The sequence below is a fragment of the Trifolium pratense genome, linkage group LG5, assembly GCF_020283565.1.
Source record: "Trifolium pratense cultivar HEN17-A07 linkage group LG5, ARS_RC_1.1, whole genome shotgun sequence".
Taxonomy (NCBI): Eukaryota; Viridiplantae; Streptophyta; class Magnoliopsida; order Fabales; family Fabaceae; genus Trifolium; species Trifolium pratense.
Genome location: NC_060063.1, coordinates 25,622,592 through 25,694,680, shown reverse-complemented (window position 1 = coordinate 25,694,680; position 72,089 = coordinate 25,622,592). Strand labels below are relative to the sequence as shown.

The 72,089-nt window shown below is 32.4% G+C and overlaps 5 protein-coding genes and 1 long non-coding RNA gene across 12 annotated transcripts in view; 5 read left to right on the top strand and 1 right to left on the bottom strand.

The window, feature by feature from the left end:
• LOC123885727 (probable E3 ubiquitin-protein ligase RHB1A) overlaps window positions 1–1,742 on the top strand; it is a 5,358-nt gene extending 3,616 nt beyond the window's left edge. For all 3 annotated transcript variants that reach the window (XM_045935041.1, XM_045935042.1, XM_045935043.1), the window contains exons 3-5: window positions 1–94; window positions 358–467; window positions 1,290–1,742. The exon at window positions 1–94 is cut by the window's left edge and continues 285 nt beyond it. In XM_045935041.1, the coding sequence (XP_045790997.1) occupies window positions 1–94; window positions 358–467; window positions 1,290–1,319 (234 nt within the window). In that variant the 3' untranslated portion in view covers window positions 1,320–1,742. The remainder of the gene's footprint in view (window positions 95–357; window positions 468–1,289) is intronic.
• Window positions 1,743–7,493: 5,751 nt separating this feature from the next.
• LOC123884805 (G-type lectin S-receptor-like serine/threonine-protein kinase SD2-2) lies at window positions 7,494–11,176 on the top strand. 2 transcript variants are annotated; one of them, XR_006800926.1, is made up of 2 exons: window positions 7,494–10,525; window positions 10,703–11,176. XR_006800926.1 is itself a non-coding variant. In XM_045934023.1 (2 exons), the coding sequence occupies exon 1, from the start codon at window positions 7,723–7,725 to the stop codon at window positions 10,249–10,251; it is 2,529 nt and encodes an 842-aa protein (XP_045789979.1). In that variant the 5' UTR covers window positions 7,494–7,722; the 3' UTR covers window positions 10,252–10,259; window positions 10,703–11,176. The 2 variants fall into 2 exon arrangements, 1 of the variants encoding a protein (XP_045789979.1); XM_045934023.1 differs by having other exon boundaries at window positions 7,494–10,259.
• A 3,893-nt stretch (window positions 11,177–15,069) lies between these two features.
• Window positions 15,070–22,730, top strand: LOC123887065. The gene is made up of 3 exons (XR_006801336.1): window positions 15,070–15,143; window positions 17,380–17,453; window positions 22,678–22,730. It is a non-coding gene; the product is annotated as an uncharacterized LOC123887065 (long non-coding RNA).
• Window positions 22,731–32,488: 9,758 nt separating this feature from the next.
• On the bottom strand, window positions 32,489–33,088 carry LOC123886327 (secreted RxLR effector protein 161-like). The gene has a single exon (XM_045935655.1). It carries the CDS (start codon window positions 33,086–33,088, stop codon window positions 32,489–32,491), a length of 600 nt encoding a protein of 199 aa, XP_045791611.1.
• Window positions 33,089–40,805: 7,717 nt separating this feature from the next.
• LOC123885846 (AT-rich interactive domain-containing protein 1) lies at window positions 40,806–44,867 on the top strand. 4 transcript variants are annotated; one of them, XM_045935175.1, is made up of 4 exons: window positions 40,806–41,145; window positions 41,610–42,234; window positions 42,328–42,539; window positions 43,716–44,867. In XM_045935175.1, the coding sequence occupies exons 2-4, from the start codon at window positions 41,787–41,789 to the stop codon at window positions 44,493–44,495; spliced, it is 1,440 nt and encodes a 479-aa protein (XP_045791131.1). In that variant the 5' UTR covers window positions 40,806–41,145; window positions 41,610–41,786; the 3' UTR covers window positions 44,496–44,867. The 4 variants fall into 4 exon arrangements, with proteins under 4 accessions (XP_045791131.1, XP_045791132.1, XP_045791130.1 ...); XM_045935176.1 differs by having other exon boundaries at window positions 40,869–41,145; window positions 41,805–42,539; XM_045935174.1 differs by having other exon boundaries at window positions 40,878–41,145; window positions 41,610–42,539.
• An 18,400-nt stretch (window positions 44,868–63,267) lies between these two features.
• Window positions 63,268–66,961, top strand: LOC123885476 (ubiquitin-conjugating enzyme E2-23 kDa-like). Its single transcript, XM_045934761.1, has 6 exons — window positions 63,268–63,525; window positions 63,641–63,720; window positions 64,267–64,381; window positions 64,498–64,550; window positions 64,907–65,035; window positions 66,632–66,961. Exons 1-6 carry the CDS (start codon window positions 63,482–63,484, stop codon window positions 66,769–66,771), a joined length of 561 nt encoding a protein of 186 aa, XP_045790717.1. The 5' UTR covers window positions 63,268–63,481; the 3' UTR covers window positions 66,772–66,961.
• The last annotated feature ends 5,128 nt before the right edge of the window (window positions 66,962–72,089 follow it).

Genomic DNA, 72,089 nt, shown 5'->3' with positions numbered 1-72,089 from the left:
TCAATATCTCCAAGCAAAGCAGAACTGTGGAAATCAAATGAACCTCATTCATTGGTGATAGAAGAAGAGGACGGCTGTCCAATTTGCCTTGAAGGTGTGTAGAAGTTATTTTTAAAATTTATATTTTTCTTGCTTCTGATCAGTGTTGTTAAATAACGGCTATAGGGTAGCGAAATTTAAACAAATTGCTATTATACCGTCATACGCTTTTTAGTACAAAGTGTTGTCAAATAGCGGCTAGCGCTATGGCACAGCAGAATTTAAACATTCTGCTGTTTTTTGCAATCTTTAACAGACAACAAGATTGCACGAGGGATTCTAACTGGAAACTATAATTTGAGTTTGTTTTTAATGCAGAATATGATGTTGAGAATCCTAAAACTGTTACAAAATGTGAACACCACTTTCACCTAGCTTGCATTCTTGAGTGGATGGAAAGAAGTGACTCTTGTCCTATATGTGATCAGGTTTGTCATTTTACATTAATCTTTCTTGTTAACTGTACCATGAAAAAAGTAGGGATGTAAGAACCAAACCAATTATCCGATGAACTCGAAAATCCAATACAAACCAATTAAATTGGTTTGATTTTTTTTTTTACATGTTTGTGTCCAAACTATACAAACATAGCCTCTATTGATTTGGCTATTAGTTTCACGTCATTCAAAACCGATCACCCAAGATCCAAATCAAACCATTATATTTCTATATGTAATTCTTTTATTTCGCACTATATTAGTAGTGTTGTTATAAAAAATATGATGTATCTACGCATTTGTTTTTTGGGTCAAGGAGCCTAATGGCTAGAAAATCCACCTTAAAGGTGAATAAGTGGAGTGTCCCGGGTTCGAACCCGGGCTCCTGCACAGATAGTGCGATGTTCCTACCAACTGAGCTAAGCTCACGGGGACTTTAATGTATTTGTTTTAATAGTATAAAAATGTATCGGGTTTGAATAGTGTTATTTTTCTTTAGATTTTATAAAGTAAGTTTCTGAATTTTCTAAAACTCTACCTGATTGAATCAAGCCAAACCAATTTCATTGGTTTTATTTTCGTGTGAAAATATTGCCAAAAACAAACAAACCAACTATTTTGAATTGGTTTGGATATTTTTCCTCCCAAAAACTGAACAAAACTGCTCTGTTACACCCTAGACAAGATGGTGTTTTTTGGCTTCTTTTGTTGACAAACGAACTCGAGCAGTTTCTGCTAGATGTGAATTATTGGTGGTTGTTAAATGTTAACCATAATCTGTCTAACCATACTCTTCTTCCTCTTATGTTACAGGAGATGATATTTGATGAGGCATTGGACTAGTTTGGTTATCTCAAAAGAAAAGCTAGCTAAACACTTGAAGGATAACTGGTTTGATGATGGTATTGTTGATTCTCTTTCAAATCTACAAGTTTTTAAAAAAGGTCTTTTTTATTAGGTCAAATTCATTATGTATACAATCTGTAAGAAAGATGAGGAGGTTTTTGATAGAATGCTGCACCACTTTGCATGTCTCAGTGACTGCAATTACTCATGTTGGAAGAAATTCATATTCACGGAATGGTTTTTTCTCGCCTTTTATTGCTTTTTTGCTCTCTATTTTCTTGTACAAATTGCTCATATTTATTTCTTTTTCTATGCTTATTATTTTGTTTGTGGAAAATCCAAATGTTTACTGGTCTTGTAAATAATGCCTTTACATTTTATTATATTTTCTACATTTTCAATGTATATATTATGCTGGAAGCTTGGATCCCATCTTTTACTGTATGTTCAATGACCATGTATGCATTTAGCCTATGACACTGGACACGATACGAACACTTGATATGTCTACACTGATAATAATTTTAAGAAAATGACATAGTTCAATGTAACTATATGTTTCGATAATTCGAAGAGTGTTCGTGCGTGCTTCATAGCATTTAACCGCGTCATGAATAAATCATCTGTTGATGTCATATGCACATGTGTGGAATATCAATTGTTGATTTTCTCTATGTTGTCAATCACGCGGTATAGCAGAATAGCACGGCAGTGGTAGGGTTCGGCGCGATTCTTTTGGCTTGTGAGCACAACAATAGTGGTTGTTGCGGCCCCAAGCTGCTATAGCATTTTAGAGGGTCGCTGCTACGTGGCTTTATCTAGGACTAACAACACAAGATTTTCTCACCAACAGTTAAGATTATATACTACTTTACCGTTGAAGTGAATTGTTCACTTAAGAGAAGCTAAATTATGAGCTTAAAGGATACTTATGAACATTGTTAATGAATGTGATGACAAAGATCTAAACAGTGTAGTTGTTGCAGTTGTATTTCAGATTTCTGTGTGCATGTGTGTGCACAGCTTGTCTTGGTCTCTAAACTCCAAACTGCATGTGAGTTAGAGAATTAAACCAACGACACAATAAGTTCAACAGATACAAATAGTAGTAATGTACTATTAATATACTATTAACTTTCCCAATTCAAACAGTGATTGTATCATATCAAAGCCATACAATGTTTCCTTTTATTCCCTTCTTAAATTCTTGGCCAAGGAATCATGGAAACTTTTTCCTTACGTTTCATTTTTCTGCCAGGGAAGGGACGGGACTTCCTTGTTCAACTCCTGGTGAAAGAGAAATACTAACACTAAGGATTAAGTACTGATTTTGACTTTTGACTGTTTATATATAGATATATTTTTTAAAAGTAAACACTTTTTTACGAGCGCAGCTTTGCTCATTTTCTTCCTTTTCTTTTCATAGATTGATGACATGTGTCAAAATTAAATCTGATGGCTGGGAATTAAAAGCTAGAATTATTAAAGGAGCTTTGAGAAAAGGAGCAAAACTGCACTCCTTTTTTACATTAAGGACCGGAAGGGATAACATTTTTCTTTATATATTAATTAAAAAAAATTATTAAAGTAAGTTATGGGAATAGTGCACATGGTCACTATTTGACACTTGTATTAAGCTTACTTAATTTTATATTTTATGCTATTAATATGAATGTTGTGAGTTTATTCATAGATTCTTTATATGAATGTATTATATGGATTTGAACAAATAAATATAGTTTATTTTTAGTAAAAAAAAAAAAAGAAAAAACTTATTCCAATCTCCATTTTTAAAGGAGCAATATACGAAGGAAGATAATCAAATACTTTAAGACTAGTTATAAATACAACCAACCAAGGAACAACCTAATTTGCTTCCTGCTATTAAACTTTAAATCAAAGTTTTTTTTTTGGTTTTTATCACCAATATCCGGTTCATTTGACCGCCTAATTTGGTTATGTGGTCAGTTCTAGCATCAAGTTGTTTCAACCCCCTTCCGATCGCAGTTGTGGGGTTCGAACAATAGTTCTCATTACCAAGTCCAGTATCAGTTACCACTAAACCAATCGCTTTACCTCAAATCAAAGTTTTGATTACTACTAAAAATCCTCTTAAAATGATCAACAAAACTCCTAATTTAGTAACATCATTATGAGAAAAATTGACAAGGTCCCCACACTTTTGCAATTCATTTCAATAATAACCCTTCCCACATGATAGGTTGCTATAGCCACTACAATGGTACTCTTCTTTCTTTTCTTTTTTGACTAAACACACTTCCAATCCAATTTGATTAATTTTGTTATAAATTTCGTCTTAATCCTACCCAATGCGACCAACCTTCCCTAATTAACAATAGTATAGTACAATAATCTTTTTGTATGAGAATATCTCAGATTTGAAAAGTTCCATATGCTACACCCCACAAGTTTGGGACCTGGGATTTCAAGAAAATGTAAGTAGGGTACAGACTTTCATAATCAGATTTTTTGTGGCTAAGTATTAACGATTAGCAATATGATTCAATTTATATATGTGGAAACTATATATAAAAAGACTTTAAAAATAAATCAGAGAAAGAAAAATTATTATTAATACGATTACGACCATTTTACAATTATTTTAAGTGAGATTTGAATCATGTTTCTTAAAGTTAAAATTTAAAAATCAAATTCTTACTATTGAGTTGACACCTCTTAAACGATAAAAGTACTTTATATTTGGATGCTATATTACTTTTAATAAATTTTGTTATATGTTTTTAAACTTAATAAATATTAAGCAACAAATTATATATAAAGAAGTGGAGAATTTCATATTTGAATTGAAACTCCAACAAATTAACAACTCTGACGGCTATCGACAATACTATCAGATGTTCAACTCAACAATATTAATATTATCAATTGAGATAAAATTTATGAATCAACCCTCAAATATTATTTTTTTGGATTACCACAATATTGATACGAAATTTTCACTACCATTAGTGATGACCAATCTTCGTTGAAAAACTTAAAAAATATGTACAAGTTGTGTTTTCTCCTTCCAACTGAATTTTTTCCATGAACCAAAAATTAAACCGCTAATCATCTAATTAAAGAGCTTAAAACTCTTATCATTTAGACAAATTATTGCTGGTCAACTCTTTAGTATTCTAATTCCTTCAAATAAAATACCATTTGTGTCTTTATGAAACAGTTTTTTAAAGAGTTTAATTGTTGTGCACTGTCGGTGTAAAAATTCTTTACACATTCATTCAATGATGCGTTGCCACATTATTTAATGAATGTGACACATCATGTGTTTTTAAATACCATACATGGTGTGTCAGTATATTATTAGATGCATGTGTAAAATAATTTTACACTGACGGTGCATATAAATTAAATCGTTTTTTAAAAGCAGTATCCACAGTGATTTTGTGGTGAAAAGCTTTTGTTTTGGCCTCATTGATCTTTTGGGGTCTGCTTTAACATGTTTGTCCATTCTTTCACTTGTTCTTTTCCCATTTTTTAATAATGGTCCTTCTCTTTACATGCTTTATTTTTTTAGTTTTTCTGTTATAAATAAGTAAAGATATTTCTTTTTTATTAAAGAAATATTATTACTTTTTTCATCGAACCCTATATTTTAATTATTTTTCCCATTCTTGCGTTGAAAATAGATAGCTTGATGAGTAGACTTGAGTACCTTTGTCTGCCACCTGCACACCACTATTTCACTCTCCCTCTCTCCAACTTGTCTTGTACCAAAATACCCCTCAACGCTTTGCTCTCATTTTTCTTTATGTTTTAATTTGTGGACCCCACTAATTTTTTCTTGTGTCTATCTCTCTTTAAATGGAGAATAAATGGAGGGATAATAAATGGAGGGAACCTGAACTCATAATTGACCACTCGAATTTTTTCTTCTTCCTCAACTCAAGTTAATAAAGTTATGTTTTTTCAAACATTGTTTCATATCCTATATATGAGTAATACAATATGTATGATCATTAGATAATAAAGTTATGTCTTTTTTACTCAAAAAGTTTTTTTTTTTTTTAGACATTAGTTTTCTATTACTAATTTGGCCCTAAAAGTATCTTAAGTGATTTTTAAAAGACATTGAGTTGTACTTTTCATATCCTTTATACATAAGATTAAGTTCTTAGCATTAATTTGTCCCCAAAAGTATCTCAAGTGATTTTTTAAACCGCATGATTAAACTCATTAGCATACAGCTTGTTTGCACAAAAGTTGATTTAACATAGTTAATTTAGTTTGTTTAGTTTATAGAAGTGTGACTTTTAGTTATTTAAAAAAAGAAGAAAAACAATTAAAACAGTTCACACCTTTCAAATGATCTAAATATTTTTCAAATAAAATATTAAGATTTTGTCTTTTCAAAACTGCAAAGCAATTTTGTATGTATTTTACTTGGGACCAAACTTATATGTACAGTATCATATACACAGTTTTTACTGTGTTAGATACAAGAAGATATTTTTATTTAAAAACAGTTTTTTTTTTTTTAAATTAAATAAACAAAAAAAACTATCTTTTTGTTTGAGGAACAAGAAAAACTGCACCTAAAACGATGCATATAAGTTTTGTCCTTTTACTTAGTGCTTATTTGTTTTTTTTTTAAAATTAATGAAAATGTCTTCAATGTGTATGAAGTTAAAAGCTAGCTACAATTTGTAGCTTCTTTAAAATTATGATGAACTTGCTTTGGGATGTAAGAAATGCAAGTTAATTTGGGGAGAAGGTATATCTGGGTGTGTTTCGCATTATTTTTTCTCTTTCATTCGATTTTGATGCAGATCAAATGAGGGAAAGATTCTATTTTTTATCTTTTTAAGATTTGCGTTTTTAGCCTCTTAATTTTCTTGATTTCAACCAATTTGTTTTTTTATTATTTTTTTAATAAATTAAGAGCATTTAAATATCAACGTAGATCCCAACTTAGTTGACACCCCTATCATTTCCTGTCTTTCACCTATAGCTCATTTGCGTCACCACGTCCTCGTCAATCGGTTGTAGTACCGGGTCATGGTTTTCATTTCCCAAGTTTTTTCTGTCAACAACCACATCCCCTCCCCCCACACACAATCTCATATTAAAGGAAGTTGAAGCTAGGATGTGTTTTTGACTGTTTTTGTTCACAAACATCAGCCATGATTGATTTTTGAGCAACCAAAGGCTTCAGGCTGTCATGAATCTCAATTAAAACAGCTTTCGCAGTAGCTGAATTTTGAGCTGCAGGTGCTGAAACTGTTTGCGTGGTATCGCTCTTGACCGAGTTAGTAACAGTATATCCAGAAACCACCTCTTTCTTGGCTACATATTGGAGGGTTTACAATATTCGCTAAAAAAGCCAATCATAATTGATATTGCTAAGATTATGAATATAGTTCGTAGCCTTGAATGCTTCCTTTTTTTATGTTAATGATCTTTTTGCCGCGCTCAGGAACATCCAAAGTCTCTGAAGGCTTTTGCAACCAGCTACAACTAGATATATTGTGTCCAATGAAGCAACAATGTGAACAGAATTGTGGCATACGTTCATATATCACCGCGCTTAAAAGTAAAACTGTCTCATTCAACCATGATTTTATCAAAAATACGACGAGAGATCAATATCTACCAAAAAATATTTTGACACAAAATATGACATCAAATTAAATGTTTAATACAATTTAAATATATGTGATTAATTATGTTCAATAGATAATTAATAAATATGATAAGATATTGCAATTCACTAACTATATATCGAATGTAATTAACCATAATTTTTCAAGTGTTTAAATATATATGATATATTTAACTGTCCATTGATGAACCGGCCTCCGTCAAATTTATCGTTTATTTACTATACCAAATTATCCTTCATTAATATTATGAAAATGATAAATTAAATAATTAAAACAAGAAAAAAATAATAAATAACTAAAAGTATAATAGAAAAAATAAATTTAATTTTTCATTGGTATAGTGTAAAGAGAGTTATAATTTGAGACAAAGAGAACAAAATTTTTTATTTTTATTTTTTGACTAACAAATGTAGAAATTTTGTCACCGTAGCACTTACCTAATATTTTTTTGAAAGTGACGTATTTTTATTCTAATTTCTAATTTATTGAATATACTATATATGTAGAAGGATAATTTGGACATTACAAAGTATGAATGTATGTACTAGTTTGAAAAATTGAAGATTTATTATTAGAAAAAGAAAGAAAAGATATCAAAAAGCACAATCTCCATTGCCTCCCATTTTAGTAGGGAGGGAAGAACTCTCACAACACAACACAAACCTATCTTTCTTTCTTTCCTCTCCGACAACCTCAAAAAACAACTATGAACAACAACTAACCTTAACCTTAACCTTAACAACATCAAAAAACAAATAATGTCACTCATTTTCATTTTCTTTCTCTTATCTCACTTCACTCTCTTCACTTCTCCTTCACCCATTAACAGCAACAACTCCAATGTCATTATTTTAACACCAAACAAAACCCTTTCAAGCCAAAATCAAACCTTTGAACTTTGTTTCTTAAATTTACAAAACCAAAACCAACAACAACCTCGTTACTATCTAGTTATCCGTTTCACTTCTCTTCCTTCACCAAACATCATTTGGGTCGCAAACCGTAACAAACCCATTTCATCTCTTTCCGGTTCATCTCTTCAATTAACCCAAACCGGTCAATTAGTACTCCTTACTCAAAACGCCGTCGTTTTATGGCAAACCAAAACCAATTTCAACACAAACAACAAAACCAGTACCACCATACTTCAACCGAAGCTTTTAGAAAATGGTAACTTCATTCTTGTTAATAATCACAACGGTGTCGTTTTATGGCAAAGTTTTGATGAACCAACTGACACGTGGCTACCAGGTATGAATCTAACTAGGGTTCATAATTTACTTTCATGGAAGACTTTAACAAACCCTAGTAATGGTTTTTATTCATTAAGGTTGAAACCACCGAATTATGGTCAATTTGAGTTAGTTTTCAATGAAACTGTATCTTATTGGTCTACTGGTAATTGGACTGGTGGGTCATTTAGTGATGTACCTGAGATGATGATTCCTTATCTTTATCGGTTTGATTTTAAAGACGCCTTTTTGCCGACTGCGTCGTTTGGATTCTCCGAAAGGACGATGGATAACGGTGTTAGACCGCCTACGATGTTTCGTGTTGAGCCGTTTGGTCAGATTCGGCAGTATACTTGGTCGAATCAGGCTGGTTCGTGGAATATGTTTTGGTCGAGGCCTGAATCGATTTGTTCGGTTCGGGGTGTTTGTGGGAAGTTTAGTGTTTGTACGGGGGAAATGTCGAGGGTTTGTGAGTGTGTTAAGGGTTTTGTGGCGGTTGACGGTGGTGGTTGGGGTTCGGGTGATTATTCGGAAGGTTGTTGGAGAGGGGAGAGGGTTTGTGATGAAAATGATGGTTTTGAAGATTTAGGTGCTGTTAGGTTTGGTTTTGGTAATGTGAGTACTTTTACGGCTAAATCTAAAAGCTTGTGTGAGAGTGGTTGCTTGGGTTCTTGTGATTGTGTTGGTTTGTCTTTTGATGAAAAGAATGGCTTTTGTAAGAGTTATTTTGGGTCTCTTTTTGATTTTCAAAATTTAACTGCTTTGGAGAGTGGTCGTGGTGATGGGAATGTGTTGTATGTCAGGGTTCCTGGTGGCAGGGGTGAGGGGAAGATTAAGAGGTTGAGTGGTAACGTTTTAAGTGGTGTTATAATTGGGTGTGTTTTGTTTTTGGTTTTGGGTGTGGTGGTGGTGACTTTGGTGGTGTTGATAAAGAGGAAGAGATTGAAGAAAGAGAATGATAATGAGTTTGATCCTATTTTGAATTTGAAGTTGTTTACTTACAAGGAGCTTCAATTGGCGACTCGAGGGTTTTCTGAGAAAGTTGGGCATGGTGGGTTTGGGACGGTGTTTAAAGGGGAGTTGAGTGATTCTACTGTTGTTGCGGTGAAGCGTTTGGAGAGGCCGGGAGGTGGGGAGAAAGAGTTTAGGGCCGAGATTTCAACGATTGGGAACATTCAACATGTTAATCTTATGAGGCTAAGAGGTTTTTGCTCTGAGAATGCGCATCGACTTTTGGTTTATGAGTACATGCCGAATGGTGCCCTTAGCGCTTATCTGCGAAAGGATGGGCCTTGTTTGAGTTGGGATGTTAGGTTCAGAGTGGCGATTGGAACTGCTAAAGGCATAGCGTATTTACACGAGGAATGTAGAAGTTGCATTATACATTGTGATATCAAACCTGAAAACATTCTTTTGGATGGTGATTTCACTGCCAATGTTTCTGATTTTGGATTGGCAAAGCTAATTGGCAGGGACTTCAGTAGGGTGTTGGCAACCATGAGGGGTACTTGGGGATATGTAGCACCGGAATGGATTTCTGGCGTTGAAATTACAACTAAAGCTGATGTTTACAGCTATGGAATGACATTGCTAGAACTCATAAGCGGTCGCCGGAATGTGGAGGCACCACCTTCGTCTGGTGATAGAAAGAGTGGTTGTGAGACAGAGGAGAAATGGTTCTTTCCTCCGTGGGCAGCACAGCTGATAATCGAGGATAATATGGCTGCTGTGGTTGATAAGAAGCTTGGAAATGTATATAACATTGAGGAGGTCAAGAGAGTAGCGATGGTAGCAGTTTGGTGCATTCAGGATGATGAGACAATGAGACCTACCATGGGTACGGTGGTGAAAATGTTAGAAGGGTTAGTGGAGGTGCCTCTTCCACCACCGCCTAAGTTGCTACAAGCGTTGGTTGCCGGAGAGTCCTTTCACGGTGTCAAGGCTTATTCAAGTAATGCAGTTTCTACTGTTGACAGTTCATCTGGTTACGACAACATGGAAGTGTCGGCTGCTGATTCAGAGTCATGTATAGGAGATGTTTTTTCAGAATCATAGGAAACAAGGCAAGTTACTTTTCATATTCTAGCAACCAGCAAAACTACAGTAATAATTTTTTACTATGTTCATGTTGTGGCTGATCACTAGATCTAAGGGTTAAATAAGGAAAAATTGGAATGGGAAAAAATTGCAATTTGATGTGGAATATACTACTTGTATTGTTTAGTTTGACTGTATCTAGTTGCTAACAGACAACCATGTGATGAAATCTTTTCAAAGTTGTTCACCAAAAACTCAACTCAATGATTATTTTATCCTTTGATGTTACAAGGTATGATTTGACCAGCCAATCATTTTGTTTCTTAGTTTTATTATTATAATGTAATTACAATGATGAGAGAAAACATTGTTTAACAACTGGTTAGATGCTGATAGCTACAGTCATTTTTATACTTCAATACTATATAGTTGCTTGTCTCATTGGACAATTCTTCAATGTTAATGTTAGGAAAAGGATTATTTCGACCGTCCGATTAACAATAAATGGCTGAGATTAAAACTGCGATTAAACTATACTGATAATCAGAACCGTCCAATTGCTTTTGAATGGCTGAGATTGTTTATTGTGTGTAACTGCGTAAAGTAGTTACAACAGGGAATTCAGATCCTTAACTTAAATGTTGCTAGTGAAAACATGCAGCATCTTCTGGAGAAGCAAAAAACATTCTTGGTTATAGCCATTTTTATTTGTTTTTTATGAATGTATCAGTATATAAATTCTTATGTTCCATTTTGTGAAACATAGAGTGGGATATAGCCTTGTAAATTGCATGTGCGTTTGTATTTTTAGTATAGTTAGGTAGATTATGGGGGTCCATGTCATTTGTTTTGTATTGATCAAATATTCCATAAATCTTTGTATATTTTGTTTCTTTATCAGGAAACTACAATCAAACAATCTAGACCAAATTCATGATTCGAATTTGAAGGTATGAAAAATAGAAGGAGAGTTGAATTGTGTTAGCCATTTCAATTATAGGCGGATTCTAGCATGGGGGAGGGAAACATATCTCCCACCAGTAGGAGAGCTTTAAAACTTGTTATAGCAGGTTCCACCGGTAATAATTTTTTTATATTTAAAAATATAATATTATTTATTTATACTTTAGCATAATTTTTTTTGTAGGGATATAATATTGTAATATTCCTTCCGTCCATTTTAAATGATCTATTTGATCATTTCACACACTTTAAGAAAAATGCATAAATAAATAAAAGAAAGAGAGTTGTACAATTACTAAATTGCCCTTACCTTTTTTATTACTAGTAGTAATGATTAAATTGGTTGAGCATGTCACACATAAACAGGTACCCACATAAAGGGTAAAATTGGAAAAATTGCTTTGAAAGTTGTATAGGTCATTTATTTTGGGACAAGTCAAATTCAAAAAAAGGTCATTTAAAATGGGACGGAGGGAGTACTAGTTATAGTTGCCATAATTAATTATTGGCTTAATTAGTAAAATGGTCCCTTAAAGACATTTTTGGTTTCACATTAGTCCCTTAAAGAAAAAAAAGATCGGAATAGGTCCTTAAAGAAAAAAAGGTAAGAATAGGTCTCTTAAAGACATATCCGTTAATCAGTTTGATCATATTCGGACCTTTTTTTAGGGACCAAACTGATTAATGGAGATGTCTTTAAGGGATCTATTCGGACCTTTTTTCTTTAAGCAACCTATTCAGACCTTTTTTTTTCTTTAAGGACCAATCTAAAACAAAAAAATGTGAACCATTTTACAAATTAAACCTTAATTATTATTCAAGATTAACATAATAAAAACACCTTTTTACAAATATTCGGCTCTGTTAGGAACGAGTTCGACGAGTCCTGGGTTGTTACAATCATGAAAAACAGAGGAATGGTGGTGATGTTGAATTTGTTTATTTATACCTCCATGTTTGAGAATCTAAAAATCCTTATTTTGTTAAGAATGAATTTGTTTTTCTTGATCTAATATATCCTCTTCACTTTAATGCTACCTCCGTAAAAACCATGGTTACTGTTTTCCAAAGCTGGGTTCAAAACAAAATTGCTAGATTGTGAATGCAAGGGAAAGGGGTTGTTGATATTTTTTATGGGGATTGAAAAATTGAGATTTTAGGAAGATGCGAGGGAAGGTAAGGATCTGTGAGGATCCGAATTTGAGGAATCAATTTATTTGAGATTTTTCCTCTCCTCATTTCATATCTCATAATTCATGGAACTTTGGTGGTGATTTTTCCTCTACTGTATTTTTGCTTTTGTACCTTCTATGAATGTGTTGTCTCCTCTTTGAGATTTCTGGGTTTGTCTTACTTTGTACCTTCTAAAAGTCCAAAATTGCCATTGAAAATTTAAAAATTGCTCCAAAAACTAGAAATCAAATAGTAGATCTGGGTATTGAGAAGAAGAAAATCTGTGTGGTTCAACATCAATAACATATTTGGGTAAAGAAGAAGTCACGGAAAATTATTTATAAAAATTTTGATTTTAAAGAACTAGTATTAACTTTGGGTCAAATCATCATTGATAAAAGTAGAGGATGGAAAGAAAAAAAAAACACTAAAAAAAAGTTACTATTACACTGTTACAACAATTTTCCTGTACTTCATCCTAACCGTTCATTATTTTTTCAACACATCTATTGGTTATAAAACACATTTTACCGGTGGGAGATATGTTTCCCTTTCCCACGCTAGAATCCGCCTCAATTATAAGTATTTTGGATAACATAATGATTATTTTGAAATTTTTATCAGTGATAGTTATTTTATTACGTATATGATAGTTAACATTTATTATAATTAGAATTGCCCCATATATCATAGTTAGTTTGAAATTTATATTAGTTAGAACTTATCCCGTATAAAATATTTTTTTATGAAATATCTATTAGTTATAACTTGTGTCACATATGATAATTATTTTGAATTTTCATCGGTGATAATTTATCTTGTATATGATAGTTCAAATTTATGCCAGTTATAACTTATCTCGTAAAAAATAGTTTTTTTTTAAAAAGTTTTATCAGTGATAGTTTATCTCTAATATGATAGTTAATTTTTTTTTTGGTTGATTATGATGGTTAAAATTTATGTCAGTTGTAACTTATCCTGTGTAAAATAGTCTTTTTGAAAATTTTATTAGTTAGAATTTATCTCACATATGATCATTTTTTTAAAATTTTTAATGGTCACATCTCTTATATTCTAAGCTTATTCCGATAAGCTAACCCTAAACCTAATCATTTTCCCTCTATTTTTATTGCAGTTTTATATAAAAAATTATTTTAAAATAATTTTTTAAAATACCTTTTAATATTACAAGTTTTTTTGTTACATATTAGGCTAATTAGATATGTGCACCACACGGGTCGAAGTTCTAGTATTCTCATCATACATAATTATTTTAATGGCTCAGATTAAAACTTCAAAATGAAGAGTTCACCATAAGTCCTGTCTTGGCTGTGAAACAAACATAGTTTCCGTATGTGAACAATGTATTTCCATAAGAGATCATTTAAGATGCATCCCTTGTATTGAGAATTTATGGTAGCAACCACAAATTATTCAAAAAAATCCCTTCTATTGATAATTATTTTAAAATTTTGATCAGCGATAATTTATTTGGTATATGATAGTTAAAATTTATACATCGGTTAGAATTTATCCCGTGTAAAATAGTTTTTTTAAAATTTTTATTATTTATAACTTGTCTCACATATGATAATTATTTTGAATTTTTTATCAATGATAATTTGTCTCATATACGATAGTTAAAATATTTGTTTAGAGACATTCAATTGAATATAGTTTTGAATAAGTGAAGAGAGGGAAAAAAATTGAATTAGAAATTTGGTGTCATACTTTGGGAACCGAAATTGGAAGAAGTTAAAATAGTCAAAATCAGTAATGTCACATGTCATATGGTTCATTTGTAACTTGAAGTGTCATTTTCATATGGTTGGCTTAAATGGATTGGTCCAATCTCAATGATTATTTTTCTTTTCACTCACAAAATGTCATATGGCTTAGATGGCTTGGTTAGTTATGTACTTTTAGTTTAGTTACCAAATTTTTGGACACCAATTGCTCTTACTTTGGACACATGGCAGCATCTTAAGTAAGGGCAATTGAGAGTTTTCCAAAACAATCAACTGTCTCATATAAATTAGATAAGCATTATACATTATACATAAATTTTAGTAACTCGTAGATCATTGTACAACCTAGTGTGGGTACAAGGTTAGAATTTTATATCTGTTGTTTTAAAAAATACATCCTAATCCCGATGCTTCAACGAGTGAAATGTTCATAAAAACTTTTATTATTGTATTAATGTTGTGGACTTTTTACCTTTCTATATTGCGTAAATTATGGTTCTACTCCCCCTTTTTCTGTCACTGCTATATGAAAACCAAATCCATAATTTATTTTTGTATATATATATATAAGCACACTTGGATAAATTCCAGTAACTCATAGATCATTGTAATTTAAGAATGAAAAAAGTGACAATCTCCGGCTCTATTGAACAACCTAGTGTGGGAATAAGGTTAGAACTTTGTATTTGTTGTTTCAAAATAGATTTATTAGGATTTTTTTGCATCAACTCTCTCATTCTTGAGGAAGGAAACTCTATTAATCTGGAGTTTGGCCGTGAGGTAAGTAAAGTATGACAAGAAATTGTTCCACCCATGAATTGAACTCAGATTCTTCCGAACGATCCATTCTTTGGTGGAGCTAATGTCTTAGTTGATTTATTAGCATTTTTTCAATTCAATATACTTTTTCATTATTCTACATTAATTTTTGAAAATTTTCAAATCACTCTAGATCTCTGTTTGCTGAATATTGTTATTGACCATTGTGAGGATCTCCAGAAGACCCATATCATAGATCTGACAAAGGTATGTATATTTGGATGCATTTGTATGTATATGATAATAATCAAATTAATCAAATAAATATTATTTGTGAAAAAAATTCAATATTAATATCAAAAATTGATGTGTGGGTAGGGATGACAATTTGACCCATACCCAGAGGGTACCCGCAAAAATTACCCACAACGGGTAGGGTAAAAACCCATATTTTGGGTACGGGCACGGGTATGGGTAATTACCCGCAAAAATGAACGGGTATGGGTGCGGGTACGGGTACCTTAGTACCCAACCCGCCCCATACCCGCATAATATATATTTATTTATTTTATTTATATTATTATATTATAATATATGTAAATCAATTTAAAACAATACAACTCTACTAAACTATTACATATTTTTAATAAAAATGTTTATTTATAACATAATATAAAAATAATGTGAATATTTAACATAAATATGAACTTTAACATAAAGTTAGTAATAATTTTGTTTATAATTTTCATTAGTCAATATTAAAATCTTTGAAATTTTTTTAATTCTATTAAAATTATATGATATTTTATAATTGATCAATTTAATTTTAGTAAAAATGCGGGTAACGGGTACGGGTATGGGTACCTAGGTACCCATAGGGTATGGGGACGGGGGCAAAAGTTGTTACCCACGCGGGTATGGGGATGGGTACGGGTATTTTTTCAATCCGCGGGTATGGGGATGGGTACTATAGTACCCTACCCATAACCTACCCATTGTCATCCATATGTGTGGGAAATTTCGCCCATTAAAATTGGACATCATAATTTTATTTAAGGAAATTTATTCAATCAACAAATTTAAGGATCTTATGATATCTTTCTATAAAGTAGGCATGACAAGAGGACCTGCATTCACATGCATGTACTCATTCGAAACCCCCTAATTTTGGTGCGGAAAACTCGGTTTGACGAGTGCAGATTTGAGTTTTCCCCAAATTTAAGAGTCAGCGACGTAGATAAGACTATTGTTACCAATGTTTTAAAAGTCGAATTGTCGATCGAGCCTAGCACCAATTTAGATTTGCTTAGTAAAATCGAAGGTCTGCATAATTAGGGGATAAACAAGGACATCCAATGGGAATCGGTGGAAATAGGTAAATCAGTAACAAATCCTAATTTACCTGGCCATTTTTTGTTTTTTTTTTTTACAAAAAGAAAGATACTATTTTTTCTCTTCTATTATATAGGGACATCGGTCACTTCTATTTTACTTCGGTGATAACTATAAAATATTATTTTTAAAAAAAAACTAAAATACGTTAATAATATTTAAAAATAATTAAATAATATATTATCCCATAATAATATTTTAAAGAAATCAGTAATAAACTTTGGTTTTAAAAATGCATTTGAAATCTAATAGTTTTATAAAAAAAAAACCCCAAAAATGTAAAAAAAATGTTTTTTTTTTTTATTGGGATTGATTTGAGGTTTTTATTTATTAAAGCAAAATCATCCTAATCACAATGCTTCGACGCGTGAAACGTTCAGAGAAACCTTTATTATTGTATTAATGTTGTGGACTTTTTACCTTTCTTTATTGCGTAAATTATGGTTCAGCTCCTTTTTTTTTTTTTGGTTTTCCACCACCAGTTAAATCTGGTTCGGTGGTCAGTTCTGACACAAGTGGTTCGAGCCCTCTCCCGATCACAGTTGCGGGGATCGAACCGGGGTCCTCCCTAACAAGTTCATCGTCAATCACCACTAAACTAACTGACGATTGGTAGCTCCCCTTTTTTTGTCCGTGCTTTATTAAAACCAAATCCTTATTTTATTTCCGTGTGTGTGTGTATATATATATATTCCGGTAACTCATAGATCATTGTAATTTAAGATTGAAAAAAGTGACAATCTCCGGCTGTAATGAACAACCCAGTGTGGGTATAAAGTTAGAACTTTGTATTTATTGCTTCAAAATAGATTTATTAGGATTTCTTGCATTAAACCTCTGAATCTTGAGGAAGGGAACCCTATTAATCTGGAGTTTGGCCGTGTGGTATGTAAAGTATGGCAAAACATTGTTCCACCAATGAATTGAACTCGAATTTTTCCGAACGATCCATTCTTTGGTGGAGCTAATTAATCACATGAGTCTATTGTTTTATTTTATTTTTATAGTAAACTTGAGTCTAATGTCTCAGTTGATTTATTAGCATTTTTTCGATTCAATATTCTTTTTCATTATTCTACATTAATTTTTGAAAATTTTCAAATCACTCTAGATCTTTGTCAGCTGAATATTGCTATTGACCGTTGTGAGGATCTCCAGAAGACCCATATCATAGATCTGACAAAGGTATGTATATTTGGATGCATATATATATATATATATATATATATATATATATATATATATATATATATATATATATATATATATATATATATATATATATATATATATATATATATATATATATATATATATATATTTTACTTTATTATATTTTTTATTGAAGTATATATATTTTCCTTCGGCAACTTTTATTGCCTTTTCTCCATTTGGGTTTAAACCCCATTCTCTTGGTAATAATACCTTGTTTATATGACATTTGCTGAAGTTTATGAAACTTTCTGGATTATTATTTTAGTAATAGTGGGTTATGGTCACTGATTCAGTGATTGTTAATAATATTTCTAAATTTGGCCTAGATTTGCCATAAAGCCCAGCATATCCTCTGGACTCTAAGTATCTTGTCTTAATCGACCACCCATCATTATGGGTTAATGACAAATCTTCGTCATCTATATGAATTATCTTTTCAGTAACAGGATTTTGAAAATATTCTAATGCCTGTTCTTGTGGTTCATTGACCATTACTTCTTTATAAGATATTATCTTATTTGAAGATGAAGATGAAGAAGGCTGATCTTCCTTCTTAGGTGGGGCAGGCAATTGTCTGGGTTTTCCCACTGAGGTCCAATCCCCTATTAGGGGAATATTAGTTTCCTGGTAAGGTAACATATTGTTACCTCCTCACGGGTTAAATAATCAGCAAGAGAATTATTTTCTCCTTTAATATATTGAATATCAAATTCAAAAGCAGATAATTGAGCCTGCCAACTAGCAAAAATATGTTTTGCTACAAGGGTTTTTACATCCTTTTCAATGATTGATTTAGCAGAGCTACAATCAATTCTTAAAAGAAATTTTTGATTTAATAAATCACTTTGAAATTTTGAAATACATTTAATAATAGAAAGCATTTCTTTCTTAATAGTCGAATATTTCGACTGAGTTTGGTTCCATTTACCAGAGGTGAATCTTACCAAAACTTCTTTATTAGTTTCAGGATTGTCTTGTTTTAATATTCCTCCATAGCCAATATTAGAAGCATCAGTTTCTACTATTTTAAACAACTTTGGATTTGCCAAAGATAAACAAGGAAGGCATTTAACCCTAGTTTTAATTCTCTGGACTGCCTTTGTATGAGCATCTGTCCAAGGGTCAGGCTTATTTTTAAGCTTATTATAAAGAATTGCAGTATCACTGGATAAATTCTTGTAATAGTCTGAAATATAATTCAAACTTCCTAAAAATCTCTGTAATTGGGTTTTATCTAACATGACATCAGGAAATTTGGAAGCAAATTCAATGCTTCTTTCTATAGGAATTATAGTTCCTTGGTCAATCATATGACCCAGAAATCTAACTTTAGTTTGAAATATTTTCATCTTGGTAGCCGATAAGACTAAACCATTGTGTTTAACAACATTCTTAAATATTTTTAAATGTTTTATATGTTGATCAATTGTTTTAGAAAATACTAAAACATCATCAATATAAACTATTATGAATTCAGAATATGGATTAAAAATATCATTCATGATTTTCTGAAATTCAGAAGGAGCATTTTTTAATCCAAATGGAAGTACATTCCATTCAAACTGTCCAAACGGTACAGTAAAAGCTGTTTTATATTTATCATTTTCAGTTATCTGGATTTGCCAGTATCCTGATTTCATATCAAATTTTGAGAAGATTAAAGCATCACTTAATCTGTCTAATAAATCTTTTTTATTAGGAATAGGATACCTAATCCATTTTAAAACCTTATTAAGAGGTTTATAATTGATTACTAATCTAGGAACTCCTCGTTCCTTCTCAGCTGCCTTATTAACATAGAAAGCAGTACAACTCCAAGGAGACTTAGAGTGTCTAATTAGACCTTTGTCTAAAAGAGATTGTATTTCTTTTTTACACAAATTTAGGTAATCATTGTTCATTTGGGCTGGCCTAGCTTTAGTAGGGATCTGACTTTCATTAAAGTCATCTATATAAGGTAAAGAAACAACATGTTTCTTTCTATCCCAAAAAGCATTTGGGAGATCATTACAGATTTCTGTAGTAAATTCCTGTTCTAAAGACTTAATTTTCTTTTTAATATCATAAGTTTCAAGTTGCTCATTAATATTGAGCACACTAATTTCTTCTTTTAAAAAACATAATTGTTTTTCTTTTTTCAAAAGGATATCTTTGACTTCATTTAACATCCTAGTTTGAGGATCTGTTATAAATTCAAAAGTAATTTTTTGATCATTTATAAAAGTAGTAATTCCCTTTTGATCAATATTAATAATAGGCATAATGTTATGCAAAAAAGGAGTACCTAATATAATCCTGTGAGTTAAATTTTTAACTAATATAAAATGGGTTGGTAAACAAATATTTTTGTTACAAATATAGGCATTAGATAATTTATAATTAACTTGGAGTTTATCTCCTCCTGCCTGAGTTAATGATTGAGTAGTTTTCACAAAATACTTTGTCGGAATTATTCCTTCTTGAATACAATTAAGGTCTGCACCACTATCCACTAGGGCAACCTCATTTTCAAGAATAAAACTTTTATTAATAACAAGAGTTATTTTAACAAACCATTTTTGCGATGTAACTCTTTCAAGAAGACTGAGATAGCTATTGCTAGATGATGGACTGTCATCACTAGAAACAATATTTTCTATTTTATTAGAATTTTCTAATAAACTAATTCTTTTAGCTAGAACATCATTGTTTTTCTTAATATAAGAAATTTCAGATTTTAAAAGATTTATTTCTCTTTTTAAATCATTTATAGAAACAGGAGTTTCTCGTTTATTAGATTGACGAAACCTAGATAAGACTTCGCTAAGTTGATAAGGGGCTTCTGTAACTAGGGGAGTTTTTTCTCTAGAGTTATCCCTTATTAAAATTTCTATTAACTTTATTCTTAGATTATCATCTGATATGGATTCTAAAGCTTTTAAAGCTTCATCCTGTTCATTGGTCAAAACATTTAGACCATTCATTTCTACTATGGATTTCCAATAATTTAGTTCATTACATTGACAATTATTATTGTCAGATGTGTCTGAAGAAGAACTATAGCTAACCTCATCATCAGAGGACTCAGCTTCAGATTCAGAATTAGAATTAATAAGAAGAACCTTTTCTAGCTGATTTCTAAGTTCTTCATCTTCAATTTCATTTAGGGCTTTTTTAGTCCTACATTGATTGGCATAATGACCAACCTTTCCACATTTGTGGCAAGTTATGTCAATCTTTTTAGCTTTTCTTTTTCTGCTAAAGTTAGGAGTATAATCCTTATATTTTGGTTTGGAATAATTTTTTCTACGTTTTTTCTTGTAGGAATACTTATAAGTATCTGGGGGATTTTTTCTTCTACCTTTATAAGGTTTTAACCTTTCTATTTTACCCTTCTTCCTGCTCTCAGGGGGTCTTTCAAGATCAAAAGCGAATTGTTCGCAAAATTCACCTATTTGGTGTTTTTCAGTTAATTTCTGTTTTTTAAGTTGGTTTTTAAGTTTTATGTCATTACATAAAGATAAGCCTTCATTAATACATGTACTAATGATTTGGCCATAAGTTAAATCAGAATAATTAATATTTATTCCATCATTATTGTTTCTAAGAGTTTGTCTTATTCTTTCAGCAAAAAGATGAGGCAAACCATCTATAAATTTTGATTTCCAATGCATAGAATTGGGATTATTTAATTGAAAAACTCTAGATAGAAAAGTATCTTTATACCATCTAAAGTGAGTTAAAGATGGGCATCGAAGATTTTGCAATAATGTTTGCAATTTCTCAGCAATGGGTACATTAGTTCCTACAAAATGTTGTAGAATAGAAAGACATAGTGTATAAACTGCATCTTCTTCTCCGGTAGTAGTGATAGTATGCAGCAATTGTCATTACAAAATCAATATTAGTAAAATATTAATAAAATCAATATTGTTTGTGAAAAAAATTCAATATTAGTATCGAAAATTATTGTGTGGGGAATTTCGACCATTAAACTGGACATCATAATTTTCTTTAAGGAAATTTATTCAATGAACTAATTTATGGATGTTATGATATCTCTCTAGAAAGTAGGCATGACAAGAGGACCTGCATTCACATGCATGTACTCATTCGAACCCCGCTAACTTTGGTGCGGAAAACTTGCTTTGACGAGTGCAAATTTGAGTTTTCCATAAATTTCAGAGTCAGGGACGTTGATATGACTGTTGTTACCAATGTTTTAAAAGTCGAATTGTCGATCGGGCCTAGCACCAATTTAGATGGCTTAGTAAAATCGAAGGTCTGCATAATTAGGGGATAAACAAGGACATCCGAAGGGAATCGGTGGAAATAGGTAAATCTGTAACAAATCCCAATTTACCTGACCATTTTTTTATTTTTTTTACAAAAAGAAAGATACTATTTTTTTCCTTCTATTATATTGGGACATCAGTCACTTCTATTTCACTTCGGTGATAACTTTAAACTTTTTTTTAAAAAAAACTAAAATATATTATTAATATTTAAAAATAATTGAATGATCCCATAATAATATTTTAAAGGAATAAGTAATAAACTTTGGTATTAAAAATGAATTTGAAATCTAATAGTTTTATAAAAAAAAAAACCCAAAAATGTAAAAAAAAGTTTTTTTATTGGGATTGATTTGAGGTTTTTATTTTTTAAAGCCAAATCATCCTAATCCCAATGCTTCGACGTGTGAAACATTCAGAGAAACCTTTATTATTGTATTGATGTTGTGGACTTTTCCCTTTTTTTATTGCGTAAATTATGGTTCTGCTCCCCCTCTTTTTGTCCGTGCTTTATTAAAACCAAATCCTTATTTTATTTCCGTGTATATATATACACTGTAAGTTAAGATTGAAACAAGTGACAATCTCCAGCACTATTCAACAACCTAGTGTGGGTATAAAGTTAGAACTTTGTATTTGTTGCTTCAAAATAGATTTATTAGGATTTTCTTGCATTCAATCTCTGAATCTTGAGGAAGGGAACTCTATTGATTTGGAGTTTGGCCGTGAGGTAAGTAAAGTATGGCAAAACATTGTTCCACCAATGAATTGAACTCGAATTTTTCCGAACAATCCATTCTTTGGTGGAGCTAATTAATCACTTGAGTATAATGTCTTAGTTGATTTATTAGTATTTTTTCGATTCAATATTCTTTTTCATTATTCTACATTAATTTTTGAAAATTTTCAAATCACTCTAGATCTCTGTCAGCTGAATATTGCTATTGACCGTTGTGAGGATCTTAAGAAGACCCATATCATAGATCTGGCAAAGGTATGTATATTTGGACGTATTGGTATATATATATATATATATATATATATATATATATATATATATGATAATAATCAAATTAATAAAATCAATATTATTTGTGAAAAAAATTGAATATTAGTATCGAAAATTGTTGTGTGGGGAATTTCGCCGATTAAAACTGGACATCATAATTTTCTTTTAGGAAATTTATTCAATCAACTAATTTATGGATGTTATGATATCTCTCTAGAAAGTAGGCATGACAAGAGGACCTGCATTCACATGCATGTACTCATTCGAATCCCCCTAATTTTGGTGCGGAAAACTCGCATTGACGAGTGCAAATTTGAGTTTTCCATAAATTTCAGAGTCAGGGACGTAGATAACACTGTTGTTACCAATGTTTTAAAAGTCCAATTGTCGATCGGGCCTAGCACCAATTTAGATGGCTTAGTAAAATCGAAGGTCTGTATAATTAGGGGATAAACAAGGACATCCGAAGGGAATCGGTGGAAATAGCTAAATCTGTAACAAATTCCAATTTACCTGACCATTTTTTTATTTTTTTTACAAAAAGAAAGATACTATTTTTTCCCTTCTATTATATTGGGACATCACCCACTTCTATTTTACTTCGGTGATAACTTTAAACTTTCTTTTTTAAAAAAACTAAAATATATTATTAATATTTAAAAATAATTGAATAATCCCATAATAATATTTTAAAGAAATAAGTAATAAACTTTGGTATTAAAAATGAATTTGAAATCTAATAGTTTTATAAAAAAAAACCCAAAACTGTAAAAAAAAAGTTTTTTTTTTTATTGGGATTAATTTGAGGTTTTTATTTTTTAAAGCCAAATCATCCTAATCCCAAAGCTTCGACGTGTGAAACGTTCAGAGAAACCTTTATTATTGTATTGATGTTGTGGACTTTTCCCTTTTTTTATTGCGTAAATTATGGTTCTGCTCCCCCCTCTTTTTGTCCGTGCTTTATTAAAACCAAATCCTTATTTTATTTCCGTGTATATATATACACTGTAATTTAAGATTGAAACAAGTGACAATCTCCAGCACTATTCAACAACCTAGTGTGGGTATAAAGTTAGAACTTTGTATTTGTTGCTTCAAAAATAGATTTATTAGGATTTTCTTGCATTAAATCTCTGAATTTTGAGGAAGGGAACCCTATTAATCTGGAGTTTGGCCGCGAGGTAAGTAAAGTATGGCAAAACATTGTTCCACCAATGAATTGAACTCGAATTTTTCCGAACAATCCATTCTTTGGTGGAGCTAATTAATCACTTGAGTATAATGTTTTTTTTTTTTTTACAGTAAACTTTAGTCTAATGTCTTAGTTGATTTATTAGTATTTTTTCGATTCAATATTCTTTTTCATTATTCTACATTAATTTTTGAAAATTTTCAAACCACTCTAGATATCTGTCTGCTGAATATTGCTGTTGACTGTTGTGTGGATCTCCAGTAGACCCATATCATAGATCTGACAAAGTTATGTATATTTGGATGCAATGGTATATATATGATAATAATCAAATTAAGAAAATCAATATTATTTGTGAAAAATATCAATTAGTATCGAAAAATGATGTGTGGAGAATTTTGCCAATTAAAATTGGACATCATATTTTCTTTAAGGAAATTTATTCAATCAACTAATTTATGGATGTTATGATATATCTCTAGAAAGTAGGCATGACAAAAGGACCTGCATTCACATGCATGTATTCATTTGAATCCCCCTAATTTTGTTGCGGAAAACCCGCTTTGACGAGTGCGGATTTGAGTTTTCCCCAAATTTCAGAGTTAGGGACGTAGATAAGACTGTTGTTACCAATGTTTTAAAAGTCGAATTGTCGATCGGGCCTAGCACCAATTTAGATGGCTTAGTAAAATCGAAGGTCTACATAATTAGGGGATAAACAAGGACATCCGATGGGAATAAGTGAAAATAGGTAAATGAGTAACAAATCCCAATTTACCTGGCCATTTTTTATTTTGTTTTTAGAAAAAGAAAGATGCTATTTTTTCCCTTCTATTATATAGGGACATCAGTCACTTCTATTTTACTTCGGTGATAACTATAAAATACTATTTTTTAAAAAAACTAAAATATCTTATTAATAATTAAAAATAATTGAATAATATATTAATATATTATCCCATACTAATATTTTTAAGAAATAAGTAATAAACTCTGGTTTTAAAAATGCATTTGAAATCTAATAGTTTTATAAAAAAACCCAAAAATGTAAAAAGAAAAAAGTTTTTTTATTGGGATTAATTTGGGGTTTTTATTTTTTAAAGCCAAATCATCCTAATCCCAATGCTTCGACTTGTGAAACGTTCAGAGAAACCTTTATTATTGTATTAATGTTGTAGACTTTTCCCTTTTTTTATTGCGTAAATTATAGTTATGCTCCCCCTCTTTTAGTCTGTGCTTTATTAAAACAAAATCCTTATTTTATTTCCGTGTATATATATACACTGTAATTTAAGATTGAAAAAAGTGACAATCTCCGGCACTATTCAACAACCTAGTGTGGGTATAAAGTTAGAACTTTGTATTTGTTGCTTCCAAATAGATTTATTAGGATTTTCTTGCATTAAATCTCTGAATCTTGAGGAAGGGAACCCTATTAATCTGGAGTTTGGCCGTGAGGTAAGTAAAGTATGGCAAAACATTGTTCCACCAATGAATTGAACTCGAATTTTTCTGAACGATCCATTCTTTGGTGGAGCTAATTAATCACTTGAGTATAATGTTTTTTTTTTACAGTAAACTTGAGTCTAATGTCTTTGTTGATTTATTAGTATTTTTTCGATTCAATATTCTTTTTCATTATTCTACATTAATTTTCGAAAATTTTCAAATCACTCTAGATCTCTGTCAGGTGAATATTGCTATTGACCGTTGTGAGGATCTTCAGAAGACCCATATCATAGATCTGGCAAAGGTATGTATATTTGGATGTATTGGTATATATATGATAATAATCAAATTAATTAAATCATTATTATTTGTGAAAAAAATTGAATATTAGTATCGAATATTGTTGTGTGGGGAATTTCGCCCATTAAAACTGGACATCATAATTTTCTTTTAGGAAATTTATTCAATGAACTAATTTATGGATGTTATGATATCTCTCTAGAAAGTAGGCATGACAAGAGGACCTGCATTAACATGCATGTACTCATTCGAATCCCCCTAATTTTGGTGCGGAAAACTCGCATTGACGAGTGCAAATTTGAGTTTTCCATAAATTTCAGAGTCAGGGACGTAGATAAGACTGTTGTTACCAATGTTTTAAAAGTCCAATTGTCGATCGGGCCTAGCACCAATTTAGATGGCTTAGTAAAATCGAAGGTCTGCATAATTAGGGGATAAACAAGGACATCCGAAGGGAATCAGTGGAAATAGGTAAATCTGTAACAAATTCCAATTTACCTGACCATTTTATTATTTTTTTTACAAAAAGAAAGATACTATTTTTTTCCTTCTATTATATTGGGACATCACTCACTTCTATTTTACTTCGGTGATAACTTTAAACTTTTTTTTTAAAAAACTAAAATATATTATTAATATTTAAAAATAATTTAATAACATATTATCCCATAATAATATTTTAAAGAAATAAGTAATAAACTTTGGTATTAAAAATGAATTTGAAATCTAATAGTTTTATAAAAAAAAAACCCAAAAATGTAAAAAAAAAAGTTTTTTTTTATTGGGATTGATTTGAGGTTTTTATTTTTTAAAGCCAAATCATCCTAATCCCAATGCTTCGACGTGTGAAACGTTCGGAGAAACCTTTATTATTGTATTGATGTTGTTGACTTTTCCCTTTTTTTATTGCGTAAATTATGGTTCTGCTCCCCCTCTTTTTGTCCGTGCTTTATTAAAACCAAATCCTTATTTTATTTCCGTGTATATATATATACACTGTAATTTAAGATTGAAACAAGTGACAATCTCCAGCACTATTCAACAACCTAGTGTGGGTATAAAGTTAGAACTTTGTATTCGTTGCTTCAAAAATAGATTTATTAGGATTTTCTTGCATTAAATCTCTGTATTTTGAGGAAGGGAACCCTATTAATCTGGAGTTTGGCCGCGAGGTAAGTAAAGTATGGCAAAACATTGTTCCACCAATGAATTGAACTCGAATTTTTCCGAACAATCCATTCTTTGGTGGAGCTAATTAATCACTTGAGTATAATGTTTTTTTTTTACAGTAAACTTGAGTCTAATGTCTTAGTTGATTTATTAGTATTTTTTCGATTCAATATTCTTTTTCATTATTCTACATTAATTTTTGAAAATTTTCAAATCACTCTAGATATCTGTCAGCTGAATATTGCTATTGACTGTTGTGTGGATCTCCAGAAGACTCATATCATAGATTTGACAAAGTTATGTATATTTGGATGCAATGGTATATATATGATAATAATCAAATTAATAAAATCAATATTATTTGTGAAAAATATCAATTAGTATCGAAAAATGTTGCGTGGAGAATTTTGCCCATTAAAACTGGACATCATATTTTCTTTAAGGAAATTTATTCAATCAACTAATTTATGGATGTTATGATATATCTCAAGAAAGTAGGCATGACAAGAGGACCTGCATTCACATGCATGTACTCATTCGAATCCCCCTAATTTTGGTGCGGAAAACTCGCTTTGACGAATGCAGATTTGAGTTTTCCATAAATTTCAGAGTCAGGGACGTAGATAAGACTGTTGTTACCAATGTTGTAAAAGTCGAATTGTCGATCGGGCCTAACACCAATTTAGATGGCTTAGTAACATCGAAGGTCTGTATAATTAGGGGATAAACAAGGACATCCGATGGGAATCGGTGGAAATAGGTAAATATGTAACAAATTCCTATTTACCTGACCATTTCTTCATTTTTTTTACAACAAGAAAGATACTATTTTTTCCCTTCTATTATATTGGGACATCACTCACTTCTATTTTACTTCGGTGATAACTTTAAACTTTCTTTTTTAAAAAAACTAAAATATATTATTAATATTTAAAAATAATTGAATAATCCCATAATAATATTTTAAAGAAATAAGTAATAAACTTTGGTATTAAAAATGAATTTGAAATCTAATAGTTTTATAAAATAAAAAACACAAAAATGTAAAAAAAAAAAAGTTTTTTTTTTATTGGGATTGATTTGAGGTTTTTATTTTGTAAAGCCAAATCATCCTAATCCCAATGCTTCGACTTGTGAAACGTTCAGAGAAACCTTTATTATTGTATTAATGTTGTGGACTTTTCCCTTTTTTTATTGCGTAAATTATGGTTCTGCTCCCCCCTCTTTTTGTTCGTGCATTATTAAAACCAAATCCTTATTTTATTTCCGTGTATATATATATATACTGTAATTTAAGATTGAAACAAGTGACAATCTCCGGCATTATTCAACAACCTAGTGTGGGTATAAAGTTAGAATTTTGTATTTGTTACTTCAAAATAGATTTATTAGGATTTTCTTGCATTAAATCTCTGAATCTTGAGGAAGGGAACCCTATTAATCTGAAGTTTGGCCGCGAGGTAAGTAAAGTATGGCAAAACATTGTTCCACCAATGAATTGAACTCGAATTTTTCCGAACGATCCATTCTTTGGTGGAGCTAATTAATCACTTGAGTATAATTATTTTTTTTTTTACAGTAAACTTTAGTCTAATGTCTTAGTTGATTTATTAGTATTTTTTCGATTCAATATTCTTTTTCATTATTCTACATTAATTTTTGAAAATTTTCAAATCACTCTAGATCTCTGTCAGCTGAATATTGCTATTGACCGTTGTGAGGATCTTCAGAAGACCCATATCATAGATCTGGCAAAGGTATGTATATTTGGATGTATTTGTATATATATTATAATAGTCAAATTAATAAAATCAATATTATTTTTGAAAAAAATTCAATATTAGTATCGAAAATTGTTGTGTGGGGGATTTCGACCATTAAACTGGACATCATTATTTTTTTTATGGAAATTTCTTCAATGAACTAATTTATGGATGTTATGATATCTCTCTAGAAAGTAGGCATGACAAGAGGACCCGCATTCACATGAATGTACTCATTCGAATCCCCCTAATTTTGGTGCGGAAAACTCGCTTTGACGAGTGCAGATTTGAGTTTTCCATAAATTTCAGAGTCAGTGACGTAGATAAGACTGTTGTTACCAATGTTTTAAAAGTTGAATTGTTGATCGGGCCTAGCACCAATTTAGATGGCTTAGTAAAATCGAAGGTCTGCATAATTAGGGGATAAACAAGGACATCCGAATGGAATCGGTGGAAATAGGTAAATCTGTAACAAATCCCAATTTACCTGACCATTTTTTTATTTTTTTTACAACAAGAAAGATACTATTTTTTCCCTTCTATTATATTGGGATATCACTCACTTCTATTTTACTTCGGTGATAACTTTAAACTTTTTTTTTTTAAACTAAAATATATTTTTAATATTTAAAAATAATTGAATAATATATTATCCTATAATAATATTTTAAAGAAATAAGTAATATACTTTGGTATTAAAAATGAATTTGAAATCTAATAGTTTTATAAAAAATAAAAACCCAAAAATGTAAAAAAAAAAGTTTTTTTTTTATTGAGATTGATTTGAGGTTTTTATTTTTTAAAGCCAAATCATACTAATCCCAATGCTTCGACGTGTGAGACGTTCAGAGAAACCTTTATTATTGTATTAATGTTGTGGACTTTTCCCTTTTTTTATTGCGTAAATTATGGTTCTGCTCCCCCTCTTTTGGTTCGTGCTTTATTAAATCCAAATCCTTATTTTATTTCCTTGTATATGTATATATATATATATATATACCAAATTTTTTTTTTTGAAGAAAATGACAATCTCCGGCACTATTCAACAACCCAGTGTGGGTATAAAGTTAGAACTTTGTATTTGTTGCTTCAAAATAGATTTATTAGGATTTTCTTGCATTAAATCTCTGAATCTTGAGGAAGGGAACCCTATTAATCTGGAGTTTGGCCGTGAGGTAAGTAAAGTATGGCAAAACATTGTTCCACCAATGAATTGAACTCGAATTTTTCCGAACGATCCATTCTTTGGTGGAGCTAATTAATCACTTGAGTATAATGTTTTTTTTTTTTTTTACAGTAAACTTGAGTCTAATGTCTTAGTTGATTTATTAGTATTTCTTCGATTCAATATTCTTTTTCATTATTCTACATTAATTTTTGAAAAATTTCAAATCACTCTATATCTCTGTCAGCTGAATATTGCTATCGACTGTTGTGAGGATCTCCAGAAGACCCATATCATAGATCTGACAAAGGTATGTATATTTGGCTGCATTGGTATATATATGATAATAATCAAATTAAGAAAATCAAAATTATTTGTGAAAAATATCACTATTAGTATCGGAAATTGTTGTGTGGAGAATTTTGCCAATTAAAACTGGACATCATAATTTTCTTTAAGGAAATTTATTCAATGAATTAATTTATGGATGTTATGATATCTCTCTAGAAAGTAGGCAAGACAAGAGGACCTGCATTCACATGCATCTACTCATTCGAATCCCTCTAATTTTGGTGCGGAAAACCCGCTTTGATGAGTGCGGATTTGAGTTTTCCCCAAATTTCAGAGTCAGGGACGTAGATAAGACTGTTGTTACCAATGTTTTAAAATTCGAATTGTTGATCGGGGGTAGCACCAATTTAGATGGCTTAGTAAAATCGAAGGTCTGCATAATTAGGGGATAAACAAGGACATCCGATGGGAATCAGTGGAAATAGGTACATCAACAACAAATCCCAATTTACTTGACCATTTTTTATATTTTTTACAAAAAGAAAGATACTATTTTTCCCTTCTATTATATAGGGACATAAGTCACTTCTGTTTTACTTCGGTGATAACTATAAAATATTATTTTTTTAAAAAAACTAAAATATATTATTAATATTTAAAAATAATTGAATAATATATTAATATATTATCCCATACTAATGTTTTTAAAAAATAAGTAATAAACTTTGTATTTGTGGTTTGGTTTTAAAAATGCATTTTAAATATAATAGTTTTATAAGAAAAAAAAACCCAATAAAGTAATTTTTTTTTATTGGGATTGATTTGAGGTTTTTGTTTGTACCGATTTAAATATGAACATACAACTAGGTGCTATTTTGCCAACACATGTTGGCACCAAACTAAACTACTGAAGTCAGAACTGACCGCTAAATCAGATTAGGTGGTCTAGTGAGTCGGTGGTGAAAAAAAACAATTGAAAATTATTGATCTTTTGAAGCTGTTTTTTATAATATTTTTTCCCTTTTAATATTAATTACGTAATATAATAATGTTATTGTTTTATGAAATAGGAAAAGGATTAATGTCTGATACAGAAGCTAAGAATATGCAAGGGGTAGCTCTTCCTCTGGTACGAATATTAACTATAGTATTTTCTTATATTCTAGTCTTTCTTCATTTTAGAGAAAAGATATATAGTATGAGAAATGAATGAGTTCTTTGAAAATGATGTTGTTTATTGTTGTGTAGTATAAGTATATTGGTATTAATTTATAGCTCTTATATTTATTTATTTTTAAAAAATAAACACATCAACAACAGACATCTCCTTAAGAATAGCCAAACCAAACAATGTATTAAATCTCTCACACAATACACCTCCACCAAGCCAATGATCGCCCTATCTTGACCATCACCTAACACGTTAAATTACTTTTGAACAAATCAATCTCGCGACACCAATTATTAGTTGATTCAGTGGTAATTGACGCTGAATTTAGTAGGAATGATCACGGTTCGTTTTACCCTTCCGTTACTTAAGTAGCGGACGTTATAAAAGTAGATTGTTTTTGGGAGATATCCGCTACTTAAGTAGCGAACGAGGTTATTTTAATAAATGATAGATGAGAAAAGAAGATCTCTAATTGTTAACCACCTCCCAACCCACAAAGTAAAATCCCAACATACAATATCTTATAGAAGTAGACTCTAGGAGTCTAGGTAACCCTTTTTAATAATATTCAATTTATCTATCTTCATATAAATTAATACATTTCTTTGACGAAATATAAATTAATACATGCTCAATTAGTTTTTTAGCCTCCTTAAATTAAATTCAAACCTCTTCACCAAACTTTCACACATAATCCTCCCCTACTTCGATAATATCATCATGACATAATCAAAGAAGTATTAGAATAACTTACTGCTAGAACTTGAATGAGAGAATGAGGGAAATTAACTATGAAAAGAATGAGGGAAATTGAGAGAGTAAAGGGAGAGAATCGAACCTCAGACCTCAAGAGGAGCACACTCCCAGGTCTCAAGCCAATACCAATGCATCAACCCAAGTAGGTTAAAGGGAGAATTATTATTGATCAAGGTTGTGTTGAACTTACAATGACTAATGTACTTATATATACATTCAATATAACTAACTATGGTTACTATAACCATGAGTCATCTAACTAACTCACAAGGTAGTTACTTACAACACAAGTAACTAACTAACTAACTAACTAACTAACTTCTAAACTTGAATTAATACTTCAAATACTCCCCCTTAATTCAAGTTCTCCATGTTGAATACCTTGGGCATTTTCCTCATGTCTTTGAACTTGTCCATCTTCAATGGCTTAGTGAGCACATCAACTATCTGATTCTCTGTATTGCATTAGCTAAGCTTGATCCTCCCTTTAGTGACTTGGTCTCTCAAAAAATGAAACTTAGTTTCAATATGTTTGCTTCTCCCATGAGCTATGGGATTCTTGGCCAGGATTATGGCTGATTTGTTGTCAACCATAAGCTCTACTCCATCTTCAACATCAATTTTCATTTCCTGCAGCAGAGATTGCAACCATATGCCTTGACAGGCTGCATCGCAGGCAGATATGTATTCAGCTTCACAAGTTGACAGTGCTACTACATTTTGCTTTTTAGAGCAGGATGAAATAGGGCAATCAAATAGTGTGAATACATATCTCATAGTACTTTTCCTTTCTACTTTGTCACCTGACCAATCAGAGTCACTATATCCAATTGGCTTGTCTTTCTTTCCATATGAATTTGGATATAGTATGCCATACTTCATTGTGCCCTGCAAGTACCTCAATATTCTCTTCACTGCTTGTATATGAGATAGTTTAGGTGTTTGCATAAACCTACTGACTATCCCTACACTGTGACAAATATCAGGCCTTGGATTGCAGGCATATCTCAAACTTCCAACCATCTGCTTATACAATGTGCTATTTGACATTGCTGCCTTCGTCATCATTACTTAAGCTTGAAGCAGTTTCCATTGGTGTGTTGACTGGGTTGCAATTCATCATGTTGAATCTTTTCAATATGTCTGAGACATATTTTTTTAGGTGAATCAACATTCCCTCTTTAGTTTTAGTGAATTCCAGTCCAAGGAAGTATTTTACTCTGAACTCAACTGACTTGTCAATCTTTCAATTTCTCTTTTGTCACTGTCAGTTATTAGTAAATCATCCACATATAAACACATATATGCAGAGTTTACTCTGAGTTGAGCCTTTCACATATATTCCATGTTCAACTGTGCACTTTGAATATCCAATTTTGTTGAGAAATTCATCTATCCTCATATTCCAAGCTCTAGGTGTCTGTCTCAAGCCATATAATGCTTTATTGAGCTTCAATACATGATCCTCCTTTCCCTTAACTATGAAGCCTTAAGGTTGTTAAACATATACTTCCTCCTCAAGTTTGCCATTGAGAAATGCAGACTTGACATCAAGTTGAACAAACTCCCATCTCAAGTGATTAACTATTGCTACCACCAATCTTACAGTTTCAATTCTTGCCACTGGTGCAAAAATTTCTGTGAAATCAATTCCATGCTTATGGAGGAATCCTTTTTCTACCAATCGTGCTTTATACTTTGCTATAGTTCCATCAGGTAAATGTTTGAGCTTGTAAATCTATTTAACTGCAATTGGTTTCTTACAAGTAGGCAATTGAATTGTACTCCATGTTTCATTCTTCTCAATTGAAGCAATTTCTTCTTTCATTGCTTGTCTTCACTCTTCATATTTTGAAGCTTCAGCATATGTCAAGGGTTCAGTATCAACAAATAGTGCCAGATGCACTATGTCACCATATGGTGTGACCATATCATCACTGACCCTTTCATAACCTTGTAGAGTTCTATTTGGAATACTTGGTCTTTCTGACCTCCTTAGTATCACTGGTTCATTGTTTGGAGCTGAAGGTGTTGGCACAGTTGCTTCTTCAGTTGCTTGTTCATCAAGCAACTCAAATGGTACATAGTTTCCATTCTCTGATGTAGTATTGTTCCAATCCCAACATTTATATTCTTCAAATGTTACATCCCTGCTAGCAGTGATCTTTTTTGTAATGGGATTGTACAATTTGTAAGCACCTGCAGTGTGATACCCTACTAGTATCATTGTTTCAATCTTGTCATCAAGCTTCTTCCTCCTTTGATCTGGTATGTGTCTGTAGCATAAGCATCCAAATACCCTTAAGTGCTTCACTGAAGGTGTGTGCCCTAACCAAATTGCTTCTAGTACTTTTTGCAACTTCTTGGGTGGGCTTCTATTCAGAACATAGCATGCAGTTGATACAGCTTCACCCCAAAAGCTGTGAGGCAGATTCTTCTCTTTTAACATATATCTGGTCATGTTCATGATAGTTCTATTCCTCCTTTCAGCCATTCCATTGTGTTGAGGAGTGTATGGAGCTATTATTTCATGTTGAATTCCATTTTCTGAGCAAAATGCTTTGAATTCATGTGAGGTGTATTCACCACCACCATCACTTCTTAGAATCTTAATCTTCTTTTCTGATTGCTTTTCAACTAACAGCTTGAATGGCTTAAATTTCTGAAACACTTCATCTTTGCGCTTCATTAATTAAATCCATATCATTCTACTGAATTCGTCGATGAATGATACAAAGTACTCGTTTCCTCCTAAAGATAATGTGTCAAATGGACCACATACATCTGTATGTACTACATCAAGTAACTGCTTAGCTCTCATTGCAATATCCTTGACAAAAGATTTTCTGGCCTGCTTGCCTAACAAGCAATGTTGACATATATCTCTAGGGATCTTAATTGCAGGTAATCCATTAACCAGTTCATTGTTTTGCAGATAACTCAAACTTTTAAAGTTGAGATGACCATACAACAGGTGTCATAACCATGCTTGGTCATTGATCTTCACTATAGCCAGACATTGGGATTGATTTGCAGTGATGCTAACTTGAAATGTTCTATTTTGAGAGAGATGAGCTCTCAAAATAGTGTTGTTCTGAGAATCAAATACTTCCATGATGTTATTCTCCATATGCATAATGAATCCCTTCTCTAGTAGCTGCCCCATACTTAGTAAATTTGTTTTCATGTCTGGTACATATAGAACACCAGTGATGATTGCTTGATTTCCTTTCTTGCCTTTGATCAACACATCACCTACTCCATCAGCTGGAATTGTTCTATTGTCTGCAAACCTTATCTTAGTCTCTATGGCTTGTCATGTGATTACTGCAACCTGTGTCAAGATACCAATGTTCATGATGATTTTCATCATCTGTAGTGGTTGCCATGAGCAACATTGAATCAATCTCTTAGTCACTATCTTCCTGAGCAATATGTGCTTCAGTTTTATTCTTTCCTCCATACCTTGGAACCTTCTTGCCTTTACAATCTTTTGCAAAGTGACCATATTTCTGACAGTTATAGCATTGAATCTTTTTCAAATTCACTTTACCTTTCTTTTCTTGATTTGAGCCATTGTTCTGTGATGATTCTCCTTGATCACTGTTCTTCTTTGAAGTTTCTTGTTGATTGCTCTCTTTCTTGAACTTATCTTTCCCCTTCCATTTATCATTGCCTTTCTTAACTGCTTGAGCTTGCAGTGCCTGATCTCCAGCCCTATCTTTCTGTCTTTCACTGAATCTTTGATCATGAGATTCCAAAGAACATTGCAGTTCATCCAATGTCATGGTACTTATATCTTTCGATTCCATGATTGCAACAGTAATGTAATCAAATTTTGGAGCTAGGGTTCGTATTACCTTTTCAACAATAGCTTCATCAGTCAATGTTTCTCCACAACTTCTTATCTGATTTGAAATATTGGTGATCCTGTTGAAATAGGCAGTGATGGTTTCATTATCTTCCATCTGAAACAGTTTAAACTTTCTCTTCCATGTTTGCAATCGAACTTTCTTCAATTTTTCATTCCCTTCATGACACTTAGCAAGAATATCCCAACACTCTTTTGCAGATCCTGCATTCTCAATCTTTTGAAAGTTTATCACATCAACACATTGATGGATAAAGAACATAGCCTTGAAGTCTTTCTTCTTGGAATTTATGTGTGCATTCCTTTGATTCTCATTAGCATCTGCTGGTAGTGGAGTCACACCAGTTTCTACCACATCTTGCACTTCTTGAAAGCTAAAGATGACTTTAATCTGCTTGTTCCATCTGTCCCAGTTGGAACCATCAACAATTGAAAGTTTTCCTCCAAAACTGTTGCTCAGAGTTTCCAGTTGGCTTGTCATCTTCAAGCTGATGAATTACATATTGCTATGTTGTAATCTTGGTGAATCTTTGATGCCAAGAACCTTGAGGCTCTAGATACCAGTTGTTAGAACTTGAATGAGGGAAATTAATTATGGTTATAAAAAAAGAAAAACGAAAAACACATTTGAATCCAAATTCTTTAGTCTTGCCACCCCTATTGATGACTTCTTTGAATTTTCAGCCTTACACCCATCATGGATAATATTAATCAAGTCCACCTTATGAACACATTTTATAAATAGTAAACACTCCGTGTCTCCAACACACAATTTATATTGTTGAATATCTGTAATAACATTTAATGTCATGTCATATTTTTATATTAATTTATATTTAAAAATTCATCTTTTAATGAATTTTATCAATAAGTACCAAACAATATAAATTGGTAGCCAAGAATTATGCTTTATCAAATAGCTTAAATTCTAAAAATATGAATTCGGACAGGATAAAAATCGTGTCTTTGTTCAAAATTATATTGTGGCATGATGATATGCACAATGAGATATAATTAAGAAATACATAGAGTTTGAGATATAATTAATCCTTAAGAAATTTAAAATATGAATATGGTCCTTAAGAATATAATATATGAGTCGATGCTAAAAAAAAAAATATATATATATGAGTCGAGTTCTTTTTTTTTTTTAATATTATATGAGTTTAATTAGTTCATGTTGCTGAACATAAAAATTAGCAGAGGTATCGATTGGTAACTATTAATAGTCATTTTATTTTCTTCAAACAAATTACGCTGACTTAAATTTTTTTATCAAAGAGTGCTAATTAATATGATGTTTTGTATTGTTGAGTTACTAAACTTAAAAATGCATAAATAAAAGATAAAAGAGAGAAATTTAAATGGATTAAATCATTAAAATATGTAAAATAGCTTGATTGTGTATTGAAAATATTTACAAAGTCAGTATGTGCTTCCTTTTTTTGACAAACATCTTCTCCAGCATTCGTCTATAGTAATTTTGTGTGTGTTATTTTTATAAGATAAACCCTTTTATTTATTTATTTATTTATTTTGTAAGTTTTGTTTTCTTTTATTTTTACGCAATGTGTTATGTAATAATCTTTATGTATGTGATAACTAATATGATTTCCGAGTTATAAATTTTTTGAATTATTATTTATGTAACGACAAAGTTTTAAGTTAATCCGTTAAAACCGACCTGTTATATCTGTCACTAAATGACCCAACACCCAAACAATAGATCAGTAGACAGTCAGAATTGAGTCTAAATTAAGAGGTTGCAGTTTTATCAATTTAGCGATTTTTGACCCGAACCTGACCGATGCTCAGCCCCAGTTTCTCGTGTGTGTATATTGTTTCCTTATGTCTAACATGTTTCTTTATGTGTGAAAATGACAATCACAATTTCATGCTCAGCGTAAATATTTCGAGGCCAAACTCACATTTTTTTGAAATCGATTTAACAAACTACTTACTGGTCTTGCGATTTGGAGGCTCCACATGATCCTAGATTCGACTCTCATAGAGTTAAAAGTGTGGTGCAAATTTTTAATTGATCTTTTTGTCGGAGGAAATTAATCTTACGTTGTCGGTGTGAAAATACTCCATAGGTAGTCAACAATGGTATTGAATAAAAAAAATTAATATTAATTTAATTATGAAGTGTATCCACAATGGTAAGATACATTAGTTCATTGAACCCTTTTTAAGTTTGTTGAACCCTTATTATGTTTGTCAAAAAAATAGTTGGTCAATGTTTTTTTTTTTACTTATTTAATATTTTAAAATTAGAAGTTGTAAAAAAATATTTTAAAAATTAAAAACAGTCAACATAAAATAATGCTTAAAGAAAAGAACAACCAAGACTTTTACAAAATATAAAGGAAAACTTTTACCACACTCAAAACTATTTTTAATATTTAAGTAGTAAAGAGGTCTTGCTAACCAGTGAGCTTAATTCAGTTGGCTTAACTCAACTTCTGCACCTCATGAATGAAAAAATTATGAAACACAGTTCGCTAATGCGAACTAAAATACAGCTTGCTATTTAATGTGAATTTATATTTGTTATAATTTACTTTCTTATTTGGTGCATCGGTTTTACTGAGATTGACATGATCAGTGGGAAGAGAAAGAAACAGAAGAAAAAAAATCGTGTAATCTCTATATATCAATGATTTGCTTAAAATAGATTCGGAAGGTATTGAATTTTAAGTGAATGGAAAAGATACATATATAATTAAAATATTAATTATAAATTTTTTTTGTTGATGAAATTAATTATAAATATTCTATGTAATCTCTCAATATTAATACAACTTAATTCATAGTATTACTTCCTTATAAGATGAAGCGGATAAAAAAATTTATTTTTGTGAACCCGTTCGCATCCTAGAATGCGAACTGGGGTTTTTCAATTTTTGTAATTTTCTACACTCGTGACATAGCCAGCGAACAACGATATTTTAATTTTGTTAATTTATACACTCACTTCCTAAATAGAGAGGGGTAAATTAGAAATACCATGGCACGCACATGTATGCCGGAGGTGCAAGAAGTAGAACTCTCCGGGTAAATGCCTCTTTATTGGGCCTAGCAAATAGTAGCAGCTAATGTTAGGTCAAACTATGAGTTTTAGAGACCCATTATAATTTTACATAAAAACTCTCAAAAATTTAATTTGGTTTTTTTAATATCTAGTTTTTTAATTATTATCTGATATCAATCTATTTGATTTATCAAAGTCACTTGATCTAGTTGTGAGGGGTTTGGGTAGTATGCTATAGGTCCTGAGTTTGATTTTCAGCTCATTGTAAACCAAATCTATTTGATTTACCAATCATAAATATTTTTAATATTTTAATATAAAGATTAAACTCTATAAGTTTTTTATTGGTATAGTATAAATATAACTTTTTCTTTTTTGATAATTAAGGATAACTTTTTCTTTATACACTTTCAATCATATATCAATATATGTATAGTTTTAATATTACTTCCAAAAACACATGAAAAAAAAATATCTATATAGTGAAATATGAATATATATGGCACATAATTACTAAATTGTCGAAGATATGAAAAATATTTAAAATGATTTATAAAAACAAATAAAAATTAATTTAATTTACAAATATAGAATGACGATTAAAAGTAGTTTAAGAAAAAAGTAGTTTAATTTACATAACATTGTAATACTAACAATTAACATTGCTTATTAAAAAAAGTAGTTTAAGAAATAAAATACACTTCAAAAAAAAAGAAGAAATAAAATGCCCCTATGTTATTATGATTTAAAATAACACTATTTATCGATATATTTTATTTCACAGAGTCTTGAGAAAATTAGCTCGCTTGTTATAATAATTATTTTTAAAATAATAATCACTTTTTTAAACAAAATAATCAAAATTAAATTTTCCAAATATTGTTACAATTTTATAAATAAAAATAGATTATGAAAAACAAATTCTAAAAACCACATTTAAGATGAGAAGTGGTTTTAAGTATATTATTCTCGAAAAGTATTTTTTTTATTTTGGTAAAAAATCACAAAATAATTTATGTTTTCTTTTTCTTTTTGGTACAAAGTTTTTTTGGTAAGGTTTTTGGTTTTTTTTGGTACAAATTTATGTTTTCTCTATAAATATTAAAAATAAATAAATTATTGAATATCAATTTTTTTTATAGTAAAAGTTATTTTTTTTAATAATTTGAGACAAACAAGTATAATATTCAATGTAATCAATTTGGTATTTTTTGTGAGTTAGCTAATTTTATTTACAAAATTTTCACTAGTGGTAATTTATCTCCATTGAAGAACTTAAATTTTGAATTTTTCCATAAACAAGAGTCATATATTTAATTTTTAGCCACTTACTCATAGCGTCCAATTTTTTTTATCAAATGAACAATTTTATTTTATTTTTTACAATGAATTTGGGGTATCTTCCTTAGTTGAAAAGGGTATAGTTGATGATAAATCTTGGGATTTTTTATAGCCATCCAAAGGGGTATCCGTGTTTTTGTTGATGACAAACTCTCATGCCCCTTGATTTCTCTTTTCCCATAAAAGCTTCTTTTAATTTTATTTTATCCCACATTTTTTCCCCCATCAGTAACCAGTCTACCAAATCGCTTAATTTAATTTGAAGATCAATTGTGGTATCAAGTGATTTCAACATCTTCTCTATTGCAATTGTAGGGAATCGAACAATGGTCATCCATATTAAGTCCAACACCAATCACTATTGACCAACTTTATTAAAAAAATAAAACAAACCCAATAATAATAATGATAAAAAATAATAATAATCCACTAATCTATACCCCCAACTCAACCATACATATAGTTAATTATTAACCAAGGTTAGTGAATACATATGAATCCTCCAACTCTCTAACTCATCTTAATCTAAATTATCTAATCTATAAAAAATTGTTTGTACATACATACATGCACCTCATCAACAAACAAACCCTTATTTGTAAATCTCCTTTTTCTTTTTCTTTTACTTTTATCAAAACAAAATTATTCTCCTCTAAACTCCCCCAAACCAAATAAACCAAAACAAAAGAAAGTAAAAAAAAAAATGAAAAAAAAAAGAATTTAGGTTTTAGAGAGAATTTAGGTTTTAGAGAGAGAGAGAGAGGAAAACTAAAAGGTCAAGGAAGTAACAACACAAAATTTCATTTTCATTTTTTCATTTTTCAATTTCAAGTCACCAAAGGGGTCCATCTATTTTCCTCTCTAAAAAAAAACCTGGTATGTCTTTCTCTCTTTTCTTTTATTTTCTTTTTTTTTTTTTTACTTCCAATGAAAATTTTTCAGATTTTGAAGATTAGGGTCTGTCTCTGTTGAAAACTTGATTTTTGACCCCTCTCTCTCTCTGCAATTAAATTCCATATTCTAGAGAGAGAGAGAAAGTGCCAGATGTGAATGAAACGTTTTGTTTTGGCCACACACAAAGGTGACAGAACAACCAAAAAACACAGAGCTTCATTCAAATTTAGCCCTAGCTTGTATCAGATCTTACCCTTTTGTATTTTCCCGCCAATTTACAATTTTGAGCTAAGCCCAGATTCTTAATCGGTGCCAATTTCACACCCATAAACTCATTTTCATCGATTATTCGTAACAAAAAAAGTTTGAAAAAAAGGGTTAATTGTAATTTTCAATTTTTTTTTCCAAACAAATGGATGATTTTAAGCTTTGTTTTTTGTTTCTAGGGTTTGAATTCGAAAACATTGACAGGGTTGTAGCAATTTTACGATGTTGAGATTCAGATTATTGTAGATGTTAGTGGTGTTTGTTTGTTGTTGAAGTGTTGTTATACGACAGAATTTTGTGTCGTTTTGAGACTGAGACTTTCATTTCTGTGTTTGGTTGTTATTTTTTGTTTTCAAATGATTGATGATGGACAGAAGCCTGATTTATACAAGCTGTTGAGTGTGGTTGAGGGGAAAGGTGGGTTTGAAGCTGTTTGCAATGGTGAGTTGTGGGATTTAGTTGGGGAAGAATGTGGGTTAGGTGTGAATGTTGGTTCATCTGTGAAACTTGTTTTTAGTAAGTATAAGAGTGTTTTGGAGTCATGTTTGAAGAAATCTGGTGGTGGTAAGGTGTCTGATGAGTGTGGTTTGATGGGGTTTGAGGCTGATGTGAAAGAGTTGTTGTCGGGTCAGGCTGAGATTGCGGTGGCTGGAAATGGGGTTAAGGCTGGAGTTGATGGTGCTAATGAGGTGAAGAGTGGGGAGAAAGATGTTGGAAAGTTGGGTGAGGGTAATGGTGATGCAATGCAGGGAGTGGAAGTGGCTGATGGAGGGAAAAAGTCTAATGAGACAACAGCTGATGTATGTGGTGCGGTGAAGATTGGTGCGTCTGGATTGTTGAATGTAGGCAAGACTCGTGATGGTGATAATGTAGGGGATTCGTCTGGTGGTAATGTAGGGGGTCTTAAGAGGAAGAAAGAGTCTTTGTGTGATTTGATGAATTGGGTTACCCGTGCCGCGAATAACCCTTGTGATCCTGAAATTGGTTTGTTGCCTGAAAAGTCGAAATGGAAGTCTTACAGTAATCAGGAGGCTTGGAAGCGGGTTTTGCTGTATCGAGAGGCTGTGTTTCACAAGAAACAGTCAAGCATTGAACAGCAGAATTGGCAGGTAATCTTACAAAACTATGCTATTAATTTTAGTTATCCAAACTTAAATCGCTTTAATAAATGCACATGTTGTTGATGCATGCTTGAAATTTAGTAGACTCAAAAGAAGTTAAGTCAAGTGAAAGTTTACTATAAATTTATGCATTTTTCATTCTGTTTTTGTTCTATGCAATTAATATTATTTGTGCACACACATGCTACATGAAATTATTCTGTTTCTCAAGGTATCTCTGTACTTTCATGTGTAAATTGTGTAATGATAATTGGATGCACTTGCTGTTGAATTCTGTTTCATTTTTATTCTCAAGTTTTAATTTCAACTGTTAAACAAAACAGATTCTGTTTGTCTTGTAGACCACTGGTGGCTTATTAAATTTGATGTGGGGCCACTTGTCATTGTTTTTTTCTGAAACATTCTTATTGTTGAATCTTTCTTTTTGGCTGCTAGCTACTGCAAACTGATGTTAATTATGACCAGCTTAAATTCTGTTTTCATATCCTTCATTATTTGATTATGTGATTCTTTTATATCATTTTGACGTATAATGCAATGCTAATCAGATTGAGTGGTCTTTATTTGAAAAAAAAATGATGAAAATAGATCATAAATATCGATGAAAGTTCAGTTTTTTGTGGGAATTACTTCTGTACTATATTGCAACTCTGGTCTGTTTGTTGATTGAAAAATATTCAGATGCTGTTTTGTTCGCTTAATCATGGATGCGGAATTTTCCTTTTGAGATATTGTCATAGTATTGGGGAAGTTTATCTTATTTATGAATAGTATCTGAATCTATTAATGCCTTGTTTTTACTTAGTTAATGTTTGGATGTATGCTATAATGTTTTTTTTCTGTGAATAATCCACTTTCCGTACTATTAATTAAATTTTGTTATATTATTATTAGGAAAATTGTATTTATATTAAAGGTGGCAAGGCATATATTGAATTGCAGATTAATTATGATGTAGTAAGCATCTATATTGAATTGCAGGATAAAAGTAATTGCATGTTTTTTGGGTAATAAAGGTCTTTTTTTATATTAGCTGGTTCTCAAGAATCCTTAAATTTCTATAAATGCTGTCACTTATATAGTAGTATTTATTTTTTGTTTAAATAGAATTTTAAATTTCCTTGTGATATTGCATTAACACCAAAACCCTGTGTAATTTTGCAGAGTCAGAAGATGCACCCTTCCATGTATGATGATCCCGCTCCGACGACCTACAATCTTAGGGAGAGGGTGAAACGTGACAAGAAACAATCATTTGAAAAACAAAAACCAGGTTCTCAAAGCTCGTCAGGAAATTCGGACAGAACCTCAAGTCCTCGTGCTGTTGATTCCGCGACATCAAAGCGCATCCTTGTGGGGCCAAATCATCAAGCTGAAGTGCCAGAGTGGACTGGTCCAATTCTGGAAAGTGATCCTAAGTGGCTCGGGACCCAAATATGGCCATTAGTAGCAGCTAATCCTCGATTTCTTATTGAAAGGGATCCTATAGGAAAGGGACGACAAGATTCATGTGGCTGTGCAGTTCCAAGATCTGTCGAATGTGTCAGATTCCACATTGCTGAAAGAAAGGATAAAATTAAGCTGGAGTTAGGCATGGCTTTTTACTACTGGGATTTCGATAAAGTCGGTGAAGATGTTCGACGTTCGTGGACCTATGAAGATGAGAAGAAATTCTGGGAAGTGATACAGTCAAACCCTCCATCATCTGAAAGATATTTCTGGGATTACATTTTCCGAACATTTCCTAACAAGAACAGGGAAGTTTTGGTCAGCTACTACTTTAATGTCTATCTCTTGCATCGCATAGCATACCACAGCAGGCATACACCTGATGACTTCGATAGCGATGACGATGAATCACAATCTGCATTGAGGAATGTTTTTGGACATCAGACACAGAATTCGTTATTGAGCCCCAAGAAGCCAGCTAAGAAGGGAAAATAGAAATTTTTTTCTCTCATTTTTTAGAATATACATCATATATTTTAAAGGTAAAAAGATTGAAATTTGAAAGGATTGTTTGTTTTTTTGGTCAATTGAGGAGAGATGGTATTTTGAACAACTTAGGTATTGGAATTTTTAGTCTATATGCTTCAGATTTTGAGGTTTAGCTTTTGTCTGTCTAAGGTGATATATAGTGGCCATAGATTGCACATTTTCATTTTCTCATCACTTGGTTTTGACTGCAAAGGTTACTAGAAACAGAAGCTTTTTAGGAATATAGGGAGATTCTATTGTAGAGGGTCATGAACAAATACATCACATTGCAATTCAAATTGGACCTTTTCATTTTATGTGAGTTCATTCATTGTTTGATTTGATGCTTCTTTTCTTTCTTTGAATGTATATAAGTTGCATGTTTTAATGTTGCGGCGTATTTATCATATTCATCCAAGAGCATTCGGATGAAATGCTTTGTCTCTGCCAACTAAATCAGAGATTTTGAGTTCGATTTGAGTCTAGTTCTAAGAATGTACTAATATCATTAAAAGTAAAAAAAAATTAAGGAGTTTTGTTGCGCATTGTGTCCTTACCTCGACTTAATAGATTAATCTCTATGGATGTGTGCGGAAGATATTCACAAAAATTATATGATATTCTCGTTCAACAATGAAGCACAGATTCAGGTATCAGATGTTATACATATCTGATACGGCGATACGTCAACTATTGAAAATATAGGATACGATACGTTTAAAATACATATATTAAAATGTAAATTATTTCTTTTTAAATAACAAAATTATATTAAAACTAGTCCAATTGTCTTGAACAAGGTTATTAGAATTTAGTATTTATGTAAACTTGTTTTGACTCGTAAACATAGATTCAACTCGTAAATTCATAGTTTATCTCATATTAAAATAAACATATACTCCCTTTGTTTTTTTAGTGTCCATTAACGTCAAATTTAACGTTCCTATTTAACTGTCGTTTTGTTATTTTAAGGGTACGATTTGTCAATTATACTCTTTGTCAATTACTCTGATCTTTTTCAATAATTTTTTTTATATATTTGAAAAACTAAAGTTTTTTTTATATAATAAAGTTTGTTTTTTCTAAACAAAGTTTTTGTATACCAATAAGTTTATTGGAAAGAGTGAAAAAAATTATTAGTGAATTAAGATTACAGTATAATAGGAAGATAACGTGCATAAATACATTTTCTTAATTTTGTGTTACTATTCTAAAAAGACACTTAATTAGATGTTGCATCTTGGGATCATTGTGGCCACGTTAAAATATGTTATCAACCCAAGAGTCGTTTTCAAAGTGTTTTCTTCAAATTAAATATATACAATTGATTTTGCCCAAGTGGGAGAGAATGTTAGAATATTTTCTAATATTTTGTGGGCTACAATCAAATGTTCTGATTTTATATAATATGTCGATCTCTAAATTTTAATCTTACCAGTGGTATCAGAGTCGTGGTTTGGCTTGGGGGGGGGGGAGCGAGAGTGAATCCTGATATTTGATCAACTATAGGATGTGGGAACTCACACTAGGGGGGGGGGGGGGGGGGGGGGGGGGGCGAATGTTGGGTTTCAAGTGTGAGTGGATAAGCCTCACATCGACTATGTATGGGAAGAATGTTGAATTTATAAGAGATGTGACTCATTAATCTAATGTCTTAATCCACAAATATAAAAAAGGACATACCTCACAAAGTCATGTCTATATTTAATGCCTGAAAACTCCTTGCAATGAACTGTGCGGTCTCCAAATGACGTCTCATGACAACCATGATTAATGTCATCTATAAGAAATAATGAAATTATAAGGTGATACATAAAAATAGTACTACAATATTTTATGAGTGATATGTGTTGGTCTAATCCAGGGCCGGTTTGGGCTAGGGCAACCAGGCCCACAACCTAGGCCTCCAAAAAAACAAGGCCCTCAATTTTTTTGTATATACATAGTTATACAGTTCAAACAATAAGATGACTTCTCTTTAGGTACCCCGTGTTTCTTTTTCCCTCTTGAAATTTCCGTTTTTGCCTTTCAATAAAAACTTCAATTTCTGTTAATTGAATTTTTTTTTTGCCTTGAAAAAAAAAATTCGGTTTCTGTTAACCGAATTTTTCCTAGAAAAAATTTCGGTTTTTGCGAACCGAATTTTTATCAAGGAAAAAATTGAATTTTCGAGGGATAAAAAAGAATCACGAGGAGCCTAAAGAGAAGCCATCAAACAATAATTAAATAGTAAGCCCGGTTTAATAAGAGGCCCAATAAAACAAAAGTGACCGAACAAAAAAAAAATTATCCAGTTCTTCTCCGTAAGACATTCTCAGTCAAGGCACCGTCATTTCGTCGAAGAACTTTCACGCAGGTCCAGCCACCACGCCGCCACCGGTGACTACTGCAATCACCGCCCTCCCCCCTCTCTCCCACACACACACACAAACGAGAACGATTTGAATAGAATTCGCTACAAATGAGAAAGATTATACAAGCATAATATTGAATGAGAGAGTTTAAGGGAAGAAGATATTTGTTGAAATGTTTTATTGGTTTTTCAAATGAGGTTCATCACCTTTTAAATACATTCCTCAAGGCTAAAAGAGGAAGTGACATAAAGTAAATAAAATAATTATCTAATGATTAATTCATGTAAGAATCTCTCTCCTCTCTCTCATCCTAGCAGTAGCATCCTAGAAGAGTAGAATTGTAGAAGTTACAGAACAATCAACACAACTTCATATTATCCTGCTGTGAAATGCTTCTACATATTGTTGTTGATGCTTTATATACTTTGATTTTGAGATCAAATTGAAATTTATAAGGAACCATTGATTTTGTAGGTAAATTATAATATGGATCACTTCATCAAGTGGTCTATAGTGGACTAGTTATGAATAACATTATAACGAATACGAATTTTACAAAATCCACCGTTGGATTCAAAGTTTATATCATATAGATCATCCATAGAAAAATTTAGAAAAATTGAAAATCATTTGATATGTTATTGAGACACATTAAGATTAACAGTTTATTAAATAACGTAAATCTTGATGGGTCTCAATAACATATCAAATGATTTTCAAAAAAATTTAAAAAATTTATGGATGATCTATACGATATAAACTTTCAATCCAACAGTGAATTTCGTAAAATTCATATTCGGTAAATCACTTGTCCACGGTGAATCACTTGTGAAGGTGGTCCACCGTAGCATTAGCATTATTGTATCTCAAGATAATGGCTTGTTGGCTCACTTGGACTTGGACGCAGCTGAATGAGGGGGGGTTGTATTTTGGTTTGATTTTCCAAGTGCATGTGTGCAACTATCTCTCCTACTTAAGAGGCTTTTGTTATGCTTTTGGTTGTTTTTTCTGATTTTTAAGCTTTATTGAAACCAGTTTTTTCATCTGTTTTTTTGTAAAATTTCCTGTGATGTCTGTTGCACATCTTGTGCATAGATTTTCACCTTTCAATAATATTTTGCCTATTAAAAAAAAAGCAAATTTATAAAATGTTGTTTAATTGTTAATTTTTTTGTGTAATTTTTTTTGTTTTTTTTTTGTAAGGGTGTAATTTTATTTGTTGTTTAGTTGTTAATTTTATCAATTAATTATCTCTTAATTTTTTATTTACAGGTTCAACTTTAACGGTTGATTATTTGCTTCATAAGATTAATAAATTTGATTCTAGAATGATTTTTGTATTGTCATCGATATTATTTACAATTTAGATATATAATGTTCCTTTTTTAAATTTTGTAAGTTTTTTATTCGAAGTCTATTTTTAATATTAGCTCGGGGCCTCCAAATAGTCCGAGACAGCCCTCGTCAAATCCATCCATAAAAACAACTAAAAGAAAATCATGAATATAAACCGCTTGCAAATAGAGTCGTCAAAATGGGCTAGCCCGAATGGGCCGGCCCGCCAAGCCCGATTTTTTCCCTGGCTCGGGCCTTGAAAATCCTAGCCCAAATTATTTTCGGGCTTTTTAGCCCTGTGTTAAGTGCCCAATTTTAGTTATATTGTATCATGAATTATGAGCACTTACCAATACTTTTATAAAGAAATCTTGATTAAAACCCCTTTTGGTGTAAATATAACATTAAATCAAAGAGGAATTAATCCCAAGGCATTTTTGTTAGGAATGACTAGAAAAGCAGGTTTTGAAGCCTTCGCTCAGCGAAGCCATAGCGAGCTACAGCGAACTAAACCAGTGGGTTAAGGGTCCATGGCGAGCTTCAGCGAGACTCAGCGAACAGGACAGCAAACTCAACGTTCGCTCAGCGAAAGATAGCGAGAGATGGCGAGCACAACCCGGGAGGAAGGGTCTGTTAGCGAGACATAGCGAGCATCGGCGAACAAAGTGATGAGTCAAGCCTTTTGCTACGTGTCAAGAAACCCCTTGCTTAAGTAACTAGTTCGCTCAGCGAACATCATTTCGCTTAGCGAACTCCTCTGTCCTGAAAATCTATAAATAGAACTCAGAAGCCATTTTCTTAGATATATAGTTTTGTAATAGTTCAGAGATACGAGTAACATTAGTTTTAAGAGTTCTTGAAGGTGGATTCATCATTGTACTTGAGAAATCAAGAGATGTTCTTCATCCCTTTTTCTTGTAAGTTTACTTTTATCATGTCTAGCTAAATTCCTTTGTTGTTGGGATTAGATGTAGTTATTTTGTGAACATGTAGTCAATTTAATCTTAATATATGTGTTTTCTTTATCAATCATTATAAAGTGTTATCTTGTTTTGATTGTCTATTTCTAAAAGATTTGAACAACATAGACATATATTGTTTGAATCAAGAGTAAAAGATAATCACTTATTAAACTTCAATGTTTAGACATAGATGTCGAGTTTAATAATCACGTCAAATATCAGATCTTAATGCTATTATGTCGATTAATGATTCGAGACATCGAACGTTGTAGATATAATAGATTTCACGGCGTAATCCGGACACGGATACGTTCGATGTGTGATACGTGATAATAATGATTGGTAAATGAAATATATATAGTGAGGTTGATTGATACATGCTAACAAGATAATGAATCTAGTTCCGACAACTTTTTATTATCCGAAAGTTTAAATCCTTTTATCCAATCGCACTTTTATGTTCTCAAAACAAATCTTACAAAAACCCATACTTAAAATCATGGAAATTGCAAATCAATCTTTGATATCACACTAGTCTCTGTGGATACGATATAACGAAAATACTTGCTTTAGTACATTTCATCAAATGGCGCCGTTGCCGGGGACTGGCGTTTGATATTGATAAATTTGATTATGATTTCTGTCGTTTTAAGCAATTTTGTACTTTTTTATTATTTATTATCCTTTGTGCACGCTAACTTGTCTGGTTAGATTGTTGTCCTGTTTATGCGAGGAAAGATTTCTGCAGAGAATTTACTTTTTGATCCAGAAATCGAAAGAACAGCAAGGAGAAACAATAGTCAAAGAAAGAAAAGAAAACAGCTAGCCAAACAAAAGAAGCTGCAAGAAGGAACTTCAACTTCTATTTCTTCAACATCCTCAATCTCCGAAGAGATGGCTGAAGATCCGCCACGTAACGAAGGTGCCGGTATAAGGCCATGTCACAACAGTCCACGGAGACTTGCTCATCTTGCAAGGCCTCCCAGAGGTGCAAGACAAACGGAGATGAAAACCGGACTCTTGCAATTGTTATATGCTAACCCTTTTACAGGTTTGTCACATGAAGATCCGTACAACCATTTGGTCAAATTCTATGAAATTGCCGGTTCACTTGGTGCTCCTGAAGCGGAGGAGGAAGCGGTGTTCATGAGAATGTTTCCACATTCATTGATAGGAAAGGCCAAAGATTGGTACCTTGATTTACCAGCTCAAGTTATGACAAATTGGAATACCTTGGAAGAGAAGTTTCTTGATCGGTTCTTTCCACATCATAAATTCATGGAGTCAAAGACATCAATCGCGGTGTTTTCTCAAGGCTCCAATGAGACTCTATGTGAAGCATGGGATCGATACAAAGCAATGCTGCGTAAATGCCCTAATCATGGATTTGATGAACTAACCCAAATTCATATTTTTAGAAATGGTCTTTTGCAGGATTCAAAGCTCCTTTTAGATGCAACAGCAGGTGGTTCTCTTTTATCATTAAGTGCTGCAGATGCTACGACTATCATTGAGAAAATGTCACTTAGTGATCGACAAAGTGAACGCAGCAAAACTCAAAGGAAGCCTGGGATTCTTGAACTTGATCCGTCAGATGCTGTATTGGCTCAAAATAAACTTCTTACCAACACAGTGGAGGAGTTATCCAAACAAATGTCAAAATTGATGACTCTTCAAGAAGTGTCAACTAAAGCTAAACAGGTTGCAGCGTGTGAATTGTGTACCGGAGATCATCCTACAGGTCATTGTCCTCCGACTAATGAGGAAGTGAATTTCATGGGAGCTCAACAAAGGCAAGGTCAGTACCAAAATACTGGCTATCAAAGAGGTAACAATTCAAACTATGGCCAAGGTTGGAGACAAGATGTTGGTTCATCAAATAGGCAAAGACAGTATGAAAATTACAGTCAACCACCTCCTCAACAGTCTCAACAAGCAAACTTAGAAGAGACTTTGAAATCGTTCATAGAGATGCAGACAAAGCATAACCAACAACAACACCAACAAATGCAGACATACCAACGAGGGAATGACGCGGTGTTAAGAAATCTTGAAACTCAGATTGGTCAAATAGCAAGAGAAATGGCCAATAACAAGAATCAAGGAGGATCATTTGCAGCAAATACCGAACCAAATCCAAAAGAGCAATGTAAGTCTGTCACAACTCGAAGTGGTAAGGAGGTAGGCAAGGGAATCGGTGACAATTTGAAAACTGAGGAGGAGGTTTTGACAAGAAAAGAAAAAGAGGGAGTAGAAGTAAGTGAGAAGGAAGTTGAAGAAAATAATGAGGGAGATTTAGTTGAAAATCAAAAAAATGAAAAAAATGAAAAAGAAGAAGAGCTTGAGGGAGAAGTAAGTGAGGAGAAGAGGAAAAAGAAACAAAAGGCAAGAGAAGAGAAAAGTATTCAGAAAAATCCACCTGTTCAACACTTACCATATCCACATGCTCCATCAAAGAAAGACAAGGAAAGGCAATATGCAAGGTTTCTCGACATATTCAAAAGATTGCAAATAAACATTCCATTTGCCGAGGCCTTAGAGCAGATGCCGACGTATGCAAAGTTTATGAAAGAGATTCTTACAAAAAAGAGAAAGTTTGATGATGATGAAGTTATCCAGTTAGATGCAAGCTGCAGTGCTATCATTCAACGCACTCTTCCGACAAAAGAAAAAGATCCGGGAAGAGTCACGTTGCCGGTTACCATTGGTAATGTGAATGTTGGAAAAGCTCTCATTGATCTAGGGTCAAGCATTAACCTCATTCCGTTATCAGTAATTAAACGGATTGGTGGTCTTGATGTTACCCGAACAAGAATGACACTACAGCTAGCCGACAAGTCAATCACACGTCCTTCGGGAATGGCGGAAGATGTTCTTGTAAAGGTTGATAAGTTCATGTTTCCGATTGACTTTGTGGTGATGGATATTGAAGAGGATGACGATGTTCCATTGATTCTTGGAAGGCCTTTTATGAAGACAGCTCGTATGATGATAGATATTGATGACGGGGTGATGAAAGTTCGAGTACAAGATGAGGAAGTTAGCTTCAATCTGTGGGAAGCTATTAAGCATCCAAATGAGAAGGATATATGTTTTAAGTTAGATGCAACTGATGAAGCCATCTTAGATGTGAGGAAACAAGCACATCAACCTTCATCACTCGAACAAGCCCTAACTGAAAGTTTTGAAGCACTTGATCCTGAGAAAGAAGAAGAAGTTGAGAGTTTTCTGAAGCAGCTGGATGCTTTGAAGGAAGTAACTCCTTTAGAAGCAAAGATTGAGGAGCTTAAGAATGATGAAAGACCGGGTGAAGTAAAGCTTGAGTTGAAAACATTACCATCTCATCTCAAGTATGCATTCCTTGAAGAAGAAGAAAAGAAGCCGGTGATCATTAGCAACTCATTGTCAGCTGATGAAGAAAAAAGCTTGATTCAAATTCTGAAAGAAAACAAAGAAGCAATCGGGTGGTCTTTATCCGATCTCAAAGGTATTAGTCCATCTTATTGTATGTATAATATTATGATGGAAGATGATTACAAACCTGTTGCTCAACCTCAACGTCGATTAAATCCAACAATGAAAGAGGTGGTGCGAAAGGAGGTAGTGAAGTTGCTTGAAGCTGGCATGATTTACCCTATTTCTGACAGTACTTGGGTGAGTCCGGTCCAGGTGGTCCCGAAGAAAGGTGGGATGACGGTAATCACAAATGACAAGAATGAGTTGATACCGTCAAGAACAGTCACAGGTTGGCGGATGTGTATAGACTACCGGAGACTCAACAAAGCAACCAGAAAAGATCATTTTCCATTACCATTCATGGATCAAATGTTAGAAAGATTGTCAGGTCAAGAATTCTATTGCTTTTTGGATGGTTATTCGGGGTACAATCAGATTTCAGTCAACCCCGAGGATCATGAAAAAACAGCTTTCACATGTCCTTTCGGTGTTTTTGCTTATAGAAGAATGCCTTTCGGATTGTGCAATGCACCGGCAACATTTCAACGGTGTATGCAAGCAATTTTTTCTGACTTAATAGAGAAATGCATTGAGGTGTTTATGGATGATTTCTCCGTGTTCGGTCCGTCATTTCAACATTGTTTGAAGAATTTGGACACCGTACTGAAGCGGTGTGTTGAAACAAATCTGGTTCTTAATTGGGAGAAGTGTCATTTCATGGTGACCGAAGGTATTGTTCTTGGTCACAAGATCTCTTCCAAGGGTATTGAAGTGGATAAAGCAAAGGTGGAGGTCATTGAAAAGCTCCCTCCTCCGGTAAATGTCAAAGGAATCAGAAGTTTTCTAGGTCATGCCGGTTTCTACCGAAGATTCATCAAAGATTTTTCCAAAATTGCCAAACCATTAAGCAATCTGCTTAACAAAGGTACGTCTTTTAAAATTGATGATGAATGTTTACTTGCTTTTAATGAATTGAAAGAAAGATTGGTGACTGCACCCATAATCATAGCACCCGATTGGAAACTTGAATTTGAATTGATGTGTGATGCTAGTGATTATGCAGTTGGTGCAGTCCTTGGACAAAGAAAGAACAAAATTTTTCATGCTATACACTATGCAAGCAAAGTATTAAATGATGCACAAGTTAACTATGCAACAACCGAGAAAGAATTGCTTGCTATAGTGTATGCACTTGAGAAATTTCGTTCTTATTTGATTGGTTCAAAGATTGTTGTGTATACTGACCATGCAGCTATCAAGTATTTGATTACAAAAGCTGATTCTAAGCCGAGACTCATTCGGTGGATGCTCTTACTACAAGAGTTTGATCTTGAGATAAAAGATAAAAAGGGAACAGAAAACTTGGTAGCTGATCACTTATCAAGACTTGTAAACACTGAGGTAACCAAACATGAACGTGAGGTTCTTGAAGAATTCCCTGATGAAAAACTGCTTATGGTGCAAGAAAGGCCATGGTTTGCTGATATGGCTAATTTCAAAGTATCCGGATTAATACCGGATGATCTCAATTGGCACCAAAAGAAAAAGTTCCTCCGTGAAGCAAATCAATATGTTTGGGATGATCCTTATTTGTTTAAAATTGGAGCAGACAACTTGTTGAGAAGATGTGTTACCAAAGAGGAAGCCATAAGCATCATGTGGCATTGCCATAATTCACCATATGGAGGTCACTATAATGGAGAAAGAACTGCTGCAAAAGTTTTGCAGTCAGGGTTCTTTTGGCCTACATTGTTCAAAGATACTTATGAATATGTTCAAAAGTGTGACAGTTGTCAAAGAACCGGCGGAATTTCAAAGCGTAATGAGATGCCGCTGCAGAATATCTTTGTTGTTGAAGTTTTTGATTGTTGGGGCATTGACTTTGTCGGGCCATTTCCTTCATCGTTTTCAAATGAATATATCTTGGTAGCAGTTGATTATGTGTCAAAGTGGGTAGAAGCAATTGCATCACCAAAAGCCGATGGTAAAACGGTGATCAAATTTTTAAAGAAAAACATTTTCACTCGCTTTGGAACTCCCTGTGTGCTCATTAGTGATGGAGGCTCGCATTTTTGCAATTCACAATTAGCAAAAGCGCTTGAACATTATGGAGTCAGGCACAAAGTTGCATCACCATACCATCCACAGACCAATGGACAAGCTGAAGTCTCAAATCGAGAAATAAAAAAGATTCTTGAGAAAACAGTGTCCGCTTCAAGAAAAGATTGGTCACTGAAGCTAGATGAAGCACTATGGGCATATCGGACAGCTTTCAAATCACCGATAGGCCTAACACCTTTTCAGATGGTTTATGGTAAGTCATGTCATCTTCCGGTGGAACTAGAGCATAAAGCCTATTGGGCTTTAAAATTTCTGAACTTTGATGAGAACCAATCCGGAGAGAAAAGAAAAATTCAGATGCAACAGTTGGAAGAAATGCGGCACCAAGCATATGAATCATCAAAGCGGTATAAAGAAAAGGTGAAGAGCTACCATGATAAGCGGCTTTTGAACAAAAATTTCAGGCCAGGTCAAATGGTTTTACTTTTCAATTCAAGGTTGAAACTATTTCCGGGGAAGTTGAAATCAAAATGGTCCGGTCCGTTCAAAATACATGAGGTGAAGCCTTATGGTGCAGTCGTGTTAGAAGATCCAGCAACAAATGAAACCTGGACTGTGAATGGTCAAAGGTTGAAACTCTATTTTGGTGGTGAATTTGATCGTGTCACTACCAAAATCCCACTTTCCGATCCTTGAAGCTCCAAAAAGAACGTCAAGCTAATGACGTTAAACAAGCGCTTGTTGGGAGGCAACCCAATTTTGTAAGTAATTTAATGTTTTAGCATGCATAATATAATTTTGATGGTAGGAACATGTTTGGTGTAAGCTGTGCCAAAGGATTCAGCAGAAATTTTTTTTTCTGGTATGATTCGCTCAGCGAACATTGTATTCGCTCAGCGAAGGCTGCGAATCCTGCACTTCAGTTTTAAATGGACAGCTGGCCCAAAATGCTTCCACCTCACCACCCACTACCACAAACACGGTTTTCAAAACATTCCAAACCCTAAAACAACATTCTCCTCCATCTTATCCTCTCATTTCACTCCAAACCTCTCCTTTCCAACTTCTTCTTTCAAAAAAAATTTCTCTCTACTCTCAAACAAGCACCCACTCATTCATTCATCACTTAGTGCATCCCATCTCTACATCACTACTCAGGTATGCAATCCTTTTCAACTCTTACTTTCATAAGTTTACAATTCAAATTGAAAAGTGATTATTTATGGTAGTTTTGCACAAGTTTCTTAGGAATAGGTTTGAATACATTTTAAATGTTAAGATTTGCATGAGTTTGGTTCCTTTTATAAGGTTTATGATGATTGAAATGATTAGAATGCTTAAAAATCCAGATCTAGTTGATTTACCATGTTTTCTGCAAAAACTGTGTTCGCAACCCTTCGCTTTGCCTTCGCTTAGCGAGCGCCTGCGACCCTGAAGAAAAATTTCATGTTTGATTTCGCAACGCCCTCGCTAAGCCAAGGTTTGCGAACCTAAAATTTTTTTTTTAGGCCAGCCTTCGCTGAGCCTTCGCTGAGCGAACACCTGCAGAACCTGCAACAATTTTTTCTTTGATTGTGCCCTGTTATTATGTTATCTAATTAGATTTTATTTCAGGAAATGGCACCAAAGAAACCTTCAGCTGGTAAGAAACAGAAAACCATCGCAAGTTCTTCCCACCAAACTGAAGATTTGGACATGAATCGTTTCAAAGGGCAAGAACAATTTGATCGGTTTAGGGCTCTGGAAAAGAGAAAAATTTTGAGTGAAAGGATCTTTGACATCTATGAGCATGGAGATTATGAGAGGTTTGCAAGAATTGTGCAACGCCGGGGTTGGGAAAAAATTGTCCACCCACCAACCACCTACAACCCGGTCATAGTGAGAGAATTTTATGCTAATGCTCTCCCAGAAGGTGATGAACCTTTCTCCTACACCACCATGGTTCGTGGTCGCACCATCCAATTCGACCGCGATGCCATCAATGCATACCTTGGAAACCCTTTCACATTGCCACGCAATGAAACACTGTGTGCATTCCAAAAACAACGGAATATGGGAACTTGGGATGCTCCGTCCATGAGGAGTAGGCTGCTTCGACCAAACACCGATTTTGTCTTCAATGCGACCCAAACACCTTTGAGGGCAATGAGAGAGGACATGAAAACTTTCACTGTGCTGCTATTCAATCTGGTCTTGTACAACATCCAACCTAATTCCCATCCTTCAGATGCCACCATGAACATCCTGGGCCTCATCCATTACATAAATGAGGATTTGGAAATAGATGTGGCGGGAATAATCTCTAGGTGGATGAAAGAAATTGTTCTAAGTGGTCACCCGGATAAGGCACTTAGGTCATCCAAGGTAAAGAGCACGAGTCCTTTAGGTTTCCCATGTCTCATTATGGGATTATGCTCGGCCAACAGACTGCATCTTCCTCAGATTGGGAATGAGGAAATTCCCACCATCAATGATGACTATGTTGACCGCTACTGCAAGCCAAAGAGAAGAAGGGCACGACAACAACCACCACCACCACCACCACCACAGCCACCTACTCAACCAGCCGCCTCCGGATTCTCTGATCAAAACTTTTACAATTTCTTTACTCATTTATATGATCAAAATGATGCAGGGTATAGAGCCATGAGTGCAATGCAGCAGTCCTTCTATAATCAGCACACCGGGCAGTCGGTGATGACACCGCAAGATTTCCAGACTTATGTTGCATGGCCTGAGGTCAGGCCTACTTTCATTGGGGGAGGGATGGCACCAAATGCTGATGCTGGTGAAGAAGCTGGTATGGATGATGATGATGAAGAAGATGATGGTGGTGAGGGTGATGCAAGCATGGAGGAGGAGGATGAAGAAGAAGCAGATTCAGATGATGACTGAAAGCTCACCAAAATGAGTGAAAATTTACAAGCTTTCAGTCATTTATTTCTTTTACTAGTTGGTTTATTTAAGTTGTTTATGTTGTGAACAAATTTAAATTGTGTTTTATGTGGTTTTGTTAAGCTTTTGTATTCTGAACATGTGGTGTGGTACCTGACAATGTTTGAGACAATGTCTTTTGGAAGTTTTTAAGTTTAATGTTTAAATATTTGGTGATAAGTTTTTAAGTAGTGTGAATATTGTGAAAAGTTTTTTTTTTGCAAACAAGCTCACATGATTAGGAAAAATCTGAAGTTAGGTTTGTGGTAAATCAATGATCAAGCATGTTGAAAATGTTTTGTGAAACTTCATGTCAAAACTTCTTGATTAGTCCTTGAAATAGGCTTAGGAACCTAACATGGTTTTGAATTGTGTTGATTGTTCTAAGATGATTTTCAATATTTTTGTTGAACATGATTGAAGCTTGTGTTATCAACCTAGCCGGGTGAGAATGTGTGAACTTTCCATTGTTTACATAAATTTTTGAGAGCCAGCAATGATGTGTGCTCATTTGATTTTAACTTAATCTTGCTGTCACTAAAGTGTTTGATATTGTGGATATGATCAAGGCCCTGTTTCTTTTTTGAGTGATAACTACTTGGCCAAACTTAACCTACCTTGTGAGATAGTGATCTTTTGTGTCCCCTGTTGAGCCTTAAAATTTTGAAAATTATTTGTTTTATAAACCCTGAAACCAAAAGAATGGAAAAACAACTACTCTACCCTTGTCTTAGGATAGGAGAGCATTTGTATTTCAATTAGGGTCATGTTAAGATTCAAGTTGGGGAGAAGTAGGTTACAAATGTCATAAAAATGATTTGGAAAAGTAGTGGATTGGGTGATTGAAAAGAGAAAAATGTTGAAAATAAAAGATTGACACAAAAAGAAAGAAAAAAAAAAATTTGAAAAAAAAAAAAAAAAAAAAAAAAAGTGTCATTGTAAAGAAAGAAAAGAATCACCAATGAAATAGGGGAGAAAGGAAAGAAAGGGAGTACATGAATGCGAGATTTTAGATGAATTTGAAGTTCTGTAAGCTTTGTTATTGCTCTCTTATCCTTAAGGCCTTTTGAAATCCAAAGAAAAACAATGATTTTTTGTAGCCCAGCCCCGTTACAAGCTTAATAAAGTCCTTAGTGATCCACGATTGACGACATGTTTTGTGACATTGCTCTGATAAATGTTTGAATTGAATTGTTGCATGCACTTTGTTTGGATTGAGTGAAACACTTACCTTTGAGTGATATATTGGTGAGAAATTTTTGATAACACTTGAGTCTTGATTGTTTGATAAAAATGTGGAGAATTTTGCTTAGACATAGCAATCAATTCATGATCATGCTTTGTTCTTTTGAAAGTTTTAAGGAATAGTCTTGAGTAGGCATTGTTTTACTCATGCTTAGGAAAAGAAATTTCAAAAACTTTGATTGATTACAAACCTTTCCTGAGATTTAAAATTTTGAGCTTGTTGAAATATTACCTTTTGTTTGAGGACAAACAAAGTCCTAAGTTGGGGAGATTTGTTAAGTGCCCAATTTTAGTTATATTGTATCATGAATTATGAGCACTTACCAATACTTTTATAAAGAAATCTTGATTAAAACCCCTTTTGGTGTAAATATAACATTAAATCAAAGAGGAATTAATCCCAAGGCATTTTTGTTAGGAATGGCTAGAAAAGCAGGTTTTGAAGCCTTCGCTCAGCGAAGCCATAGCGAGCTACAGCGAACTAAACCAGTGGGTTAAGGGTCCATGGCGAGCTTCAGCGAGACTCAGCGAACAGGACAGCAAACTCAACGTTCGCTCAGCGAAAGATAGCGAGAGATGGCGAGCACAACCCGGGAGGAAGGGTCTGTTAGCGAGACATAGCGAGCATCGGCGAACAAAGTGATGAGTCAAGCCTTTTGCTACGTGTCAAGAAACCCCTTGCTTAAGTAACTAGTTCGCTCAGCGAACATCATTTCGCTTAGCGAACTCCTCTGTCCTGAAAATCTATAAATAGAACTCAGAAGCCATTTTCTTAGATATATAGTTTTGTAATAGTTCAGAGATACGAGTAACATTAGTTTTAAGAGTTCTTGAAGGTGGATTCATCATTGTACTTGAGAAATCAAGAGATGTTCTTCATCCCTTTTTCTTGTAAGTTTACTTTTATCATGTCTAGCTAAATTCCTTTGTTGTTGGGATTAGATGTAGTTATTTTGTGAACATGTAGTCAATTTAATCTTAATATATGTGTTTTCTTTATCAATCATTATAAAGTGTTATCTTGTTTTGATTGTCTATTTCTAAAAGATTTGAACAACATAGACATATATTGTTTGAATCAAGAGTAAAAGATAATCACTTATTAAACTTCAATGTTTAGACATAGATGTCGAGTTTAATAATCACGTCAAATATCAGATCTTAATGCTATTATGTCGATTAATGATTCGAGACATCGAACGTTGATAGATATAATAGATTTCACGGCGTAATCCGGACACGGATACGTTCGATGTGTGATACGTGATAATAATGATTGGTAAATGAAATATATATAGTGAGGTTGATTGATACATGCTAACAAGATAATGAATCTAGTTCCGACAACTTTTTATTATCCGAAAGTTTAAATCCTTTTATCCAATCGCACTTTTATGTTCTCAAAACAAATCTTACAAAAACCCATACTTAAAATCATGGAAATTGCAAATCAATCTTTGATATCACACTAGTCTCTGTGGATACGATATAACGAAAATACTTGCTTTAGTACATTTCATCACCCTGCCTGATAAAGCCCGATTAAAATATGGGTTAGCCCGAATGGGCCACGGGCGGCCCGCAAGCCCGAAAAAAATAAAATAAAAAAAATTAAAATTAAATATAAATAATTTGTTTTGGATGATTTGAACTTAGTTCGTAATATAAATTATAAAACACCTCCACTACTTAAGTAGCAGATGAGTAAAAATAAGGCACCTGAGAAACTCGTAGGTAGCGGATAAGTTAAAATAGGGCGCGCGAGAAACTCGAACGTGGCGGTTGAGTAAAAATAGGGCGCACGAGAAACTCGTAAGTAGCGGATGAGTAAAAATAGGGCGCGCAAGAAACTTATAAGTAGCGGATGACTAAAAATAGGGCGCGCGAGAAAGTCGTAGGTAGCGGATGAGTAAAAATATGACGCGCAAGAAACTCGTAAGTAGCGGATGAGTAAAAATATAGGGCGCGAGAAACTCATAGGTAGCGGATGAGTAACAATAGGGCGCGCGAGAAAATCGTAGGTAGCAGATGAGTAAAATTAGGGCGCGTGAGAAACTCGTAGATAGCGGATGAGTAAAAATACGGCGTGCGCGAGAATATATATATATATATATAAGTATCGGATGAGTAAAAATAGGGCGCGCGAGAATTATTATTTATATATATATATATATATATATATATATATATATATATATATAAGTATCGGATGAGTAAAAATAGAACGCGCGAAAATTATTGATCATATTTATAATGTTGAGTTTGAGCACTAAATGTAAAATAAAAAATAAAAAAATAAACCGGACGGTCCGAAAGCCCGACAATCCGTACCGCGCCGGGCTCGAACACTAATTTTGATAGCCCGTTTTTTATCCGGACTTTTTAGCCCCATTCAATGAAGTCCGAAACCCGATCAAACCTGCCCAAATTTAGCCGGACCGTTCGTTTTGACAACTCTGCTTACAAACACCTAAAATTTAAAAACAGTTTTCTATGTATGGTCAATGTCAAAGTTAACTTACTTATGTGGGTAGAGTACGGTAGATAGAAAGGAATCTTGGAAATGCACAATTATGGAAATGTGGGTAGAGTACCCCGTTTCTATATACGAATTTTTTTTTTTTGGCTGTAGACGTTTTAATTAATCAATTAATTAAAGCATGTGTTCTCATTATACATAATACTTGCATGTACTTAAAATTACTATCATGCGTGATCAATACCAGTCAAACAATAAATAATAATCGTGCGTGACGTGATCAATGAGAATACAAAATAATTTCCTCATTTTTTGAACTAAATTTCATCATTTATTCTTCCAAAAACAATAAAAAAAACATCATTTATTGCTCCCCGGTCTATATATTTCCTCCGCGCACAATTATAAGCAAAAACCACTTTTTAGGTTCATTGAAAAAAATATTGTATCCAGTCTATATTATTGACCAGATACATTACTTTTTCAATGAATCTAAAAAGTAATTTTTGCTTATAAGTGTGTCTGGAGGGAGTAGTATATAAGAAAAAGATTACTTTTTAGATTCATTATAAAATTGATGTATATAGACTATATTGTAGTTTATATACATCAATTTTACAATGTATCTAAAAAAATTATTTTATTTTTATTTTTATATATAAGATCGGAAGGAGTATTATTTTTTTATCAAGTAGTCTAGTGGATAAAAATTTCACCCTTAAGATGAATAAGTGGAGTGTCGGGGTTCGAACCCCGGGTCATGCATATATAATACAATATCCCTTGCCAACTGAGTTAAGCTCACGAGAACATTTATTATTTATTCTTATAAAATATAATTTTTATATAAAAAAATATTAAAGTATATATATTTTAAATGGAAAGTTATAAATATTAATAAGTAATTTAAACAAATATGTGAAATTTTATAAGTAAGCCATTTTATATTATCTAAGAAACAAAAATATTTAAAATTATAACTAAAATTATTATTAAAAAAAATAATAAAATTCATTTAATTGTTGAACAAATTTGTAATATAAATTTATCACAAGGATACTTTTATCATTTGTGTATCTGTTCCACTTCCACGATATCAAACATTATATATATTGTCATATTTAATTTTTTTTACAATAAAAATTAATTTTATTTTTTATATTACAACACAAACATTTTCTTTTGAAAAACCACTAACTACTTTTTACTATTATCGTAAAAAATGACCACTTTTCTGCTTATTCTTTTATTAGTTCGTTTAGTTTTTCTTTCTTTTTTTTTTTTTTTATAGTAAAAAAATGGTAATTTTGTAAAATAGGAATCATAATGTCATTTAACACCACAAACAAAATAACGAATACCACGAAAGTAAGAGAAATGTGATATCATAAAATTGTTGTTTGATGGAACTTACCGGCGATGATAATAAGCATTCCTAATCAATAATGTTTTACATAATTTAATACAATAACACATAATGTAATTTTCAATCTCAATCGTTCAATCTCAAATTATAACACTCAATTTTATTTTCAACTTATTTTATTATTGTATAATTTAAACCGTCAAATATCATATTGACGGCCGAGATTGAAAATTTACAGTGTGCAAGAAACTCAAATCCACTATCCCACATATAAGTTGCAATAAAATATTTTTATAGGACTTTTATTGTAAATTTTCTTCTCCATCCATTATTCATTATTATACTAGTTTATCTTTTGATAGGCTTATCACTATTAACATAAATTTTTTAGAGGATTATTAACAATTGTTTGCTTTAGCAAGTAGACAACGTGACAAACACCACCTGATAAAATTTCGGGCTAGAAAAATGATGTCGAGTAAATTAATATCGTCATTGTCAATTGAACTAAAACTTAAATATTACCATTGTCGATTAAACTCGAACTTAATATCGTCATTATCAGTTAAGCTAAGCTAGTAGTCATCTAACTCCTAGTTTTGCTGATTGCTGTCTGAACTAATTTTACTTCTTTCAGTTGCACAAGCAAAGGTTGTTCCACATTTCTCTTCTTCTCTCTCTCTCTCTCTCTCTCTCTCTCTCTCATCAAAAGCAAGAAAGGAACAAAGAAAACGCAACCAACTGAGAGAGACCAAGAAAACATGTCTTCTCCAAGCAAGAGACGAGAGATGGACCTGATGAAATTGTTAATCCTAAACTTTTTCAATTTCACTTTTTTTCATTAAATTTCTCATCTTTTTTCAATTGGGTATCTGAATTTGACTCTTGATTCTGTTTTTGATTTTTCTATAAAAAATTAGGATGATGAGTGATTACAAGGTGGAAATGATTAACGATGGAATGCAAGAATTTTATGTCCATTTTCATGGACCCAATGAAAGTAAATTTCCTTTTTCTTAATTTTTTTTACTTGTTTCAGTGATTTTTGTGAATTTTTTTTGGTGTTTTTTTTTTTCTTCTATTTATGAGTATTTGATTTTTGACTAGATGTTGACTTTGATAACTATGGATTTAGATAATTAGATTTGTGTATAATCTGAAAGATTCTCATATGAGACATAAAATCTTATGTTTTCTTAATTCCTGTTTTAGTTATTGCTTTTATTGCTCTGTTGATTTTTCATAGTCTATAAATAAATGATTGGTTTTTATTTTATAAATTAATTTGTGTTAGTTTTCTTATTGATTTCTCTTTTGCTTGTTATGGTTTTCTTAGTTGAATAAAGCATGAATTTTAGCATGAACATTTCTTTTGTTTCTATATTGTTTATTTAATTTGATGATTTTCACTTTTAATTATTGTTCTGTCATGGTCTTAGATGTTAAAATGAGATTATACATCTAATTATGTGAAAGGTGCTGTTACTATCTTATGCACCTAGCATTTTTCAATGTTCTTTCTAATCCATGTGATGGTTTTTGTCAGGTCCTTATCAAGGTGGTGTGTGGAAAGTAAGAGTTGAGCTACCGGATGCTTATCCTTATAAATCTCCTTCGATAGGCTTCATCAATAAGATTTATCATCCAAATGTTGATGAGATGTATGAATCTTGTTTTAATGCACTTAAATTAAAGTCTGCATGTTAATTTACTATACCTCACATGTTAATTTAATTTCAAGCATATGTTTGATCGCCTTGTATAATGATAATTTCAGGTCAGGATCGGTTTGTCTTGATGTTATCAATCAGACCTGGAGCCCCATGTTTGGTAATGATCTGTCTTCAATTCTTTTGACAAAATATGATTTCATTTTCATCAGTTTGTGGCCTATGGTGCCGTACGAAGCACATGCACTCCTCAGATTAGGCCGGACACGACACCGACACTTATGATTATACTGAGTTATGTCATTTTTTAAAATTACTATCGGTGTTGACGTGTCAGTGTCCGTGTCTCTGTCCATGCTTCATTAGGCATCCCTTAACAAATTGCCTATGATGGCTGTCAAAAGTTCACCATGCTTTTCCGCCATGGCTGCCATTTAACAACCCTGGATTTCATTCAAGTTTTTCATTTTGATAATTTCTGATTATTGTTATATGTCAAAATCTGCATTCTTACAGATCTTGTCAATGTATTTGAGGTGTTTCTGCCTCAACTCCTTCTGTATCCCAATCCATCGGATCCCTTGAATGGAGAGGCTGCAGCTTTAATGATGCGCGACAGACCTGCTTATGACCAAAGGGTTAAAGGTATTTTCTAGAATTTCATCTTCTATTGACTGCAGTCTGCATCATATACTTGACCATAACAAGCTGTCATTCGCAACTTCCTCGTGTGATTCCATCAAATCCTAAACAGAAAAGTGAGGCTTATATCTCAGAGAGTAGAAGGATGGATGTTAAATTTACCTTTATCTCAATTTATGTCGTATACAATAATCTCTTGTGCAAGTAAATAAAAAGATTATATTTGTTGTCTAACTTGGCTATTTGGCTGCCTACGTGTTTATTATCCTTTCATCGATGAAATTAACCTTCCAATTCCATTAACTTTGTTAATGGATATAATTTGTAACTTAAGGTTTACTCGTACGGAGCTATCTTGTTATCTCCGGGTCATTTTCTCTTGCGAATCTGTCCTGTATTGATCTGTGGGTTTAGCTGAACATAAGATGTTAATGATCTCAAAACTTAAGGCCACGTTTACTTTGTAAAAACATTTTATATTTTCATTTTTTAATAGTTGTGTTAATTTTACTTGCTTAACAAAGAGATAATAGATTCTTGAAGTGAACAATTGTGCACATTTTTTTTTTTTGGAAACGATGAAAATGCAAAACGAATTGTTTTCATTATTTGAAGAAATGCATCATCCCTAGTTAGCATTTTATCTTCTCTCCATCACAATGGTTCATTTCAAGAATCTCATATGTTCTTATTATTAGCAAGTTAAAATGAACACAAATTTTAGGAAATGAAAATGGAAAAATGTTTTCACAAAATAAACAGGCCTAAATGTCTATCATCATACATACATATATCGATTGTTCACTCAAGCTCACTCTTTATCCATAGGAAAGGTTATATTTCTTCTTTGCCATTTGATCTCCTTTTATCTGTCTACTGTCTAGTGTCTAGTGTCAACCTATGAAGTGCGCACACCAAGTATGACATTGACACTAACCCTATTTACATGGGCAGTGTCGAAAATGTAGGACATCGAGACATGATACATACGACGGAATGTGGATGTTTTTGGAGTGTATTAGTAGAGATTTATTCTCAATCTTTCATCTGTTACTATGTGATTAGGATTATATTTTCTCACACATTCATTTGATCATGATCATTTTATGTATGGTTGTGTGGTCAAAACTCAAATCTATCTTCATTTACGTATTCAATCCATACTTCTGCTATATATGTACATATGTGCGAGATACAAGGATGCACAAACTTAACTGGTTAGCAACTTTGAACCATAAATGCTCTCGAACTTCTCTTACAAATCTTTCAATATTGTCTTCTTCAACATATTGTACTTGATCTCACATGTAAGAGCTACTCAATCAGGTGTGATTCATGCCATAGCCATAGCTCAATTACTTTTGTTGAAGTGTTTATGAGAATGTAGATAAGAGGTGTCCAATCACAAAAGTTTTTATACCTTCTCGTACTTTCTATGTGGTGCGTTTTGTGTGGTCACGTCTTCAATCTTCGATACAACAAGTATCAATTTGAGTTGTTTATCTAAAAGCCTGAATTCGTGCACGAATTCCAGCATGTATTTCATAAACAATAACTTCTCAACATTTACTGACATCTTCGTTGACTTCCAATTTTCAGAATACTGTGAGAAGTATGCCAAGCCGGAAGACATTGGAGCTGCCACAGAAGAGAAATCCAGTGATGAAGAAGATGAGGAGCTAACTGAAGATGAATATGATTCTAGTGATGAACAGATTGCTGGTAAAGCCGACCCTTAGTCTTGGTTATGCAAGTCATGTTCTTTCTGTATTTTATCTGTACATGTTGTTCTAGTTATGTTTTCACCTCATTCAAATGAATGTACTTGGATGTTGGTAGGGGAAAAATTCCCCTTCATGTTAATTAACTTTCTCACTGTAAATAATGTACCATTGATTTCCTGATGCAATCTTATTTGTTGTTAACTTACTTCTGAGTTTGTGGATTAAGCTGTTAGCCTAGTGTGGTGATTAGGGGTGTACGTGGGCCGGATTGGGTTGGGTTTGGCCAAAACCAAAACCCAAACCACATATGGTACTCCGGGTTGGGTTTAGTAAAATAACCACCCGTTATAACATTGGGCCGGGTTGGGTAAATCCACTAATTTCCGGGTTGGATTGGGTTGGGTTGTGGGTTACCCAAATTATTTTTCTATTTTTTTATATTAAATATCTAAATGTTGAATCATCATATTTTTCATAAAAAATAACTCAATCAATGTATTTTCTTGAAAAATAGGCTAACTTTTTTTCACTATAAAAAATAATCACCCATTTTTTTGTGTAAATCTACTAATTTACGGGTTGGATAACGTGTTATCCAAATGATGTTTTTGCATTTTTTAATATCAAATGACTAAATCATGAATCACTATATTTGTTTATGAAAATTATTCAATTTTTTTAAATTTTAAAAAAATAATGCGAAAAATTATCATATTTGTTCATAAAAATTATTCAATCTTTTTTATTTTTGTAAAAAATAGTATAACTCATTTTCAATATAAAAATATTTAATAATCAAATGAAAAAATCTTTAGTATTTTCATAAAAAAATTTCAAGAAACATAGCACTAGTGGGTTAGTGGGTTTTTTGGGTTGGGTCCGGTTTTACCCGAAACCCGATTTTTTTAATGGGTTTTTCATTTTTGAAATCCATATCCACCCACTTACCCGACCCAACCCACTTTTTTGAATTGGGTTGGGTGGGTTTGACCGGGTCGACCGGATTTGCCCAACCCATGTACACCCCTAGTGGTGATAATAATTGTCCTATAGATTAAGCTGTTTTCTTAATTGTTTAAACTGTAGCAATAATATAAAATATAATTAGATGTTTGTAAAAAGTTATATATTCTAGCCCTTCTGTGTCAGTTTGACAGCCTTGCCCTCCGGCAATTTCCAGCGGCTTATGGCAGCTGGAAACTATCGTGGGCCTATTTTAGAATGTAAGGAGGATGTGGTTTATGACGCGTTGATAATTGAGGGTCACATGACTCTTGATTGACCGCCGGAAAAGTGGCTTTACCAGCAACTTTTGGTATGTTTGTTTTCTTGTTGTGAGTGTACTTGATTTAATAGTTTTCAAACTGATTCTTGGCACTTCTACCATAATAATGGTATGTGTGATATCCTTCATCATGGTATAATAGTTGCATTGCATTATTGAGGATTGATCCCTTCATATTAGAGTTTAAAAAATAATTGATCATGGTGTTGAAAATGGTTATGTCAAATTGCAACCTTTAGTTAGCAGCATCAACCATACTCTAACTGAATATAAAAAATTGTCAAAAAAAAAAAAGTGCTAATGAGTTCCATGTAAGAAAGAATTGTTGGGGAAAATTCGAGTTCAATTTTTATGCTGAATATTTTTTTGTCAGATTTTACTTATCTCTCGGCAGAACTTTGAATTATTAGGTTGATTCAGTTGGTAAGGAGTTAGTTGATACCTTACGAGGGTGTTAATTCAATATATGCTCCCGGCATGAGGACCTCTTTAGTGAGTGATTTGTAAATGTTCAAGCTTTGAAGTTTGCCCTGACTCTAATGAGCTTTGAAACAAGGAAACTCAAGTCACCTAAACTTTTGTTTTTATCAAAATAAAATAAAAATATACAATTGATAAGGCAAAAGTACTTAAGAATGCTTTGTAAAAAAAAAAAGTACTTAAGAATGTATTAATAATATGACAATGTAATCTATTAGCACCTCTTTGACACATCAATTTGATTAATCATTTTTTTAAGCAACAATTTGATTTAATCTTCTAAGTTGAAAATTTGGAAAATCAAATAGTTTGGTTTAAATTTATCCTCAACTAGAACTTTGACCCATGCCGCATGGGTCTAATTAGGTGTAATATGTAACAATAAAAAATAAAATACAAAAATTCTAAGAGCATTTTCAATAAGAATAGTATAGGAAATTTCATGGACTAATTATTCTATATTTGTTTATGTGCTTATTTTATATTTTATATATTTTTTAAATAATTTTTGAACCCCATCGTTTTGTTTACTTATTAAAAAGAATTGTTGATAACTAAAGGTTAAAAAATTGATGATAATTAAATGTAAAAAAAAAAAATTAAAGACGTAATCAAGAACATAAACTTAAGTAGACATCCATAAATAAATAAAAATTGTGATTAATTTCGCCGTTCAAATTTATTGAAAACAGGGTTAACATATTAGGATTCCTAAATTCTTTCATAATTGAAGCACATGTTTTAGCGGTTGAAAGTTTTTATTGTAAGTAAGAGATGCAGGTTCGATGACAAATCTATATATTTTTAATATAAAGCTGCAATAAAAAGAAATAGAAAATGAGGGGAAAAAAATTTGGTTTAGGGTTAGCTTATGTTAGCAAGCTTATAATATAAGAGATTATCGGTTTTTAATTGTTTAAATTGTGCAATGAAAATTGATGGTGCTTAATTTTCGTATGAAATCTTTCCTATGAAAGTTGATGGAGCTTAACACTTTGTGGACATAATTGAAATCACAATTGGTCTGCTAGTGCATATTATATCAATTGATCATCGGTTAATATTAAATCTGCAATATTAAAAACAAAATAATGAATGTGATTAGTGACATGACTATGATTGTGTTTGGTTGTATTGCAAAAAAAAATTGATTTAGTAAAATTGAGTTTGATAATAACTTTCCAAATTACACGTGATAATAACTTTCCAAATCTCACATGATAATTATTCTCTAAATTTATGATCCGGTAGGAAAAAAAAATCATTGATCAGGAAAGACATAAAAATATTTCGTGATGAATAATATAGTCAACAATAATTTTGATATGATATACTTTTAAAATTGATGGTGCTTATCAATTATTGCACATAATTTTAATCACAATTGGTATACTTGCCATAATGGTTGGAAATATTGTCTTCCATTGAAGGGCTGTGGGTTCAAATCTTAGTCAAGACAAAATTGTATTATTTTTTAATAAAAATTACAAGATAAAATGGAGGGAAAACAGGGAAAACAAATTAGGATTTAGAGTTTGCTTGTGTATAAGTTTGCTTGTGTATACAAACTTATAATATAAAAGATAGGACTATAATTAGATGCTACCGCAATAAGTTTATAGTATGAGTCATGCTAAAGAATATTCTTAGATTCATTATTAAGCATATCAAACAAATTCAAAGGAAGAATTAATGTTAATTTTTTTTTTTTACATTTACAAATGCTTAACAACGATTTCTCTCCAAAACTCCTGTATATAAATTTTTTAATTCGGATGCTTTCCAATTTTCACTCATCTTTTCTCTCTTTTTTAATCTAAGAGTTGGTAAATTACAAATAATAAAAATAAAGAAAATCAAACTTTGTATTAAGAAAAAAAAAATGACGAAAAATTAGAGAGGATGTAAATCCAAACTGAACTATAGATATATGGTATGCTATTTTCCATAGAATTATCATGTGAGACAGAATCTAAAATCCCTTTAAATCATAGAAAAAGCGCACCAAAGAAACACATTGGAGTTTGTAATATATAATAGAGACGTGATAGATACGGAAGATATTTTATTTGAGGCTCACAAATCTATGATGTGACTTTTTAACTGATTGGAAAAAACTACTGCCATACAGTAATTAAGTAGGAACTGATTTCTGGGTGTTGAATGAGTGTGTTGAATGAAGAATTCAACTGTTGAAACTATTGGGAGGGTGTGTTTAATGTGATGTGGATGAGAGAGGTGATGAATGAATTAAACACAGTTGAATGCTGCCACCGGGGACACGTGGCACGTTTTGTTTGGTTGCAAGCTGTTGGGCGAGTGGGAGAAGGGAAACACGGAGAGAGAAGAAGCTGAGGGACACATGTAGGCCTGTGATTGGCTGTCCGGATTTTTATCCCATTTTATCTTTAAACTCAATTATTTCACTGCAAATTAATTTTTTATTTTTATACCAAAATTCACGAATTTTTTTCTCTATAAATAGAGACTTGGTTTATTTGATTTGGACACAGAAAAAAAAACCAAGTTTTTCACTCCCTTAATCTTATTATTATCTTTCAATTAGTGTTTATTTTGAAATTTTAGTTTTTTATTAGTGAAATGAATCTCAATAATCATTTCAACAACACCCAAAATTGTTCGTACTATACGTTATTTGTGTGATATATTGCATTTTAAATTAAGAAAATAAAAAAATTATTTAAATAAATTTTGTTAAGTGTTAATTATTTTAATTTAATTTTAATCGATAATTATAATTTTATTTAATCATAAAAACAAAAATTTAAATTTAAATAAGAATATGAAATAAAAAGTGGTGGGGTAGAGAAGGTGGTGGGGTAGAGTGTTGAATGAAAAAACTATTGGAGAGGGTAAAAGTTGAATGTGTGTTGAATGATTAGGTGGAAGAAAGATAAAATGATGTGGAGTGAAAAAGTGGGTGTTGAAGGTGTTTTGATGTTGAAACCATTGTAACTAGTCTAAAAATGAAACTATTCATTCCGTCCCAAAATATTTGAATTAGTTTGACTACTGTGGTATGACAAGACATCAATTTTGATCATTAATATATTTAATTGTCTATTAGTAAAAATTATAAAAACTTGATATTTTGATAATACTCATCAAAATAAATCAAACAAAATCTTATATGCTAATATTTATATGGCTTAACTACACATTTTGTCCTTTACGTTTATTTTAGGTTTCAATTTGAGCTCTTACGTTTAAAAAGTATTAATTTGGTCCCTTACGTTTACTTTAGGTAACAAGTTAGTCATTTCCGTTAGTTTTGTCACTAACACTGTTTGAACAGTACACGTGTCAGTGTGTCCAAGTGCCACGTGTCTGTCCACATATGTAATTTGACTGACACATGTGACAAAATTGACGGAAAGAAACATAACAAAAAAGGACCGGAGGAGTATTAAGAAACGTAACAAAAAAAAAGGCAATTGAATCTAACCGCCAATTGATCTTGTTTTCTAAATTCAAGTCCCTTAATTATTCTTTTTTTTTTTTACAATGTCCCGTAATTTATCATGTGCATAAAAAATATTCCAACTAA

Coding starts and splice junctions, on each gene's coding strand:
- LOC123884805 (XM_045934023.1), top strand. CDS start 7,723: ATGTCACTCATTTTCATTTTCTTTCTCTTATCTCACTTCACTCTCTTC.
- LOC123886327 (XM_045935655.1), bottom strand. CDS start 33,088: ATGACGAAGGCAGCAATGTCAAATAGCACATTGTATAAGCAGATGGTT.
- LOC123885846 (XM_045935174.1), top strand. CDS start 41,787: ATGATTGATGATGGACAGAAGCCTGATTTATACAAGCTGTTGAGTGTG. Junction 42,540..43,715: donor TTGAACAGCAGAATTGGCAG/GTAATCTTACAA, acceptor GTAATTTTGCAG/AGTCAGAAGATGCACCCTTC.
- LOC123885476 (XM_045934761.1), top strand. CDS start 63,482: ATGTCTTCTCCAAGCAAGAGACGAGAGATGGACCTGATGAAATT. Junction 64,382..64,497: donor CATCCAAATGTTGATGAGAT/GTATGAATCTTG, acceptor TGATAATTTCAG/GTCAGGATCGGTTTGTCTTG. Junction 64,551..64,906: donor GACCTGGAGCCCCATGTTTG/GTAATGATCTGT, acceptor GCATTCTTACAG/ATCTTGTCAATGTATTTGAG.